A 72,089-nucleotide genomic window follows, 5' to 3' on the forward strand; every position below is an offset into this window, starting at 1 on the left:
CGACTGATCGCTGGTTCAAAACCCAAGGACACGCAACTCTGCCTTTTCTAAATTATCGCTTGGTTTAACGGTAAAATTCTCAATAGGAATTTTGCGGGTGTCTGAAATTTACCATTCCGCACTAAGCCAGCGCGGTAGACTAAAGCCCTCTCAGTAGTCGAGATGACCCGTGCCAAGCAATGGGATAGTATATAATACAGGGCTGCAGGTTAGTAAGAGGAGAATAAACTTTGGAATTAGTTCACTAAATTTACTATATAAGAATTACACACGTAGAAATTACAAACCAAATAATATCTTTTATGTAATTTCATGAAAAATGTATTATTTATTAGAAATTAAATACGTCCTCCAAACCAGTTTAGGAATACTTAAAAGCTTAATGAAGTATATTTTCACACAAATCTACAAAATTGTGTATATGCCAATATATTATCTAAAAAAATATTATTTATCAAAAGATTTGCCTATTACGCAGCTTACCAGAATTTACAAAAAATCAATGATTTTTTGCAAACTCGATGTAACTCGATAAACATAAATCAGTTTTTTTTTCTAATTATTGACCACAATAACCGACACCCGGGCAGAATAAATCAGACATGTCAATACCAGACGTAATAATTCGCTCCCTAAGCGCGCCATTGTGCTTTCCCTTCGCACAACATAATGTGAACAATAAATAAATGGTCGCAAACACTATCAAAACGCTGTCGAGAGGAATCGTATTACTTGACGGCAACAAATCAAGTATTTAAAGGGGGATGTAGATGTTTGCTTTCACACCGTAAATATGTAATTGTGTTCAAGTTTTGTTGGGGGTATTATGAGGCATAAGCATATGCATATATTTTATTTAGAGTCCGTGTGATTTTTTCGTGTTAGATGTTACGCAATTTTTTATGGACACTTTAATGCTTGAAATTATTAAAAAATATTGCCTGACCAGGGAAATAAAAACCTTTACGTGCGTCACTTTTGCCTTTCGTTTTAAGTTTAACGTTGCCAGTACAATTAGTTCCATATTTACCACAACATGGTGAGGTGGTGATATTCCTGGTTGAATTATAAATAAAATGAAAACGTGTATGTCCAATACTGCCAACTGTTAACATACCAAATGTTTAACAACTACGTGGAAACATCTAGTCCGTAAATTGTATAGGATCATTCAGATCGCATAGGGGGCGAGAGTGTCTGCGCCAGCTTTTATAGACGCCAGGATAGACTCTAGAAATGTGCTCAAAGTGATTTTGTAATATAGAACCTTTGGTCTCGCGGCAGCGTATAATATGGCCCGCGATTCGGAACACATGCCTCTATTGCATTCTAATAAATGGTCAGCGCTAATTACTTTTAAACACGTTACAGGATTTGGATTTACGTCCTGTTTCACTTCAAATCCCTTTGGAGGATACAGTGTTAAAATCGTGTTATGTTCTGACTAGGAAATTATAAACCTGGCCATGTTATAAAAAAATAATTAACCTTTTTTTGTTCTAACACTGTGATCTTTAAAACGAAAAAACATAGAAGCGCCTTAAAGCAATTTTTTTATTTTCCTGGTGAACGCACACGACGTATTTCCCAAACTGGAATTCGAACCTAGAAATTTAATAAAAAGCTGCGTTAGTGATGGAAATGGTACGGGCTGCCGAGCCTGAATGTCTGCAAGTTCAAAAACCAAGAGCACGCAACTCTTTATTTTCTAATGTTATGTGTGTACTCTTTGTGAATTATCACTTTGCTGTACTAACTAACTACTTACTAACTAACGGTGAAGGAAAATATCGTGAGGAAACCTGCACATCTGAGAAGTTCTCTATAAGAATTTTAAGGATATGGAGATTGCCAACCCGCGCTAAGCCAGCGTGGTGGACCTAAGCCTCTCTCAGTAGTATTATTATAATGTTGAACCTAAGACCAGCCCACTGGCCATAATACACGCTACAATATTAATCGTTGTAATAATTACTTTGTGTAATAAACATAAATTATAATAAATCGTAACTGACATTAAAACGACTATAATCACAAACAGGTTTATTAATATTTTATTATCATGACCGGCCGAGAGGTGTCGGGCAGTGATTAAACTAATTTATTTCATATGATTAAATGACGCAACGAGTCATCCTACGCTACATTTATGAACTAGTGTTGCGGTTATATCAATAAAATATTTCTTGTATGCAGCGACAGTAAATTCGACATTTTAGATTCAATTTTGATTTGTATCTGAATGGTGGTGGTAGAAAATATTTATATCTACCCGGATAGCGATCACCGTACACAAGGTGTTAAAACCTGCCATAACGGCCCATATAAGTGTGTCGCGTTCCGATATCAGCCTGTGTATATCCGATTCAAACAGGCCGGCATAATTATGTCGACTGTTGAGGATCAAGCATCTCTCACCAGTCGACCTTCTATTGGATCCCACTGTCAATGTCGTTATCAATTTGCCTGTATAAAAAAAATGGAACATGAAAAGAAACTGATAATTTAACATATGTCATCCATACTGCAACAAGTTTATTTTTATTTACTACATAACATAATATTCTATATAAACTCACGCCCTAATTTTATAGAGATAGGCAGACACTATTATTAAAAGAAACAACCATTGTTATCACCATTCATATACGAAACATTCACGTGTGAACTGCCAGCAGTAATTAACTAAAGTAATTTCAATAGAAATTGTGTAGGAACTAATTTCATACAATGTCTAAGTTGTTAATGGCCGGCAATTACACAAATAACGGTTGTAAAATAATTGTAGACAATTTGCGTTATGTGCAGACGACGGTGGTTGACAATTTGCTTCTTGGTCAATTCAAGTAGTTATTAGTATTGGTTGATATGGGCTGGTGGAATTTATGGGCGAATGGCTTTTGTGAATAAATTACGATTGAGTTCTATAGGGGTAGACTGTCTATGAGTTGTTACTTTGACATATTACTTTCGTTTGTTTTCTTCAGATTTCTGTTTCTGGCTTTTTTCAAATTTTAAAATATGGAATCCATTATTTATTGACCGCTAACGATATTCTTCCACATTATTTAATAATTTAACAGTTAAAAATGCAATATAATAAATATAAAACATATATTTTATCCTAGTATAGATCCTGATGGGAAATATAATGCACTCCAAATATAATGGCAACTTTTATGAGAGATGCTCAGATAAAAAAATATGATACTATAGCATTATATCCTGTAAAAGTTTGTTAAAAATAAAATGTCTTTAGTTATAAGCGACTTGATTGGAATAATAATCACGTATTCTCATGTAGTACCTTGACTTATCATAAGCGCGACTATGCTCGCCTACATGACGAATAAAGCATGTTAATTTATATTTTATTTTATCATCGAAGAGAAGTTAAAGGCAAAAATATGTAACATAAGAACGTTAATAAAATGTTAAATATTTGTATGTAAAACCTTGTGTACCTACTAACAATTTTGAGTCATGAGTTACTTACTCGCATAATAAAACAAATAAAAAAAATCTGCAAAGTATTTACCACTAGAAATTAAACCCAACGCATCATATCACAAGACTTAGTTTTAATCAAAATTCTATACCTTAGACCAAACCAGGTTGGCCTTCCGATACTTAAGCCAAGTAAGTCGACTAAATCGTCTGCCTTCAAAATAGCCCGTTTCATTGCAATTCAATTATTAATTGCACTCCAGCTATACCATTAAATCATTCACATTTAATTGGTTCGCTATTCAACTGCCTTTAGTCGATTAATTTCGGTTAATGAACTGTACGTAACGAATGATATTTTGACTGAGTGTTATTGAATTTGTCTGTATATCTATAATTAAACGAATTCCGACAAATGAGGTGGTTATTTAGTATCTTATAATGTTGCTTTCGTTTAGTAGTTAATTACTTAAAACTACCTCCAGGGTTTAATTCTTCGAGTAATTAAAATTAACGCGTGAGAATTTAAAATATATTTTTAAGGATTTGGAATAAAATATAATTTGGATGTTTTTTTTTTTTATTTATGTAGGTTTTGTCTTATATTTTGTTGATTCATGCGTAATAATTACAAAGGTTTTAAATAATAATACTAGCATCTAAATATGTTCCGTATTCACTCTCTTACATAATACTTGGTAACCCAAGCATATTAAAGCTATGGTTTGGACTAGCCAACAGGCAATTTAACCAATATTTGTACAGTGAAAAATGTTGAGTTTTGGCTCAAGGCCAAAACATTTAGGTCTCCAGTAGATTTAAGTACATTTAACAAATTTGAATATCAAAATTGACTATTTTTATTAAGGTTACTTTGTTTTAGAAATAGTTGTGTCAAAATGATAGATTTTTAGCTTTTGAACCTTTATAAGATTTTTCACTCTGGCATTGGAGATTCTACATGATATAATAATTGAGAATTTGACGAAGTTGAAATTATCTAAGCAAATACTAAATATTAGGTTACCATCATATTTTACAAAACGAATAGATAATCAAAAAGATATAGTAATTAGGAATAAGAGCATTTTTGCGGCCAGCGACATTTCTACTATGTAATCGTTCAAACAGCAATAGGAAAAACTTCCAAATTATAACAACGCTTGACTGACCTACCCATTGTATCTATAGAATACATTATCAACTATATCGCTTAAAATATAACTATGAAATACACAAATCATTTTTATTTATTATTGTTTTGAATGACGGGACGAGCTTGCCGTTCGCCTGATGGTAAGCAATACGACCATAAACAGAAGAGATACCATCCAACACCTTGAATTACAAAGTATTGTTTTGTATTCCACTGCGCTCGCCATCCTGAGATATGAGTGTAATGGATCAAGAGCCCCGGCCCCCTAGAGATTACTTATAATATTCTTACGTATAAAATTTACAAGATAAGGTAGTGTTAATGCATACTTTGAGTATGCATACTTGCTAGCTAAAGGAAAATAAAAAACAATACTTCTTTTCTTAAAATCTCAAAGCTGATTATTATTAATTTTTGACACTACTTTATTTTGTACATTATATCTGTTACAATATAAGTAATGTTTGCGCTTCTCTATAGGAATTTCGAAGGTGTGTGAAGTCTACCAACCCGCACTAGGCCAGCGTGGTGGACTAAGGCCTAATCCCTCTCAGTAGTTAGAGGAGGCCCGTGCTCAGCAGTGGACAAGTATATAATACAGGGCTGATATTATTATTACTATCATTGCGCTTGGGATCTTGGTATACAAGTCTTATAAAGCGATCGCGTAAATTCACTCAACAAAAATGAATTTATTTCTCCAAGCCGGCCGCTATATGATACCAAAAAGCGTGTGTGACAAAATAAGTTATTTAGAAACTCATTTTTCTGCTGCGATGGAGATATTCCACCGAAAGGAGGTGTAATAACGGTAAATGGCCCCCATCAAGGAAAGGCACATTAACATCCGTCGCTATGGGAATCGCGTCTTTGCTCTTACTAAGCGTTTTCGACTGCTTATCGCTTTTATTGCTATCGAGATCGCTAAAAATCATATTTCGAACATCATTCCGTTCGTTTGTTCCATCAAATTTTAAATGGCTGTTCGGATTTTTATTTCATAGACATATTGTTGACTTCAAAGAAAGTTGCTTGTTTTCAGATTTAAAGTTATTTTAACGTACAAAAAATAAACAGCTCGATTGACTTTCAAAACGTTGCTTGTTTTCGTCTCGTTATTTTTTTAATGTGAAAAAAATAAACAGTTCCAGGAAAAGACGTTAATAGAAGAGATTCCGTGAGGTAATATTGCTAAATTTCATACGAAATATAATATAGATATGAATAAAACCGATAGATATCTGTTGACTTGAGATTATGAAAATAAAATCAATAATTATTAATTACAATTTCATATCTTTATTTCTATCCCGGAGGCACTGCATCTGGCGGAGGACGGTCATGCCTAGCGATCAGCTGTTCAAAACTCGACCAAATGACAGGAGTCACCATCCTCAGCATTGAGGGAACGATTAGAAAGAGAGAGAGAGAGAGAGAGAGAGATTCTCATTGTTTTTTTTTTAAGAAAATCGTAGTAGCGGTCTTTCAGGTGACTTGATGCAGGGTAAATACTTGTACTTATTACGTTGGGAAGATTTTTAAGGTACAAAGCTTTGTCTACATTTTTGCACTTTTACTTAGCGTTTTGTTTTAAATAATCCCAAATCCTTATGCTTATTGCCTTCTGTTTTTTGTCCTGTTGTCTCGCAGGATTGCGTTGATGTCATCAAGGAATTTAGTTTTTTTTTTCATTTCAAGGTAATTGTACCCCGGGGTTTATCTAAATTAAAGAAGGAAAAATTTCAGGATGTTTTGTAATTTTAATTATTCCCTTTTTTTCCTTTTTCGTTATTATTTTCCTAATGATATTATTAGCTCGAGAGGGCATGACGGGCTATAACCATATTATTAGGGAGTGAAACAGTAAATGGATACGATTTTTTCTTAACAAAAACTTTGAATAGAAAATACTTTTTGTTTTAAATTTAGTTTGTCTCTAAATTCGGTATAAGTGAATTCTGTTACTTTCTATATATCACATTTAGAATTTATAAGTTAATCTAATGTTTTACGAGTTTGATGTCATTAAGCATATTTTTTTTACATTACGTAGTATTTTCAACTTTAATACCACGTCTTTACATACTGTAGTGGAATGGAACAGATCATTTATATATTATTTGAACGAAACACTTCTTAAACAGTTGACTGAATAAATAATAATACCAGCCCTGTATTATATACTATGCCACAACTGGGAACGAGCCGCCTCTACCACAGACAGTGTTTAGCTCTAAATCTACCATGATGATCTAGTGCAGGTTGGCAGACTTCACATACCTATGAATATCAAGACAGAAGTGTGAACTAGATGAAGCGTTCATGCACCATGGACAAATAATTTCCATCCTTTGCAATAAATGAATATTTTTTTATAAATCAGAGAGCAAAAAAAACTTTAAAAAATGGTAGGCTTTTATCGTTAAAAGAGATTGCGTGCAAAAAACTTTGACAACTGAATAAAAACCGCACATAACAGGTTGAAAGGTTTAGTCAACATTAATGGTCTAAATAAAATTAAATGGATATACCTATAAACTATAGAATATACTATAGAATCTATTATAAAATCTTTATACACTTTTAAAACTTCCCATAGGGGCCAACATAAGTCTGTCGCGTTCCGGGATCAGCCTGTGTATATTTGGTTCCATCAGGCCGGCATAATTGTGTCGACCGTCGAAGGGTAATCATTTCTCGTCAGTTTTTCCGTCCCATACAATGATAGAAGCAATCGATAGAATTACTAATTTCAGTTAAATTAGGTGTGATGCAACTCTGACAAGTTCTCTATAGGAATTCCGAAGGTGTGGAGTCTACCAATCCGCACTAGGCCAGCGTGGTGGACTAATGCTTAATCCCTCTCAGTAGTAGAGGAGGCCCGTGCTCAGCAGTGGGCAAGTATATAATACAGGGCTGATATTAGGTGTGATGCAATACTAGACATAAAATTTTACATTCAAGTTATAATATAATTATCAGATTCCTTGTTATAAAAACCCAGTATTACCTAAGTCAAGTAAAAGGCAGCCGAGGCGCCGATGTAAGACATATTTCATTAGACAGGGTACATTTCACGGATGATTCCCACGTAATTACTAGCAAGACAGATGGTGTAATACACACTCCGCTACAGGATTTAGTCTTTGTACTATTTTTCGGCAGCTCCGAGGTGCGAGGTAAAATTCTTGTAATATCGTTGGTTTTAATAAGTTTGTACGATGCGTAATATTCTGTGGATTATTCTGTTTGTTTTTCGGGGCGTAAAACAAGATAGTCTAAAAAAATTCTTGGTATTATTTCATTGAATATGTAATTAAATAACACTATAATTTACTTTGATTTACTTTCCTAGAACATTTGACGTCTCAAAATATTGTTTAGTTGATGAGTAAAATTATCTAAAATTTAACAATAGTACTTTTGGCATGCATACGCCAAGGGCCGTAGCTAGAATTAAATTTAAGGTAGGGCAACTGTGGTTGCAGCTAGGGCGGAAGTAAAAATTCCTGATCTGTTCAATCGATTTTTGACTTTCTTGACTTGTGAACCCCAATGAGTTCGGTAAATACTTACGTAATTGTTAGGGTAATATATAGATTGTAACAAAATTCCCTTAAATCTCGAAACGTGGTTATTCTACCCATCAATACGAACAACTCTTACTATGGGACCAACTTCCAAATCGTGAAATATTAAACCCGCCATATATTTTGATTGAGTAGTTAAGTAAAATTTAGATGATTATTAAGGTAGAGCATTAGTATCTTAAGGTAGGACATTGACCCACAATGCCCCCCCCTCCCCCTAGCTACGGCCCTGCATACGCCAAATCTGAAGTGGATGACGGTACGGGTAGCTAATCAGATAGTTTTTTGTATTCCTAGATTGGCAAAGAAAACTTTCATGGAAATCCTTAAGCATCAGAGAAAAACTAATAAATTATTTTCTTAATAAAAAATGTATATCAAATAGAATGCACAACAAGGCACACGTAAAAATGAATGAAAAAATAAAAATGAAAGAGATTAAAATAGAACGCATTGTTGTCACAAAAAAATTAAGAGGGAGCCGGCTTTGCTGTGGCCACTGCGAATCCACACTCGCCGCAACACCGATGTTTAACAGAAGCCATTCCAGTTTTGAATGTTTTAAATAATTCAGCTTCGTTAGCAGCATTTTGTTTTTACTTGCTTTTGAAATTAATCATTGTGAAGGAATTAATTTTATTTGCATTTCTGGCTTTGTTGGGCAAAGCAGTTTAGATATTAGACAATTGTTCCTTTTTTAATGTAAAAATATTTTTAATTAAGTTTTACAATTTCTGATGTATTTCGTTAAGTCTTAGGTTGTTGTGACGTTCCTTCCCCATTGTAGGTGTTTACGGAATGGCAACTGAATGTATTTTGATTGATCTGATCTGATTGTAAATTCATAGTATATAATAGTTAAAGTATCATTACTTTGGAGACAATGGCTTTAGTATTAGTAAGAAGAGCCCATCAAGTTTCGACTATTATACCATTCCACTTTTTATTAATAGTGTTAGAGTAACATTTTAGATGGTCGATACGATACCCTTGGGGTTTGGTTCGATTAATCCTAAAAATCCGATACGCCATGGGTGTGTGTTTTTTTTAGAATTTGACACGGAAATGGATTTAAGATAAGCCAAATGTGAGAAATCGATCCATTGTTGTCCCCATGGGAAGTTTGTTGGTTTTCTATGTAAGTATAGATTAGTTCTTTGGCTTTATGTGTTTTTTTTTATTTTCATGTCGTATGTAATTTGTTATAACATTTTGATTATGAATTGCGTATTTTACTTTTTCTTTATTTCTACATTCCTAGTTATTTTTAGTAAAGAATTATGAAAGACAGTTATATTCTACTGGAGACCGTGTTCCCGCGATGCACAGCACACCGATCAGTAGTTCACATAATTAGTAACACTGACTCACAGAAATATAACATGAAGAGACAGTTTCCTAATGCTATAATATGGTGAACTAGATTTCCGGGTCCCAAACACCCATATCTCACTCCAATCTCTGTTTATTTTCTTTAAGGCATCCCAAATTCTTTTAGTATTTTGCGTCTAACAATTTTAAAGATCACTCAATACCAGGTCATCTTGCTCATAATAATATCAGCCCTGTATTATATACTTTGCCCACTGCTGAGCACGGGCCTCCTCTACTACTGAGAGGGATTAGGCCTAAGTCCACTACGCTGGCCTAGTGCGGATTGGTAGACTTCACACACCTTCGAAATTCCTATAGAGAACTTTTCAGATGTGCAGGTTTCCTCACGATGTTTTCCTTCACCGTTAAAGCGAACGATAAATTCACAAAGAATACACACATGATTTTTTAGAAAAGTCAGAGGTGTGTGCCCTTGGGATTTCAACCTGCGGACATTCGTCTCGGCAGTACGTTCCACACCCAACTAGGCTATCGTTCACCGGTCTTGCTCATATCCATAAAAAATTACCCATTAAGCTTCCACTAGCACATTCTTCGTATACTCACCGGTATATAAGTAATAGCACGCTTTCCAGGAACTTGCCTCTGCCGTCCCAAAGGTAACGAAACTCCATTATAATTCTATGTCATTAGCCAAACTTGCAAAATCAGTCTCCAATAGTTCGACAAGTTTCGTATAATGTTGTAAAAGTAGTACGTAAGTAGTAACGTTGATAATTCAAATGGGTATAAAGTGAATTTTGCTTTTGCATTTTGAAGAGTAGTTGAAGTTTTGAGTGCATTGAAGATTAAATATTTCATACATTTTCCAATATCTTACAAAATATGGAGGACTCTTAATCTATGTTTTAGTTTTATAAGAGTCCAATGGATTAATAAAAATAGCAAGAATTTAAATTTTATCTTTTTACTTCAATAATTTTTTATTGAATTGCATATTATAGTATGAAATATAACTCAAATATATTCAAGTTAATTTAAGACTTAAGTCATTAAGGTTGAAATAAAATAAAGCAAGTGATCATCACAAATTTTATTGATAGCCAAACCTTTAAAACTATTTCTAGTATTTACATCTCTTAAGTGTTTACTATGTTACAATTCTCACAACATTTTATAAGCAAGCCGAAACGTACATGAAGGAATCGTGAACATGACGTCTATAAATAAATCTATGATAATGCATCTACAAATAAGTTGAGTGAAACATACGCATAATTACAATTCCATGTTTATTTATCACTAAAAACCATAAATCAGCTTATTGTTTACAAAAATGAATTAAACAGACCGTTGAAATTATAAATGAAATATGGCCTTATACAGCTGAACGGTGTACGGCAAATAATTACACTTAATACCTAAATACCAGTCGCAATATTTCGCTTTCGAATACGTATGTGTTTGAAACAACTTCAAATTTTCAACAAGTTGGAAACGATCCAAATGGTCAGTACAAAGTGCGGTGCTATTGGCATTTTACTGTTTCCAATGTCCCAACGCGATGATTCGAAATATTGCAACGATGGTTACAATGCGATTAAGTTAATCACTATCACTGTTATAATTTAGTTAAATATCTAAACCAGTCTTCATTTTTAAAGTCTAGATTAAATCAAGCGCTAGACTGCTACGTGATGTCTATTGGGTGCTGGATGAATTTCGTATTTCTAATCACGTCTAAGAAAATGTATATTTTTAATAGTGACTTGGAGTTAGCACGTTCAAATTTATTAAAATCTACATTGGGGTCGTTGAACAAATTTTCGTAGAGGTTATTGAAAATAAGAAAGTAAGTTATGTATACGCGTACGATAAAATATTCAGCAAAATGAAAAATGTTATAATGTACAGATATTATATCCATTTCTATATAATATTTCATACTAAAAAGTATTTGCAGTTTAAATAATTTATCATCATAGCTTCAGACATCACGCACCAGAGCCTCATATGTACAAACACAACACAAACCTCATCATTACATTCAGTTCAAACAGCAAGCCATATAACGAATGTCACTGATAGATATAAACTCGACAGCAAATTGAGACTCGCGCTAGATCGCCAATAACTCTCATCCTTTGACGATAACATTAATGAATCTTCCTGCTTCTGGACCAGCTCTCCGGGACAAGGCATTGATTCTGGTGTCAGACTCACGACAGCCACTTGGTTATTAATAATTGGTTGTACAGTTGGTTCATATTTGTATTGGCTTATATAATCATAATCTTCATTGCCATCTTGCTGTAGAACTTCGCTGTTGGTTTCTATTTCGTACAATTGTTCACTTTTTGCCTCTTCGATAGTTTCTGCGTTGAGCGCGTTGACAGTTTCTATTTTATTGACCGAGTTTGGTAAGCAGGTTACTTCGTCGAGTGCTAATTTGAGTGGATCGCTTTTCGTCTCGTTCCGCAGGACTTGAATCCAGGATATGCGGCAGTCACAGGTTAGTTTGTTACCTGGGAAAGAAAAATAAAATTAGGTTATGGATGTGAGCTATACGAAGGATTAAGTCATATTATGTTTATACAATGAACTACTTATAAGTATAGGACAAAATCGATGAAAAATAATGTAAAAGTTTTTTTATGCAAACATTTTTCATTATAATATTCAATTATACCTTTAAGATCTCAGGAGAGGAGTGTCGGCATAAAATATGAAAGCTAATAAACGCTGTGATTTTGAATTTTATTTCTTAAGTACATTGAGTGAAATTTATTTTAATTAACACTAAAAATTACCTTTACGTTCAATAAATTACATTTAATTAAAATTGATTTCAACATTATCTCACGCCTGTTCGAAATTATTTTTTTCGAAAACGTGCTCATCATTCGTAATTTTATAAACACGACGCTGCATTACAGTAAATATTTAATATAAAATATTTTTTTCAAAAAATAAACTACTATATTTTTGAATATAATTTAATTTTGAGTAGTCACGTGTCTATTCATAATTGCATAAAACAAGTCATAAAATGATCACGTTTGTTGGCTTTCATTATACGAAATATTTCATTGTATCAAAATCAAGTTATTGTACTATTGTTGATTCGATAAAGGGAGTTCGTACACTCATTAATTGTCCTTAATACGAGGGGTGCACGAATAGGGGATTACCGTACTAAAGGGTGTGCTCTATTGTTTGAAGTAAACACAGTCATTTTATCTTCACATGTCTGAACCTATGTATTTATTTTGTCCATAATACATTTGTTCAACGTTGTATGTAATGCTTTTGCGATTAGATTATAATTTGGAGTTTATGTTATAGTTCTCGTTGTTTAGGAACAATAAACTTCTATTACAATGAATAATGAAATGCAAAATACACTCTCATGACTTCATTGGGGCGCTGATATGGATTTAAACATAATCATTTGATATATTGAGATTAGTCTTATATTAATTTAATATCACTTTATATGAACAATAATAAATAGAATTTAAACAAAATTATATTAAAGCAATTTTAATGCAAAGATTTTTATTTCCATCTTTCGAAATGTTATCCTAACAGTAATTTCGAAGACTAACTTTCTTGATGCAATGGTTATGGTTTCATAAACGCTAGACTACACGATGATAAATTGTGCACTGAGTTCTGAAACTTTCCAACAACAAGAACAAAACTCACCGCTCAAATACAAAACCGATGTCTTCATCTTTAAATTCTCAAGAATGGGCTTGACAGTTTCGGAAGTAAAATATTCCAACTCATTGTTCCTCAAATCCAATAACTCAAGACCGCGGACACCTTCCAAAAGACCCTCGTTGATTGATTTCAATTTATTACCAGTCATTGACAATTTCTGAAGCAGCGCGAGACCGTCGAACGCCCTCTCATCAAGATATTTCAATTCATTATTGTCCAAAAGTAGCTCGTTTAAATTCCACAATTCAGTAAACGTTAAATCGCCAATCATGTTTAACTTGTTCGATCTCAGATCCAATCTCGTCAAATTAGCCAAGCCCCTAAAAGTGTCTTTAGTCAGCACAGAAATCAAATTGCCCTCCAATATCAGATCGTTGAGCACCGTTAGATGTTCAAAACAACCGTCGTGCGCCAGATTAATGCTGTTCGATGACAAATCGAGATATTTCAGAGAGGGCAAATCGACAAAAATGTCTCTCTGTATCTCCGTCACTTTATTCTCTTTTATAGTCAAGTTTACGAGCGATGGGAGATTTGTGAACGATGAAAAGTCCAGTTCTGATATTTTGTCGTTCATCAACGTTATCTCTTTCACTGTTGACATGTTCGTAAATGTTTTTTTGTCGATTTTTTCGAGCGTCGCGTAATGAATGAACAATTTTTGTAGCCTCTTTAGTCTACGGATCACTTGTAATGGAATGAACTTGAGTGCTCCATCTGATCTGACGTTGAACGTAAGTCTTTCTAAATATGGTTGAGAACTGAAACTAGTCCATATGGGATCAGTTTCATCGATTCCTCCGTTGAATACCCAGCAGTCTGCCCTTGTGGCTGATTTATATTCAGTTTTCTCGCAGTAGCAATGCACTTTTGATTCTCTATTAGTAATTTCGCATATGTTGTCCTTTACTTGCGCTCCGTGGTACCGCCTCTCGGTCTTGTCTCTGCGTTTTTCATTTAGACGGCTTTCAGTGTAGGATATTTGCACAGAAGTCAACGCCAAAGCCAGAAGTAAATATTGGACGACGGTCTCCATGTCCCCCTTGCCTTTTCACAAACCTGAAACAAACAAAAAAATAAATTAAAGAGGACTCGTTTCAGATGATTCGTTCGTGTATTCGCATTGAAAGAACATGATTTTTTCTATTACTGGCCTAAATACTGATCTCTTTATTAAAAATCAATTTATAATCATGGTTTTGGAGATATTTAGTATACGCGAATTGGTTTATATCTTTGCATACTAATATTAAAAACCAAAATGAAAGATAGTTCGAAATAATCAGTCTTCAAACACTTAAGGCTTGCATAAAATTTCTATTAGGTACAGTAAAGCTATCTGACATGATCACTTAAAAGCAGCATAAAACTAACCCCGTTTTAAAATTATTTATATAAAGGTATCATATGCATTTCAGGCGATCCATCATCAGGTGACTTGCGTCCAGCACTTAAACTAATTCGAGGGGTTCGGGTAATGAACTTACCGGCAGATCACGTGACTATGACTCATAATACACCCCCTTAAATATTTTTTATCGTAATTACTTTGATAATGTCCCTAAGTGATTCGGAGTGGATAAGGTAATGCATTTCCGAGTGCAGACCCAGTGTTTAAGTACTTTTAGATACAATTTATGTTGATGACGGTAACATTTATACGAAATGTAGAGGGTGTTAAGTGGGAAATATTCGGGAGGAATGTGTTATAGATTTTTTAAATAACGAAACTACAGGAGAGTTGTCGCTCCCTTTTTTATTGCATGAACCGGAAATGCCCTTAAGGGTAAGCTCCACTTCCTGTAAATAGCTCCAACATACCATATTTCATTTCATTTGACTGGCTACTAAGAGTGACTGCGTTCCTCGCTTTGATTGATGGTAGGTTATATGGTAAAACTAAACTAAATATAAAACTAAGCTATACACATATTTTTCAAATTTATTAACTAACCTGGACCTATGCATAAATGCTTTCCATCAAATAAATTTATCATAAATGCGAAACAAATTTACATAAGCATAAAATATTAAAATATTAATTCCTTTATAAAGGCCATTACACAGTACTGACGTCTGATCAGAGTTAATTAAAAACGTTCATCATCTCTTTTTTGCGAATGCGACTGTTGATTGGTACGAGCAGGACAAAAAGAAACTGCGACCTTTTGTTTCCTAAATGGTTATTGGGGATTGAAAATTTCAGGGATGTCCTCAAGACGGCCTTTCGCCCGTTTTAATTAGAGATATTGTTGCTTTTATCGAGTGAAATTTCGACACTGTTGCCGGTTAGAAAAATGTATGCCAAATATTTTGTACATTATTTTAAGATTGTCAATATTTTGCCTATTATTTTGTGGTTTATTTTTAAAAACTTCTCTTTATACCATGAAAATATAGTGACACAAATAAATAAACAAAATAAAGACAATAATAAAATTAATACACTGATAAAATAATAAAACATACATCTACTGACATTCGGTAATTGAAACTTCATTAATTGACCATTTAATCTGTTATATGAAAGCAAACACCACAAAATAATCAAATATTAAATGCAACAACATGTTTTATATATTGTGATTCATATGTAAAGGCTTCAAGCAGCCTGCTCGGACTACAAATAGTGAGGTTATTGGTTGAATATCCACTTCAGGTAAACTAAGTTTCCATGTAATTTAATTTGGAAAGAACACACCCTTGATTAGAATTAGACCTGGTAGAAAAATAAAATGTCACTCTGCCATTTCATCAAAGAGTTATAAATCAAAATGTGCACTAGTTCCACTGTATGCAATATAACCAAAAGCTAACACCTGGAGCCTTAGTGTATGGTTATTTATTTATGCATACGTGATCTTTTAATGGAGTTGCTCCTATAGTTTATACAGCAATATTGCTTTTGAATTCTTTATAACATGAATAAAGATCAATTTTCACATTTCATACTCCCCAAGGGAACAGTTTAGAATAAGGAAACATCGAATTTGCGTCCCATTTGAGTGTAAATATGGAGTTTGTAGTAGAATTTGGATATAGCCGAGCGACTGCAGACAACCTTAATGGTCGTTCCGTTTGTGTATTTGAAGTACTCATTACACAGATGATTGAAAACGCCGGACTTCTAGTTCTAATTTGAAAGTAACGCTGGCTATTTTTATTTAAATAGAAAAATAATTCTCATGGACTCAGATTAAAAATGTAAATGCATTAAAAAGAGAATTAATTTATGGAATATTTATAAAAGAGTTTATAAGTAAACATCACGGAAATAAAAACATTTCGCAATTGGTAATTTTGATAATTATTTTACAACTAGTTATGATAGAAAAAGCTGCCAATTACGGTCACTAAATAAGTATTGGTAAAAACCACATAACGTCTTCAATTAGATCATCCGGGAGGATACTTATCCAAGTACTAGTACAATTAAAAGAATATACATTGTAAGCTTGACGTAATAAGTCATTTTTAAATGTAACGAAGACTACCTCACGTATTTGAGTGCCTCTGGTTAATAAATTCTATTTCATGTTTAATAAGTTGTCTGTCTGTAACAATTTTGGCGCTATGTAACACTATGACACTGTCAATTGTATATTGTATCACTTTTATAAGTACACTTTTGTTTTCTCTTTCTTCCGTGTTTAAGCATGCGACTTGGAGTAACTAAATATTTATTAAGAACTGTATAAATACGTCATACCAGGTACCAGCGTTTTGCTCCTTGGAGCAAAGCATATTACTGAGCTGGGCCTGATTGCGGCTGCAATATCTCACAAATGGATATACTTGTCTATTCTCTGTATATATTTTAAGTTATACTGTGTGTTAACCGTAGCCAAAATAAACTTTTTTGTCTATCTATCTATCAAAAGGATTATTATTGTTAATAACTTAAATCTACCGCTTATGACGTCAACGTCTCATAGTAATGAATTCCATAACGACCTTAATAAATATGAATGCTCCACGAAATTTCCATTTACAAAAGCAAGTGCCACTTGATATGATTTTTTAATTTCATTACTCGACCGCGAACCATCTCCGCGAGGGCGCTGTACATCTGTTTTTGTTTCTTTGTCCTCGTTTATTTTATCAGTCCAAACGAAATCGTGTGTTTTCCTTTAAATATTTATTTCCTTTGTATGTATTTGCAGGATATTGTTTCTGTCAAAGGGCGTGGAATAATAATCTTTCGCTTTCATGTAATCGGTTAGGTTGGGGTTCAAAGCGTTATTTTTGTTAGAGATTTTTTTTTATTGAATCAATACGATGGACTGCAATGGCAAATATTATTGTATTGTGGGGAATGAATTCTGTCGCGTAAATGGGTTATTACATTGGGATTGAAACGACCAATACACGACCTTGTTTCACTGAAACTATATCGTATAATGCGTAAACAAAACAAAAGGTTGAGTTGTTATTTGTACTGGATTATGTGCAGGATATTACGTTCTATGCATAATTTATTTAGTTCTACGGATATTGGATATGAGCTCAGTTTTAAACAGATATAAGTCTACCAGGTTAAGTGCTCGAAAGAATTGGTTACTTTACTAACCAGTAACCAAAAAATAGTATGCGATTGTACAGAATTTTATTAAGTGCCATTGTTACTTACTATATAATAATTATATTACACTATGGAATGTTTCGAATAAGTGGATTATTATTTAAATGTTTAGAGCTAAGTTCAATTCCAGATGACGCTCCAGATTATGAAATTATTATCAACGTATTTAATATTATCAAACTATTCAAATCACTTGATATTTTAAACCCGTGAAATGGGAATTAAATTTTACAAAATAACCCTAGCAAGGTACCCCTAGCCATATTAAGAAAAATAAAATCCCCAAAGTAAACAAAAGAGACACAAAACATACGTGTCTATATAAATACGAGACCATTTCATCCCAATCCATTTTGTTAAAACAGTACTAAATAAACAAATAAGAGAGCTTGTTTTTAATCCTATAAAGATTGGGTCAAATATTGAACGATACCAGAACCATACAACAAAGACACGAATGTTATCTATTTCATACGTAGTTGTTACATATTTATTTATATTTACAGTATAAGCAGTAGAGACCGAGTACATTGGAAATTGTTAGAGGAGGCCTTTATCAAGAGGCATACTGAACTTAGAGATGTAACTTAACATATAACATAAAATGAAAAGAGAAAACACACACACAACATCACGCATTTATCCTCGAAGGGGTATGCAGAGGAGCAACCAGGGCACCCACTTTTCGCCAAGTGTGTTCCGTCCCATGATGTGATAGGGAGCGAGCCTATCGTCATATCAGACACAAATTCCATACTCCGGGCTGATACTGAGCAGAAAAACCCAAATATCACTTTGCCCGACCCGGAATTCGAACCCAGGACCTCAGAGCGCTGTCGCACCGCGCAATCAGTACAACTACGCCACCGAGGCAGTCAAAGAGAAAACAGTTCAGGATTTAAGGCTTATTATTATTATGCAATATGAGCAAATATTATAAAAGTAAAGATTCAAGTTTGGAAGGAGGGCGAAATCTTCGAAACTTCTGTTCCGATTCTAATAATTCTTTTACTAAAAGTAAGGTATTTATTTAATCCTTGAAAGTTATGGCAAAACATCTAAAAAACATTTAGGTTTGACGCAACCGAAGCCGCGAGAGAAGCTAGTGATCATATATTTAAGTTAATTGAATGGTGGGTGTAAGAAACCAATATTTGCTGATAAATAATATTGCTCCCTACAAACATTTATTTTACTTATATTTACTCCGAAAAATTACCTGTCTACAATTTTCCTTATTTGATGTAATAGAAGCAAAAGTTTTTATTAGTTCTTACATATTTAACTAGGCATTTAATTTCAAGGTATTATGTAACTTCTAAACAAAATAATGAAGGCAATAAAGGTAATGTAACAAATATTTTAATCGATCATGAACCTACTCTATGTTTCTTTTAAAATTCGTCATAGTGGCCCACGTAAGTGTGTCGCGTTCCGGGATCAGCCTGTGTATATCTGGTTCCAACAGGCCGGCATAATTGTGTCGACTGACGAGGGGTAATCATCTCTCGTCAGTCGATATTCTATTGGACCCACTCCACTTACCACCAGGTGCTGTAAGGTGACATTACTGTGTCCCGATAGAAAAAAAAAACACTAAATTTGTTTGAGGTAATCAGACATTTTTTATTTAATAATATTTCATATTTGTTTGCGTCACTAAATGAGTAGAAAGCATTATCATAATGCTTTAGAACCGCGAAAACAGGAAAACTTTTGGAACGTTTTAAAACAATGTGGAATGTGTGTTTAATAAATTCGTATTTTCGCAAAATTTTGAATTAAGCGTAAGTCCGCACTACGGTTTTCAACCGCGGGCGGTTTTTCTCTTTGCCGTAAAATAACTCAACACGTACACACATTACGGTTAAAAATCGCCCTCGTTTTCATTAGTTGTTACACTGCAAACAAGATAGACTTTACGACACTATTTTGTGTTGTTGCTGTATTATAAAGAAGCAGAAAGAAGTCTAAGTCTTCCGTACGCGCTCATATACATTTTACACAGATGTGTTATTTGAGAGAGTTGAAGTATGTAAAACAAATATAAATACAAAAAATATATTTATCATTTACGCCTAATATCTTAATCGTAATTCAAAGCAATAAAAATATCTGTATTCGTCCTATTTGGTATCATTTTATTCTTCAGATTACGCTCTCTAATAGCACATATACTGCATTATTATAATATAACTAGCTGACCCGACAGACGTTGTCCCGCCTTAACTATGAATTTGCAGCGCGCATTCTGTCAATCGCTGACAGTTATTTCAAACAATTGACAGTTATATAAAATTAATATTTTCGTTAAGTTTTCTTACATTTTCTAATTATCCGCGCAATTTTTTTTAATTTTTTCTTTCATAAGATCCTTCTCCTGACAATAAGTAACACAACAAAAAAAAAGTGAAATCGGTCCGGCCGTTCACGCGTGATGGCATGACCAAGGGAAATAGACATTGATATTTATATATATAGATGTACCTAAAAATTACATAATTTATTAACAAAACCACTTCTCACTAACAGCTCATTTTACCAATAGGACACAGAGCATTGGTATTTGCGTAAATATTTGCGAATGCGAATATCGAGAGCCGGGTAAAGAGTAATTACGTAATACCCGCGGTAATGGATGGTTGCGGGACGCGAAACTTAAATTAATTGAGAGTAAACGGACAGATTGACCCTAAATGTATTTACAATTACATTTGTTTGTATACGAATATAAATTCATGCAATCATTAAAATCGCGGTCTGTTTTTATAAAGGTAAGGTTAGAGGGTTCTATTCCGTCTACGGGGGTATATCCGTCTTTTTGCAATTACGGGCGTTCTATTCGAAGGACAGATTTGGTAGCCGTATAGGTAAATAAAGGATTTTTTTAACTCTTACCTATACGGCTATCGAAGCTGTCCTTCGAATAGAACGCCCGTAATTGCAAAAAGACGGATTCGCCTCTATAGACGGTATTGGGCTCCCTGACCTTAATGTAAATCTCTATAAATAATCATTATTATAAGCTATAGTATATACAAATACTTTTCCTAGGGAGCAGTGTTGGATAATTCCAATTTAATTTTTTTTGGAAAGTCAGTACATACAACGACTGATATAAAATTTTTGTTCAATACAGAAATCGATTTGCAATTTTTCATTTAATAACAAACTCTTCACCTGGTATAATATTCACGATTGTATCTCAAAAGGGTAGACAGAGACTGTATTTAACTACATAACATTTCAATTCAATTTATTTCACTCCACGATTGTTAAATATAGGTTTGACAAATTAAGGTAGTATAAGCGGCGATAGCCAAGTTGGGTGTGGAACGGACTGCCAAGACAAATGTCCGCAGGTTCAAATCCCAAGGGCACACACCTCTGATTTTCTAAAAAATCATGTGTGTATTCTTTGTGAATTTATCGTTCGCTTTAACGGTGAAGGCAAACATCGTGAGGAAACCTGCACATCTGAGAAGTTCTCTATAGGAATTTCGAAGGTGTGTGAAGTCTACCAATCCGCACTAGGCCAGCGTGGTGGACTAAGGCCTAATCCCTCTCAGTAGTAGAGGAGGCCCGTGCTCAGCAGTGGGCAAGTATATAATACAGGGCTGATATTATTATTATTTATTATTAAATTAAGGAAGTACATAAGCGTGGACCCTGCATGGCATGGCAATAAATAAGAGATGGAGAAACGTTCCCTTCAATAACAATTTTTATTCAAAGAAGTTTTTAATATGTATCTTTTTAAACGATTAATCTAAAAAATAAAAAAATCGATGTTATATAGTAAGTAAATAGTATAACAAATGTATTATTATGTCATGTATTTCCGCTTCATCTACTTCCAATCTCTTAATGCATCGCTTTAGGGTTCGAATGTGTCCTTTATTCCGAATGTCACAGATTCGTCTGCTGTTCGGTTTGGTCGAGCCTATCCACCTACATATATACCTCGGTCGGCTACGGTTTGTCGTGTTTCATCATTTGCGTTTCGAACTTTTGGGATAAATCGGGACCATTCGGATAATTAGGCCGCAGCGGTTTCATTTTGACAACGCGCTAATGTTTATTTCGAACTGGAAGTTCTTACACTCTGTATCTTAACAATTAATTAACTATTTAAAATAAATTGTAATTAATTACATTCACATGTTATAACATAAGATGTTGTTATGTTTTGTCACTTATAGTGTTATATTATGTTTTGCCTGTTTTAACTTCCTTCTAAAAATTATATTGCATCAAATTAATGTAACTTTCTTAAATTGTTATATGACTTAATATTAATAACAAATATTCATTTTTGCCGCTGTACCAATATTAAAATTTGCATGCTGTGGTCTACTATAATTGAAGACGCACATCACGCTGTTAATTGTAAAAATGCTACAATGTTGTTTATATTATCATGTAAATCATTATATCGTGTATCTTTTGTTGGAGGTACTTAAATAAAAAAAAACACTCTGTATCTTAGAGATTGAGGAGGTATTAATAGATGCAACTAAACTTTTCGCTGAAATGCGATAGGATCTGAGACGCTGTCAAATTAAACTTAGCATCTTAATTACGGTCTTATTTAATAAACAGATATAAACAAATCTCAAATGATTACGTCATAATATAAGACGGATTTGACAACTAATTTTTGTTTATTCAACAGCGGTGACACAGCTGAGAACTAGCTCTTAAGGTTATAGCTTAAGGTCCATTTTTCATACATTTTGTTTCACCTTTAATCTGGGTAAATTTAATACGACGAAATTTTAAAGGCCGAAATATCCATGCATATTAATTATTTTTACGTTTTTCTTTCAACTGCGAGAACTAATCACTAACTAGACGTGAATTTAAATTCTTTACTTGTCAATACTTGTTTAGTTACCCAGATTAAAGGTGAAACAAAATGTATCAAAAATGGACCTTAAGCTATAACCTTAAGTTACATCTTAATTTTAGTTTCTTAAATAGCTCAATTAAATGCTTAATTGAGATCGTTCTCAATTGTGACTTACAGTTATTTGTACGGTTCTATAACTAGTATGTGATGAGTGGATATATTTTACCTCAAATATATTTTATTAAACCTTTTCTACATACTTTCGAACAGACCAACATCGCGAACCTCGTTTTTTATAACAACATTATAGTTATTTTCGAGTCAGGGCGGGTCAGCGAAGTATGTTCATGTAAATCATTATAATTAAGTTCGTCTTAACCCTCGTGTTGTTTCGCTCCCTTGCGCCGAAGGGCAGCCGGTGCACAGCTACCCTTGTTCAGAACCAAAAATATTCAAGTCTACTAATGTCAATGTAAATATTTTTAATCATTTTCTATATAAGAGCTCTCTCAGGATAGGATGAAAAATATTTTAAATTATAGACGACAAAATCTTAGGTATTATAAAATAAAGTCCTGTGCCTGTCTGAACGAGGAAATTTTAAAATCACTGGATGGATTTTGATGAAATTTGGTATAGTGATCTTATGAAACCCTGGGAAAGGCATATGCTACTTTTATCCCGGGAAAATACTTATATAGCAGGGCTTTTATCTCGGAAAACCTCATGCCAGCGAAACTGTCAAATACTAGTTTATTTTTAATTCCCATTTTTTTATATAAATTAATGGCGATATGATAAGCGATACATTGCTCATAAACAATAGTAATATCACTCAAATGATATCAATGCCACGCATTGATTAGTTAATAGCTAAGCACTTATAATAAAGCTTTGATAATAATAAGGGCTCCATGATATTTTTTACGTACGAAGCCTTAGAAAATTAAATAAAACCACACTATTTCCGCTGTACATATATCTTACTATCAAGAATCCACTATTTTAGATATTGGATTATTTAACGCTGCAATATATTAGATGTTCAATTCACCGTTTCAATAATTTTCAATATTCCATTGTATTGCGTGTAAAGCTGCGGTCAGTGTGTCGGCGGAATGTGATGGAAATAAAAGCATTAATCATGTATGTTTCAATTAATTGACCTATTAAGTTGAGCATAAAAATATTACCATTATGTCATGCGATATGATTATAAATTCAAACATTTTGATGATAAATGTAGTTTGTTTAACCGATTATGTGCATAAATAAAGTCATTTCATTTCATTAACTAATTTGATATTGTATAACGAATAATATACTCTAATATTAAATGATGATAGTCTATTATTAATTGGCGAAGTGTGTAAGTTTGTGTGTTTTTTGTATCTTTGATGTTACCTACTCATCAAGAAAAAATTCTTACACCATTAGAGATATCCCCTGAGAAACTTTATTGTAGGATTATATCTATTCTTTAATCAATATCTTTTATATATGTAGCAACACAGATAAAAACCATGAGGATTAAAAAAGTCCACTCAAATTGAGAACCTCCTCCTTTTTTTGAAGTCGGTTAAAAAGATATTTACTATTAATATCAATAATTTCTCCCGACGTTTCGAATACTTTGTAGCCTTCGTGAAACGTCTGATATTCAAGTAAACTTAAGAAATCATTATAAAAAAATATAATATATTATAATATAATACAATATAATATTTTCAAACATTACAGCGAAACTTCTATTTTATAATATCGGAATTTAAGGCCATTTGATACGAAATAAATTAGGATAGAAAGTACTTAAAATGTCAAGCGCTAACAAAATTCTGTAGTTAACTATTTGTTGCGGTTGCATCGTTAGGCAGGTCGCTAACTGCAAAGTTAATGCGACTCTTGTGACGAGGTTGAACGGGTATTACCTCTAACTTTACTTGAGATGTGATCATGAGCTTAGATTATATTTCATATACAAATGTAGAATTAGGTAGTCAGGGGGACCTATTTGTGTTATATCCTGAGACATGATAAGTACGATCTACTGAGAACCATAGATGATGTGGAAAATATCCGAAAAATAAGTGTAGAAAGGAGAAGGTAGTCGTGACTATGAAATATATGGAAGTGGACTGGAATAAAAACGGTCGAAGAACTGTTCCATCTATCCATGAACAAGGAAAGGTTCAAGGATCTGACTGCCAACCATCAGTAATGAAGAGGCACCTGAAGAAAAAGAAGGAGGCCCTGTTCAGTCTATATATGGAAGTGGACTGGAATAATAATAGCCATGAATAAGGTTCAAGAAACTAACTAAGAAGAGGCACCTGATGAAGAAGAAAGGGGCCCTATTCCGTCTACGAGAGCGAACCCGTTTTTGTGTTATTATGGGCGATCTAATCTAGGGACAGTTTTGATAGGCGTATAAATAAAATAGTAAAAAATTCGCTTCTTATTTATACGACTCTCAATGCTGTCCTTCGATTAGAACTCCCGTAATTGCATAAAGACAGATTCGCCCCCGTAGATGGAATAGGGCCCCTGACCTTATGTCATCTCTTGATTGTTATGTTTAATTTTGCAAGAATATTATATGAGATTTCTATAGCCTCACTTCGATTTTACGTGAGTATTTATTGTTGTGTATTTAATACAACCGGGAACTTATCTGGCTGGTTTGTTCGATCTTATTTCCACGTATGTCAGTCCTACATTTTTTTTAACAAGAATATCGTCGCTGTAGGTGGAGAACTAAATAAATCAAAATTTCTAGTTTCGAGATAAACGCGATTAACTGTTTTGTTTTCATTATTTTTAAGCATTACTAAAAAACTATAAATAATTTTTATTTCGGTATTTTTATATATCTTGGGTCTTATTATCTATTATATTATGCATTAACAAAAAAAACTCTGACCCGAAGAAAAAAAATATAAAAAATAACAACTTCTTATTTAATTCTTCCACGACAATGTTTTGTAAGTTTGCTGAAATAAACTAAATAACTCGTATAGTTATTTAGTTTTGCCACACTAGAAACCATGTGGTAAAGTAATTATAAGGTTTAATAATTACAATAATACCATTAGGATTTTCAATGTCTAAATTAAACAAATCAAGTTGTTTAGTTCTTCTACACACTTGATTAATTTTGTTAAACAATAGACTCGAATTAAACAACTTATTTTATTTAATTTCTTTACTATTGAACAGATTATAAGTCGCAGTTTATTGATTTTATTATTTAATTATTTACTTTTTCTACAACAAAATATATATTATTTGAATATATTTATTTCTCCACTTTTAACATAAAAAAGCTATAATTTCGAAACGAGATAAGATAATGAAATGCTTGTTAGGCTAAAATATGCGCCATGTTTTGGGCAACACAAAAGTGATGTAAGTCCAAAATGGCCAAAATCCGAGTTATTTAGTTCTCCACCTACTACGACGATATATTAGTAATTGTACCAGTATAGATATTTTAATTGTTAAAATTAAAATATGAAAATTAAGTACAAAACTTCTTATACTGAGTTTTTAGGTTTTCGTAAAATTTACGCGGAAAACGACTTTAATAGCACATACTACACACATTTGAGTAAAACTCCTTTTCCGGAATCTACACAGTAGTCCCTAATTCCTAATCATCCACCTAATTAACGAAAACATAATTCCCATCAAAGTTACCACTGCCGCCTGGCGGGAGTTTCCTGAACTACAATTGAGTTATTTCAACTGTGTGCTCACTTGTTTGTATGATTTGGCTGCGGCGAACAAACCACCTAACAGTGTTACGTTGTTGCTAGTTCCAAACTCAATTTGGTCATAAAAACGTGCGGATAATGTTACTACAAACATATAATTATCTAGTTAGTCGAACTAATTGTGAAAGTTTGCGAAGATGTTTGTATCTTTGTTATACGATAACCCTTCATTTATTGGGAATTGGATAAAATCGAATAATATGATGAAACTGGAGTCATGAATTTGTGCTCGATATGGCGATATATGACATCATAAGATAAGCGAAAAGTGGGTTCCCTGTTCATACCTCTGCTTACCCTATATACTATTTTAGTGGCTTGATTATGTCTCTAACATTGAAAATTTGATCAATCATTATTATTATTTTTCTTTTAACTAACCTACTAATAACATCATATCTTTACTTACTTGATAATAATACTCCTAAACCCAGCAACTGCATCTTTGAATTATAAAATATTAAATAATATTACATTGTGGTGGTCATCTCAAAATAATTGTTAAATCAAAAACTGAACAATATCAACACTGGCTATGACATGACAATAGCCTACCCGCTGCCGCTACCCGCGCCCGCTACCCGCGCCCGCTGCCCGCGCCCGCTACCCGCCCCAGCTATCCGCTCCAATCATGACCGCAGCCGTACGTCTGTCTATCTAAAGCGTTTATTTTAGACGAAATCAATATCGTTGATGACCACTCCCGTTGGCGCTGCTTACCGACCGTTTGGGCTTTACAAAATATTGTATGCCTCATGCCATAATACTTTGATAAAATTGCTATGGACTGGAAACTAAACTATGCTCAAATTCGGTGTATAACAATGAAATTGATCTTGTAAGTATACAGGTAAATAATCTGTTGTAAACCTTGATTATTATTGTTATTACAGAAATATAGTAATCGAAAATAATATTATGGAAGTGGTTTTTAATCAACTTCAAAAAGTAGGAAGTTCTCAATTCAACATTTATTAACCTACTTGGCTTTTTTTTGAAGGAATAAGTAGTCGTTTTAGATTGGTACTATTTTTGCTTCAAAATCAGTTCAGTAGTTTAGTTTTGAACTAAAATAACTGGAATAAGTATATTGTCTAAGTAATCTTAATTGGCGAATTTTACTTTGCAGCAAATTTCTCAGTTGCGTTTTTACGTTGGGTTTGGTAAAAACCAAAAAAATAATTTTACATAACCTATATAAAAATTACCATTTTGGAATCAGGGCCTAATTTATTAGTTCATTCTCAGAATCGGATTAAAGATTGAGATTGGGATCGTTCATTGAAAACGGCTCTAAGTCATTAAAAAAATAATCATTCGTTCTTACGTCAGTACAATGGATACGTCGACATAATTGTCAACTTCAACAAGCCAAAAGGATTATATCACAACACAGATTTAATATCTATTTCTATATTAGTAACGGTTATTTTAGAATCTTAAGTGACAGACACGGGCGGATAATAGAGGCAAAATATTGCAGCCTCAGATAAGGCCATGTTCACATAGATATAGACATTGACGCGTTCACCGCGCGTTACTTAATCGCGTAAAACGCGTGTTATGCAACTATTGCATTTTTTTTATACGTCCACGCCAAAGAAACCCCACTACACTTGATGGTAAGTAGAGTGGTGTCCAATTGATTGTCGGCTGACGATAAATGATAACCCCTCGGCAGTCGATACAATTATGCCGGTCTATTGGAACTGGATATACACAGGCCGATCCTGGAACGCGACACATTTCCATGGGCCCCTATGGCGGGTTGTAACAGCTTGTGTACGGTGATCGCTATCCGGGATATAAAATATATCTAACCACCAACGATTCTGTAGCATGTATGGAATATTTAAAGTAAGCGAGTTACGAAAACTCGAGCATTGTAAAAGCAACCTAGTCAAAAAAAATTTTTTTGACTAGGTCGATGCAAGCATTAAGTTATACAGGTATTAAATAAATAAATACCTTGTTAGACAGGTTTATGGTTTATTTCACTTTATAGCTAGGTATGTGAACACGTATGTAAAACGCCAAACAGTACTAACTACAGCATAATGGTGCCACAAACGTATATGGTGCGTTAAACGCCCGCTGTTTGCTGGCCTAAGTCGCTTGTGAATGCAGTTTAGTACTCCATGGCATTTAAACCACATTAAATATTTAGGGTATTGTGTTCTGGGTACAATTATCATATACATATTATACTGATGTTGGTTTATATAGTGCAGTTATGTTCGGCAATTATGGAAGAATTTGTTGTATTGTATAGGTAATTTCGTCCACGAAGACGCGCCCTACCACTGAGAGAGGTTGTTGCGGGGTGTAGCGGGGTAAAGGGACTAATTCAAGGCTCAGTCTCGACGCTATCGTAGTGTGCGTGTGCACTCATGCTCCTTGCATACTGTAAGCGATTAGGGAAAAGAGTGGGGTGCGTCTTTGTGAATGAAATGATCTATAAAATACTGCATAGCCACTGGCGAGGACATAATGCTTTTGGTATATAGGCTTGGTGACACGCGTGTTGGAATTGGTCGATATATTCACTAAACATACATATATAATATAAATGATTTTAGGGTCTTCTATTGATGATGTTCAAGGCACAACTTATCAGTAGTCGCATTTCTTTTTACCTGACTTGCTTCTATTAGCCAGGGTTGGCTTATACAAACACACCGGACTTTTGAAAAAGTGCTTTAGGCGCAACCATTGTAAATTAAGTGACCATGTTGAGGGCAACCCACTAACTGGTTACGAACCTCGGCTAAGGGCAGTCACAGAGAGAGTATGAGACATTATTGATTAGAGAGTACTCACATGCTTCGAACCTCGGCTAAGGGCGGTCACAGAGAGAGTATGAGACATTATTGATTAGACAGTACTCACATGCTTCGAACCTCGGCTAAGGGCGGTCACAGAGAGAGTATGAGACATTATTGATTAGAGAGTACTCACATGCTTCGAACCTCGGCTAAGGGCGGTCACAGAGAGAGTATGAGACATTATTGATTAGAGAGTACTCACATGCTTCGAACCTCGGCTAAGGGCGGTCACAGAGAGAGTATGAGACATTATTGATTAGAGAGTACTCACATGCTTCGAACCTCGGCTAAGGGCGGTCACAGAGAGAGTATGAGACATTATTGATTAGAGAGTACTCACATGCTTCGAACCTCGAGACATCAATGAATAGGGAATACACGCATGCTTCGCCGTAATCCGGTCAAAAGACATATTTCTAGCGCCTGTCGAAAACATAGTACTTGTTGGTTGATATTATATTTAGACTACAATATCCTTAATCAATTGAATTCATTCCGTTCTAACTTAAAAAAACCGAAATGCATTTTAAGTTCAAAACATCAGAGCGTGGTATGGGTAGCCAATAGTCGATGAAAGTTTGATGAGCCGAAATAGCAGGTCAAAATAAAATCCTAGTGTTATATGGAGAGACGTGTTTGATGTTATATTCAAATTATTCTTATTTTGTGCTGACCTGGTTTTAATTTAAATTTAAAATTCATTTTTCATAAAAATATCCGTGCTGGTGTAAATTAAATTATTTTGTTTAAAATAAATACAATAAATGTTAAAAATCCGGCTTAATTAAAATCCATTAAAATTTTATCCATTTGGACAGTAGCCTATATTGAATAACAAAGAAGAAAATACAATTACCGCGTAATTTAAATAAAGATTATTAATAAAAATATTTATACGTATAGGTAATTATTGCAGGTGCGTAATAATATAAAAAAATCTTGTAATTAGCGGTTTGACAGCTCGAAATAATTTCTTGTAGATAACTTTAGAATGTCGAGATAAGTAAAGATTAATTGGATTTCAAGTCTAGTATAATAGGTATTCCATCATTCTTAATTTTTTTATGAGGCAGTCGCTAAACACATATTATACTAGCTGACCTGACAGACGCTGTCCCGTGAATTTGCAGCGCGCATTCAGTCAATCATTGACAGTTATGTCAAACAATTAACAGCTATATTAAATTAATATTTTCGTAAAGTTTTCTTCAATTTTCCAATTTTCCGCGCAACTTTTTTATTTTTTTGCTTTCATAAGAACCTTCTCCTGACAGTAACAAACACAACAAAAAAATATAGTGGAATCGGTCTAGCCGTTCACCCGTGATGGCGTGACCAAGGAAAATTCATTTTTATATATATATAGATTATCGAAGCTATGCCTAGCGGCTTCGCCCCTGCTATATATTTTTTCCAGGATAAATAGTACCCTATATCCTTACCAGGTTCTCAAACAATTTCTATATCAAATTTTGTATCCGTTTGATAGTTTTGAGTTTATCGTGTTCAGACGGGCAGACGCTGCGGAGGCTTTGATTTATAATATGCCATTTTTTCTCATAAAGTACATGTTACACCTCCAATGATAGTCCACTACAATATTCGCTCAAAAGGATACATATTATACCTTCAATGAACTACACTTTGTCTTTTTAACATACGTTAGCTACAACCTCTATAAATTCTTTTTTAACTCGAACAAGTACATAATATCTACCTTCACTGAAATACCGGCATCCAACAATAGAACGTGAGTGAAGTGGCGAATTTTCAGCCGCAATTATAACGTCAAAGTTTTTAATTAATGTTTATTTTTATCAAACTGTAGTGCGTCTGCCGAACCTGCTTTTATTTATGCCAAACATTACATCAAAAAACCCCTGACGTGTCTATCAAACCTCGTTCTATACTAGGAAAACAGCAAAATGGTTGATGGTGTAAGCAGAACGAATCGTAAATCTCGCAACTCAGCTGGAGTCTAACAATTTTCCAAGAACAAAATTCAACTGTATATTTTACCTGAATGTTAATCCAGAATACATTTTAACTACGTGACAATTTATAGAAACGTATTTTACATATCTAAAACCATTCAAATATATTTATACTTTTGAATTTATAATAAATCATTGTTATGCAAAAACCATTTACTCATATTTTACAGTTCAACATAAGCCATAACGAAACTATATGACAATTTTTAGCAAAATATTTCAAACTTCTAAGATCCCAATATCTTCAGACTTTCGCATTTAGGCATAACTAACTAACTAACTATAAAGGGCACTAAAGTTTAAGGCTTTACAAGGCCAAATAATAATATTATACAGGCCTTGTATATTAAATATCGATATAAAACCATTGACTCGTATTTCACAGTCGAACATAGACCATGACAACACTAAAAAGATCTCATTTCTTAAAATATATATTACTAATAGCTTATACATTACTAGTTATTTCCCAGAAATATACCATTTTAATCTAGCCCACTGGTGCTAAAAATACAACTGCCTAACATAGCCTTAAAAAAACAAATGTCAGCTTTACACGATAAAACGGAAACTTGAAAAAGGAATTCAATTAAGAGGATATCCGGTTACAAAGGTTTCGCCATATAAAATAATCCTTACGATCTTCGCTCTGTAGATGGAAATATACTTCGCGTTAATCCCCAAGAAGCGCTAGCTTTCTGCTCCTTTAGACGTAAGACTCAAGATTGATAATGCCTTGATAATGGATTTTTCTGGATATTGAATGAATTAATTTATTCAAGAAATGGACGGATGAGAGCGATTTTACACGCATTTTTTAGATATTTTATCCTGATTTCTTAATTTATCTATCGATAGTTTAAGTTTTGACCGCTGACCTATTAAGAACTAAGAAGCACTATTAATCATTGTCGACTGTCGACCACCTCTGAGGTGTAGGCGTGAATATATAACAATGTATTCTAAGTAATTATTTTCAATAATTTAAACAGAATATAACCAGCAAAATTGCCTGAAAGTGAATTAAATTCTTCTCAAACACCAAGCTTCATATCACTCCTTGAAAAATCATAATTGCTCATAATGAGATAAAATGACTCTATTTTAAAATTAATTCAACTTCAGTTGCATCACGAAGGAATTACGAGCAATTACAAAGTGAAAAGTGTCATAATTCTGCATCGTTTCGCCGATTATTTCCATCGTCAAATTACTCGTTCTATCTGCGTTCTTTATTCTATGATATTAAATACGTACTATTTTTTCAATAGGGTATTTTGTTGACGACTATGAAAGATATTATTCAATTTTGAAGAATGAATTTAATTTTCGAGACGTCTTGATAAATGTCGCAGGAACACTTGAATGCAGGCCGCTTTCGACAGGTCCGTCTGGAAATCTTAGGGGGAAGCCTATGTTCAGCAGTGGACTTTATGTGGCTGATGATGGTGATGATCTTGCCACTTTAAGTCTTAAATAAACCTTATTCGCACGTTTTGTCTATCCATTTGCTTATAGGTTAGCAAACAAATCTCAATCTTCGAAAATTTGACCGGTATGTGAGGGTTAAACGAGAAAATTTGAAGACAGCCCTCGTTCATAATAAGAAATTTAAAGAAAAAACATTTTTTTTACATGTTATATCCATATATACAAGGTCTGTTACAAAAGCATAATAATAATAATATCAGCCCTGTATTATATACTTGCCCACTGCTGAGTACGGGCCTCCTCTACTACTGAGAGCGATTAGACCTTAGTCCACCACGCTGGCCTAGTGCGGATTGGTAGATTTCACACACCTTCGAAATTTCCTATAGATAACTTCTCAGATGTGCAGGTTTCCTCACGATGTTTTCCTTCACCGATAAAGCGAACGATAAATTCACAAAAAATACACACATGATTCTAGAAAAGTCAGAGGTGTGTGCCCTTGTGTTATGAACCTGCGGACATTCGTCTCGGCAGTCCGTTCCACACCCAACTAGGCTATCGCCGCAAAAGCATATTTTATTTAAAATACACTTTTATGCTGTGTAAAATAAGTATGTTTTTCTTTAAGTCCTGAGTCGTATTGAACCGGGTCTATTTTTCACAAACAATATTATCAAAGACAAATCTTTGAAACCCAATGTTTCTTAAAAATCCATTGTTGACAAAGTACACCAAAGATATTGAAAATCTATTCGTTTCTCCGTTTCGTAAGTTTTAAATTATTTTGTATACGTGCCAAATCGTACACATTCAACTACCTGTGTTTTTTGTGAGCCTACCTGGATCTAAATTCTTTTGAGTATTCAATTTGAACAATAAGCGGTTGTCCTTTCGTTTCTTGGAATTTGATGGCGATCCAAAATTTCTATTCCTTTGAAATAGTAAGTCTCTTAAGCGTTTTCTGATAAATAAGTATTTGTCTTTAAATATGGATTATTTAAAATCTCAAATATACCTGCTTCTAGTTTAATTATTTGCGGATGTCCAAGGTTTTGAAGCGATAAATATTACCACACATACAGTATAACAACATACGTTGCCCAAATTCATTGACTGATGAGTACATGATTTTCTAAAGCAAATGTTTCAACCACTGATAATGATTATTCAGCGTAAATCCCTAATCGGTATTGTCACAAAATCCGCTGAGCAAGTGATAACTTGCACCGATCTCCATTCAAACATCAATGGCGCATCGTAAATTTGAGCAAGGCGGGATCCCATTATACCACGTTAGCCGCCATTGCCGAGTGTCGGTGACAGCACCGGCAGCCTGCAGCCTTTGTACAGTCGCAATATAAAATTTATATACTTTTAAATCCCTATTCTTTTTCATTGTGGATTTCATTGCATTTAGAGGTAAGATTCAGTTTTAGTATACTAGCGAGGAAGTTGATGTTCTTTGACGGTCGCCAGAATTTTGTCTTAGGGGTACTCCTAATGAGTGTACACGAATCGAGTGAACTACTCCTCCTCCGTGAATCCTTGCACGCTGTTGCTTGTTGACAGACAAATTAATAGTTATGATGCCAAATCATTTTAATAATAACAGAGAACTGTTTGTTGTACTTAACCAAAAAGGCCTCTTAAAATCCATTTCAGTTATTACTCTGACTCCCTAAAGAAAAATATTTTTATCACTCAAAATGAACAATAAAATATGAAACTTTAAACGTAAAATATCTCGAACTCTCAAAGTTACGACTCAGTTAAATACTGCTTTCCAAGTTTGGGGTTAAGACAATTATCTATTTAATTATGATACTTAAAGGATTTTGTTTGACGAGCTGAAATGTGCTGAAATTTATTTAAATCTCTTATAAACTTTATTATTTTTATGTTTATTTTCATTGCTGAAGTTTTACGGGACTGAAGTAAGCTTTCTAAAGAGGCATTACTTGTCTCTTCGTCAGCTTTTTCATTTCAATATCGGAAAAGCTCGTTAGGGTGGAATATTTGGCCAAATTTTTGGCTTATAACGTATCCAATAACGCTTGCGGTAGACTTTTTTGAGCAGCGAGGCGTTTTTAGATGCGAAAGTCGGCTTATTTATGTCGTATCTCGCCTGTGCCATTATAAAATGCAAAGTCACAAAAACATACATTTATTTAATATTATATATTTAAGTATTTTGCTTTGTTTCATAGGGTGCAGGTTGTAGTATAAAACACAGTTAAATTTATAATTCCCAAAAAAAGTTCCAGCAATTCATTTTATTAAGATTTAAATGCTGAGTTTTCTGAAATAAGGTCTAATCAACGGCTAAGGCTTGCCCATATTAGGATGTGCTACACCACTATCTACCCCCTGAGAAAAGCCGTGATGCTACGTTTGATTCTACGGAAAATTATTTACGACTAGCTTCCGCTCGCAGCTTCGCCCGCGTGGATTTCGGACTTCAAAAATGGAGCCGGTCGCGAACGTTCGAGAATGTTCGTTTTACGAAGCTACTCGCTAGGTGATTCGCTAGCCTCTAGGTGCCAAGCAAGCCGCCTGCCTGTGCGTTCGCGACCTTATATATATACAAAAATAATCCTTATAGCATGATTCAGTATTCACGCATGATGGCTTATTATTAGCGTATTTCATGTATAACTTTGGTGTTTCTATACCGATTTCTATGATTATTTTTTATGGAATATTTAATAATGTTAACTTTTTTTAATTAGGGATGACTGAGAGTGTTATAAACGTAAGAGTAGACAAATATAATGAGAAAGCTTCGAACTGCTAAGCTATCGGGAGTTACACGTGTTATTGTGAGTCAACCATAAAAGATAGACATATGCTGTCGTGGGATATTTTTTACATAATTTTAAGGAGAACATTTCCGTCATACATGATTTCTGTGTAGCTTTAACCATTAAGGTTGCACACGCGACGGAAGCTTAAAAAATGGAGTAACTTCTCCCGTTTTCCCAACATTTCCCTTCACTGCTCTGCTCCTATTAATTGTAGCGTGATGAAAAGTATACTATAACCAGCGCAGGAGTATGATAAATAATTGTACCAAGTTTCGTTAAAATCCGTCGAGTAGTTTTTGTTTCTATAACGGTTATACAGACAGACAAAAATTTTACTAATTGCATTTTTGGCATCAGTATCGATCCCTAATCACCCCCTGATAGTTATTTTGGAAATATATTTCATGTACAGAATTGACCTCTCTACAGATTTATTATAAGTATAGATAGATAGAAGATAGATAGATGAATACAATTACTTATTTTTATATGTAGTTTCATAACTATTAGGATTTCTATTAAACTATGCTGCCACTAAATCTAATCCACGGTGCATTCGTGATTAATTGTCGGTTTCAATGTACTTAGCAAATAAATGAACTAAACGGATTTAGATTAATGACTAATATATAGCGGAATCATTTTAAAGTTTCATATTAAATTAGTTGATCCGTTTATTTAGTAATAGAAATGAGAAGCTTGTGGTAAAAGCATGAGGCTAAGTTCAGCTTAGCTCTCATAGTTATTTGTTTCATACTTGTGTTTTGATAGTATTTTTTTTAACGATAGGCGGTTTAGCTGTGTTCCTGGCATTGCTGACGTCCATGAGTGAAGGTAACCACTTACCATTAAGTAGGCTGTTAGCTTGTTTGCCTTTGCAGACGATAAAAAATACCACAAATTATGCTCACCAAGGTATTTAGCTATGCGAGCTAAGTTAACTTAGCTGTGCCCCTGGTGTTGCCGACGTCCATGAGCGATGGTGACCACTTACCATCAAGTAGTCCATTAGCTTGTCTGCCTTTACACATAATAAAAAGACCGCAAACTATCTACACCAAGGTTACGTGTAACTTTCTCAGCTATGTGAGTTAAGTTAGCTTAGTTCTTGGTATGCAACCGCCATTAAAGATGTATTGAAAATACATTTCGGTTATAAAGGCTAGTAATGGTCTACAGGGAATGGAGTTTTCAATTGCGTGAATAAAGCATTCCGGCCGTCTCGGGGGTACCATCATATTTTTCATTACAATATATTTTCATATAACCGTACGGCGCAAATTATTTAATTTTTATGAGGTGAGTGTTTGCAGATCCATATTATAGGCATTACGGTTTTGATTCTAAAGTCCATTTGGAACGGATTTTTTTTCTCTAACGTTTCGAAATAATATATTTTAATAATCAAAATGGGTTTCAAATTAGTGTCTGACACAGGGTGAGGGGAGGTCGAGGTTCCGCTATTTGATACGTAATTCGTCCCCTCCAATTTGAAACGGATTTGGAATTTACACATGGATTGTGACCATCATATAAAATAATAATAATATCAGCCCTGTATTATATACTGTCCCACTGTTGGTCACGGGCCTCCTCTACTACTGAGAGGGATTAGGCCTTAGTCCACCACGCTGGCCTAGTGCGGATTGGTAGACTTCACACACCCTCGAGAATTCCTATACAGAATTTCTCGGGTATGAAGGTTTCCTCACGATGTTTTCCTTCACCGTTAAAGAAAGCGATGATTCACAAAGAATACACACATGATTTTTTAGAAAAGTCAGAGGTGTGTGCCCTTGGGATTTGAACCTGCGGACATTCGTCTCGGCAGTCCGTTCCACAACCAACTAGGCTATCGCCGCTTTTACCATCATATATATAACCAAAAACCCGAGATGACTTGTTTTCTTTTCATTCCCAGGTCAGCTATTTATCCATTTAAATAAGTAGGCGAATTCTAATTACTTTCGAAGGGCGCCACTTTTATGTTTAGACTACACTTTTCAAGTGTCAGTGTAATATAATATTTAACCTTATGTCTAAAGCACGTAGACAAAGCAAAGAAACTGGTGGATGTAAAAAAAGGAAGAACTAAATTTATTATCGGAACAATAATACGGAAACAAAAAGATAAAATCTTATATAATTTACATGACAGCAATTTTGCACCAACAATAGTTCATTTAGTTATATATTATAAATGGTAGTCAGTTTACAAAATATGTTATCGGTTGAGAACAAAGAAAGATTCAAAGAAGAAGAAGGAACGAATTAACACCGTTAATATTCGCAAACTTGTAAATATTGAGAAAAGTTTTATTTATCTTATTTATAAGTTGCATAAAATATTGTAACAGGAACCTATCAAAACTAATGTAATTTATGTACGTATTGCAGAAAAAGATGAAAATGAATATGATTTAAAGTTTAACTCAAGTTCCCGAGTGATCACTGAGCTCAGGAAACGTTCTTAAAAACGTTCTTCCATAACGTTTATTTGAATGTCTTTTTACTTCGGAAGTTCGAAACTATCACGATTCCAGGTAGTGGATCATCGGACTTGTTCTTTTTATGCGAACAAGATCGCTTCTTGTTTTATACTAGTTGTTTGGTTTTTGGTATATGCGGTGAAGTTTAACTGCATTTCTAGTATTAATTGTAAAGAAGGAAATAGAATTTTATGTAGTTCAAAATATACAATTATATTATGTTATAAGCACTTCTTAAAAAGTGTACCATGCTATTAATGGTAATAAAGTTATCATTTATATTTTATTTCTAAATATTTAAGTACTTAATTATGTAAAATATTTTAATGACGTGTGCTAATAAATCCCATTAAAATACATTAAATTAAGGGCTATGGGTTTGGTAGTAGCAACTACGAGATACCTTGGATCACACCACATGAGATGAAACACATATTTCTATAATATAATACCTGTCTCCTCGCGGAATTCGAACCTATGGTCTTTTGTATCACAGTTATCTCATTTTTAGTATGCCTCAGAGCTACTCTCGATAAACCATTCGACAGTTCTAGGTCTCAGATAGAAAGTTCAAAGCATTCATAATAACTTCAGTCCCTGCTGAATATAAACATATTGCAGAAGTTCTGAATTCAAATCACACGTTATCCACGTATTGGATTCTAGTATTACAAACAACTTGAGGAAAGTTTGTTGTCGTACGACTGCCGAGTTGAGGTCTTGGGGTCGGTTCCTTGGTCTGGTAAAATGATATCAGGTTTTCAATTCAAGCCAGGAGTCTGAAATAGTAGTGCCGGGTAAAAGGTAATAGTTTCAATCCCTGTAACATGTAATGTAACGTAGCTGGTGAAATGTGGGTGACTTGCATCTCTGTCTACCCTTGAACAGGGAAAGTATGCTGCTATTTATGTAAGGAAGTATGCGATCTTGTACGATTTCCCTAATTGTCAACATAGTCTTCGTAGACTTTCTACGACTTAGTATAAGATTTTATAAACAAATTTTGACTGACGCAGGAGCGTAACTTAAAACCAATCTAAAATATTCTACTTCACGCTTTTCACAAAACTGTAGCATCGTAAACTTTTTCTTTGAAAGAACAAAATGTATTCTTTAAAGATAACAGTATTTAAATTGTAATTAATATTTTTTTTTGTTACTTGAAACTAGAACCTATCTCACACGGTCAAAATGCTAGACGTCAAATAAAAGATGACCAAGCATACAAACCCTAACTGTACGTTGTCTATAGCCCTCAGAGTTTACTGCTACTAAAAATATCTAATTTGTCAAAACGCTCTTATTCCCACGAAACCTGTCATGGCCGAACAGGTGCAAATTAAAAACGGTAAAGTATATCTTTACTGGACCTCCATTAAAACGCAATAAAACGTCCATAGTTAATTCCCGGGGGAAATGCAAAACAAGCTGCTTAAACGGTCGAGAGGAAAGTTCAAATGCTTTTTTATCTCTGCTAGATACTTGAGCTATATAATGGTCAATGTTATTTGAATAAATTTCCAACTGCTTTATTTATGGTAGGGTTGTCTTCAACAATTCCAAATGGTAAAGCCACAGTAATATCTATAAGCGAATGACATTTTATTTGTTTGTTTATCAATTATATCTAATATTAATACTGCAGTGCTAAGGTTTCGGGTTCGAACCCTGGGTAAGGCAAAATGATATTGGGTTTTCTAATCAGTATCAGTCCGGATTCTGGAATTTGTGCGTGATATGACAATAAGCTCGCTCCTTATCTCTCACATCATGGGACGAAATACAGACGGCGGAATGAGGTTGTACTAATTGCGTCTTTGCCTACCAATTCGGGAATAAAAGGCTTGAGTATGTGTGCATGTAATACTGGTATTACTTTTTCCAGAGCCTGCCATGATACCTTAGAATATCTTGCAATTGAGTTTTCCTTTAGGTATTATTATTAAGGTTATTGTTTATTTATTTATTAAGTTTCCAGCGGACCTAGCACTACGATTACAATAATTTAAATATTATAACTTATAGCTATAATGTAAGCCCAAGCCAGAAAAACTCAAAATATATTTAATTTATTCTAAAAGTGACTTAAGTGACTCTCTTTTTAATACTCTCTTACTCTTCAGACCTAAACTTTAATGTAACAACTACTGAATATTCTTAGAAATACGCTACCAGGTTGTTTTTGAGTTTCTGTTTTATATTTATAAGATGTCTTAAAACAGAAAAGTCTACAGAGTGTAATTTATTAGGTCTGTGGACGCAGTAGTTCCTAGTTTCTATTAAGTAGCAACCCGTGCTAAGCCAAGTTAAAACAACGGGGCTTAAAACTTCAGACATTAACTAGCCTCCTGCCCTAGTATTTGCTCGTGCTGGTGTTGCCAGAACCACATTTGTAAATACCTCTAAAAATAATCGGAAACGGGATTAAAAATTCTGGATTGCTTCAATGCAGCATTTCGTACAAGGACCTACTAAAACCTATATTTATGCATTTTTTATGTTCATTCTTCGGTAGAAGTTTTTCAGTTATAGCGGGATACTAAAGGTAAATACCAGAATCAAAAATTTGTGTTGTAACTTCATGTCTCTGTACTCTACTTATCAATCTGAGAGAAGGGCATTTAACATTGTTTTTATCCTTCTAATGAACACAAAAAAGATGACTTCTGTTTTTTTTGCAATAAGTCTTCTTGATTTTTATACAAGGGAGTTGCTCTGCGATTTTTTTTTATTAGTATTTGTTATAACTATGTTTGTGTATTGTGTGTAATAAATGTTTATTATGTTATTAAGTTATGTTATTTTCTTAGAGAAAAAAAAAGAGAGCACACAAAAATGACATAATAATATAAATAATATCAGCCCTGTATTATATACTTGCCCACTGCTGAGTACGGGCCTCCTCTACTACTGAGAGGGATTAGGCCTTAGTCCACCACGCTGGCCTAGTGCGGATTGGTAGACTTCACACACCTTCGAAATTCCTATAGAGAACTTCTCAGATGTGCAAGGTTTCCTCACGATGTTTTCCTTCACCGTTAAAGCGAACGATAAATTCACAAAGAATACACACATGATTTTTTAGAAAAGTCAAGAGGTGTGTGCCCTTGGGATTTGAACCTACGGACATTCGTCTCGGCAGTCCGTTTCACACCCAAATAGGCTATCGCCGCATTAAAAAAAAAAAAAAAAAGTTATTAAGTACTAATAAATGTTACGTTCCTCAATATTCAAATTCATTATTGAATTATTTTACATTGTGATTTACGGGTAAACTAAATATTCTATATTATAAGTAAATATTAATCGGTACCTACATAAAATATAACAAGATAACGATCTCAGTCAAAATAATATGCACCATAAAAAAGTGGTGTTAAATTTAATTAACGATTAAAATTATGTGTTCATAACGAAACTATGAGTTTTAAAGTTTATAAAAATGACATACCTGTTCTGAAATTAGACTAGCAACACTAACTAGAATTCCCATAAGAGCATTGTCAATTAAGTCCCAAAACTTAATAAGAAGTGTAAAATTGCAATGATAAATATTTGCTTGAAAGTATTCCCTGGACACTGGGTATGTATGCTTTAATAGTCTCCAAAAGTTTTATTCTGGCGTGAACAGCCTTAGTTATTATAAATATTCGGTCTACTTACTTTAGTTACAAAAAAAATATGTACATCAACGCTTGATTTAATCTGTTTTAGGGGATAAAATCAAATTGATAAACGATGTCTTCATAAATTATGTTCGAAGACACCTAAATTTTACATTGAAATCCACAAACTTAAAATTACCATGATGAAAAACTTAATTACCATCATAATTATCATGACAAAAATCAACACTTACATACTAAGAAATATATAACAAGACATTAAGGAAACTTTATTCGAAAACTAAAAACTCCTAAACTAAAAACAGCAGTACAAGTAATAACAGAAAACATAAAAAACAATTACAAAACCCCATTCGACGATTGGGATCATAACAATTTTAAAACTAATGGTTAATTCAGGGACGAAACAAAGCCTCTTAAACGCCGCGGAGCACCATAGCGATGTCAAATGAAAAATTCAGGCCGTGGAGTGCCGCGTGCGTTAGTATTCCACCGTGTTATAGCCTCAGCAGTTATGGATGATATGAACGTTACAGAACTTATAATACACGTACACGCTCATTTGATATGGAATGGTAATTACTGAGTATGGTAGTGAGAAGTTTAGAAATATATTGTAATGAATAATACTGTGATACACTTGAGCAGTATTATGCAATATCATAATAGCAGCGATAGCCTAGTTGGGTGTGTAACGAATGTCCGTAGGTCCAAAATCCCAAGAGCACACACCTCTGAATTTTCCAAAATGATTGTGTGATTTATCGCTTATTTTAACGGTGAAGAAAAATATCGTGAGGAAACCTGCATACATGAGAAATTCTCTATATGAATTTTGAGGATGTGTGAAGTCTACCAATCTGCACTAGGCCAGCGTGGTGGCCAGTGGTACAGGATGCCCGTACCCAGCAGTGGGACAATATATAATACAAAGCTAATATTATTATACACGTGAATGTATAAAAAAACAACCACGATAGAATCCCTGAAGACAGAGGTGCAACTGAGTTTGTCTAGCTTATTTCCGTCTCTCGATGTAACAAGGGAAAAGCTTTTTGTCAATACAGTAACAAATTCCAGTATTAACTCACACGTCTTTTGACATAGAAAGGCACAATTTAAATTGTTCTATCTCTAAAATGTAGCGATTTAATTTTTTTTAATAATACTTAATAATCAAAAACCTTTTTTAAAACATAGTAATATAATAAATTCATAACAATAGATATCTAAAGAGATTAAATCGCCAATAATATAAAAGCCAATTGAGATAAAAGAATTTGAACATTCAAAATTGCAGACTTAACAGATAAAAGAGGCAAAACATAATTTAACAAATGAACGTGCAAATATCAAAGAATCCATGCAAAAGAAACTTGAAGCGAAAAACTTAATCAGAAAAATATAGGGACATTTATTAATAGAATGAATTATTGCAAAACTTATAACAACTTCGACCGGCGAGCTGTTCATACTTAACTGGAAACTTATTGAATCATTACGGTTAAGAAATATCGATGAATACCGATGGAATTTTTATAGCGTTTAATGTAGTTGAAATCTACTGTTGGATTGTAGCTGTAATGTATAGCTTCAATAGATTCTAGAAATATTACAGCATTTGAGTTTCAGAAACACTTTTCGTACATTTAATAAGAACTCTCTTATTTGCCACAATTCATACCAGGCCAGAATTTCCTTTTAAGGTTTCGATAAAAGGAGGCACGTTATTTCAAACTAATTTACTTTAAAATATTTTATCAAAATTACTGCAGTGTGAAAATGCCAAGAATATAAAATGCCTTTCCAAGTCTAATAATTAATACCATCTAGAGTATAAAGTCTATATTAGGTCACCCACTTACCCCTGATTAGCCACTAGACATGTTAAGTGGCTAACTCGTTGACGAATACAAATTACGTGCATGCAAAATTACCTCTGTAGTGGAAAATCAATGAAGTTCCAATGGCCGTAACGATAAATTCATCACAGCCCGAAGATAGTAATAAATTGGAGGAGCGCAGATGTTACGGCAAATAGCTATAAAGGTAATTCGTGCCAGTGTAATATGGATTCAATCCTCATTGTTCAACGTTGTTCTATTTCAGATAGATGTGAGTTTCATGTGTGTGTTAGATTTTGTTCGTTCTCGTGATAGATCTTGTTTAAAGCTGCGATATCCTAGTGAGTGGAATGGAATGCCAAGTCGTTGGCCTTTTCAGAGTATGAGCGAATTTTCTTTGTTTAATTATTATTCAATGTTATGGTGGAGGATAGCACCAGGTAGGAACCTTATTCGTAATATAGGTATCTAAATATGCTCTATGAGAATTTGGATGATGTGTAAAGACCAAACTAATCAACCCTATAAGATTAGCGTAGAAAAGGACAGTCCTCTCTGATTCATAGAAAACCCCGTAACTGGTTCTGATACAATTTTATATACAGTGCTAATATTATTAACTACTATTGAATTACTTACTTGATTATCAAATAAGCAATATGCGTCCATCCAATTTTATCTTATATTAAAAGTGAACGAGCCATTCTCGCCTTTAATCAAGTATTTCAAAATATACTTACGTTCGTAAAAGGGCTGTACAAGGCTTATACGTTAGATAATTTTCGCAAACATTATGACGAAGCGCGCTGCCGTCGCGGGCGTGCACTTAACTAAGTAATAATATTGTATAGAGTTTTCATACATTAGAGATAATACTGCAGCGGGCAGGGTTGCTGCCTAATCCATTAATCCTCGCCAGTGTCGGGGAAGCGGATCGTAAGGGTGCTCCGGTATAGCGCTTTAAGTCGCGGTTTCGGCTAAAGTGGGGAGACAATGTGGAGCTGTAGCGTGAATTCGCTGATCTAGCATCTTGGGTTTTGTATTTTAATGCTCGAAATGTTTTTGTTTTTCTTCTTTGTTAGCTAGATCTTCAAAGGCTTTATCTTGATCTTCAATTATATTTCAATTTCCAATCTCCCTCTCGATCTTGATTTTGAATTCAGTGAAAGTATTAGCATTAATAAATTACTGAATAATTTTGTAGGTCATTTCATTCATCATTAGTTCATGTTCAAATCTTTTTGATTCTTTTAGTTCGTTATCCAATTCCGGCCTTACGAAAGCTCAATTCTAGATTTTAATTACGAACAAAGTAAAACAGTTTCAAACAATCCATAAAACAAGTTACTAATTACAATCCTCACAATGAATATTCAGAATCGGAACGGTGTGTGAAAAATGCTCCCTATTAGTCAACGTCTCTCTAAATAGCTAAATTCAAATTCCTGTGTCAACTAGCTCAAGATTGCGAAATGGCTAATGTACCCATTCTTGCTCGGCGCAAGTCATGAGCTTGAAGCGATCAGAAAAGTTAATATCATAGTTTATGCTCTAAGGGAAGAGAAGTAGAGTATAATATCTGTTTAAAAACAATATGATAGATAACTTTGAAAACATTCATAATTTTAAATTCTACAGATTCAAAAAGTATATAAGTTTGGTTTACAATTACCACTAAAATGGGTGAAAATTTGTAACAAATTAAACGTTATACCGTATTTTTATAGCTAAAACGACAAAAAAGTGAGTAAACTAATGGTAAGTAATCGATCAATTACATAACAATATAATATTCTATCATTCTACTTATTATATAAAAGAATTGTAGATTGCATAATAATCATTTTTAAAGTTGAAACTGATAAACATTCATGGAAATAATTTTTATTGTATAAAGTAATTATTATTTTTTGTCACCGTTTACTAAATGTTAGATCTCTGGCATCTGTAACACGGACCACGCTTGGGGGTGACCTCCCTCCTGAAGCCTGCAGAACTAATAAACGAGTGACACTAATTGGTGCTGAGCCGCCCCATCTCTGTGGCTCACAATGGAAACTCACAAAAACCCGCCAAATATCAACGCCATATTCCAACCGCTTATAACGCGAATATAGTCGTATCAAATTAAAAGGCATCTTTTCTAAGAAAATTCCTTGGTATTTTTAAATTTCATTAAAGAATTTGAAGAATTAGCTCGAATACATTTCAACTAGAATGTCACTGACCGAGAAAAATAATGTTAGAATTATATGCTAATCGCCTTATTCATAAACGTTATTTATAAGGACGAAGCAAAGCTATGAAAACAAGTCTGTTCCTCAGTGCCGACGGAATGGCAGCCTTCGCAGTGCGTAGACATAGGGCCGTTGTGATTGGCTAATATTGAGATACAACTTTAATCTAATTGGCTGTCAGATAAACAAAGCTGCGAAACAGACTTGTTATTACAGCAATGCTGCATCCTTAGATAAATAACATTTATGAATACGGGCGCTAGTTTATAATGTTACTATATAAGAAAATAAATGAAATATAAGAACATTTAAATTATCAGAAGAAAACCCGAACGTAGGTAGTTAAAATATGTTTAAATGCAGTCTGTTCACAGAGAAGCTTTCATTAAGTAGCTTGTTTTGCAGACGCTACCTGTACTGAACTGAACGTATATTCTGAAAAGCTAAAGAGAATCGTACGTAAAAGATGTGTTCAAACAAGAAGCTTGTGTGCACAGTTGCGATTGTATAAATAAACTATATTTCTATGTAAATAAGTAATAATATGTTTCATATTAATAACGTGCTTTATGTTTGTGTTGCTCAGTTTTGAAGATGACTAGGAGCGATAACTGTTAGATGGTCCTGTTGTTCATTTGGATTTATACATCGATACATAGTATCACACCTCTATCCCATAGGGGTGGGCAGAGGATATAGATTGCCGCTTTGCACGATTCTGGCATATTTCTCTCACTTCCTCCACGTTCATCAACTTTTTCATGCTTTCCAGCCGGTTCAGGAATTGTTTCAACCTGGCCTTTACTAAGAATGTCAGTAATCTGACATTCGAAGGTTCGGTACGGTCGACCACTACCGGCTTTTCCATCCACATTCGCCAATACATAAAATTTGTCCACCTGAAGCTGTATGACTAAATAGTTTTATGAATGATAACCTAGCCTTTAATATGATTGATATTTATTTTACAGAAATTAAACATTTGAAACTAAGTTCAGCGATAAACAACTTTAAATCACTCGTAACAAACCTAAAATTCCCAGAACTACTTAAATGTATAACTTTTGTTTTCCGAAAGAATTGTTATATGAAAATCTTTTCGACGAATATTAATTCAAATACATTTTTTTAAAATGTCATACATAAAGACTTTCTGATAATTAAAATTTTAGTTCAAAGCATTAAACTCTTCAAACTTATACAATATATGTATTCATGTGTTGATAGTGATACTAAATCTGGAATGTCTCAAGCGACAAATGAAAAAGGCCAACGAACGGAGTCCCAATTGTCGAATCATAGTAAAGTGGTTCGTGTGGGATTGCACCGTCTCTGATGACGGTAAAAAGGAAGCGTTTGGAATATCAAGTACGCTGTGACCATCTTGTACAATAAATATTCTCAACAACTTTAAATGATTTAAAAAATATAGCTCAAGAACTTATGCTGACGGTTTTGCCATTTTGAAATTATTGTAGCATAAACTATTGAAATTAAAATATATTACAATCTGTTAGTTTTGTTGTCAAGTAAGCGTGGTTTTCTTTTTATTTGCAGTAGATTAGGAATGCAATTACTGCGCATTTTGAGATTTAACATCTGATCTCTTGCGAAGAGGAATGCGATGTCATGCCGTCCTTTGTAATCCTAAATTTGGGTGATATTGCTAGTTCTTATCAACAGTCAAATATTTATTACAAGAGGAACAGATTCCTGATCGTGATGTTTAGAGAAATAATTTTTAGAATTACTTCATTGGTTACAAAGATAAATCCTACAAACAAATCAGATACTTATTACGTAAAATTTAAAGTTGTGAGTGTAATAAAATACACTGAAAGCAGCATATAATTAATCCATATCATTTGATAGATAAAAGTAAAAAATGAAAATATTTGAAGAAGCTGTTACTAGCTTTGATCGGAATACCGACAGAGCCGCTGAGGTATCCTAACGAAGCCATAAACATAAATTAAAAGCAAATATGCATTGGGATAAAACGGCATTCCAAACAACGTTGGTCTGAGAAATTATTTCACCCAATAAAATTAAGTATTTGGAAATAAAGTTACTACATAAAACAGACGAAAATACTTTAAAAAGACCTACAATTGAACAGCAAACAAATTTTGAGCCAACATTCTGTAGCGGAGCTACTTTTATTATATTAGTCATCTCTAAATTATATCGAAATTTATCTTAACTTATAAATTAACTTATATCTAGACTTATACATATAATTTGGAAAAACATAATAAAGTACCTCCGCTACAATTCCACCCAATTTTCAAATACGACACAAGTCAGAATTTGAAACTGGAACTTGAACAATTTAATAAAGCCTAATGCAATATCTATCAGGACACCGGTTAGTAACCCAATGAAGACGGACAAAGGATATAATTTGCTTAAAGTCCCCGACTGGAATGGCAACATTGACACCCTAATCGCTTGTAATCGAGTCTGCATTTGAATTGGAACAATTTATACAATAGCGATACAGTTACTTTGCATATTTACTGGTGGGTCAGTTAGATCGTGGGATCGCTGACGTAACACGGGTTCGAATTCTTGGTGAGGCGGGTGGTCTTAACACCTAGTCAATAAAAGTGTATTGATGCCGTGTGTAGAACGTGGAAAGCTACGTTTAGATCTAAATTAAATATTAGGCGCTGTCATAAAATAACGACAACATGCCAATATTTCGTTTTCATATAATTACTATGCTTAATGTAATAAATCATGTTTATTTTTTATTTTTTGTGTAATGCTGCAGTATACACGCACACTCACAGTAATGGTATTCAATAAGAAATAAATTAGTAATATTCTTACAAGGATTATCTCTGGAACTACTAAATTGATTTCGAAAATTATTTCAGTAGCAAGAAGCTAAATTAGCCCTTATTTATATAAACATAAGTGATATTATTATATATGTAAACAATTTATATGATATATACACACGATTTACACATAAGATTCCTGACTAAAATATGAACTTATCAGGACTGACAATTTAATAAAACAAACAAATCATTTCAGCACGAAATTATTTTCCAAGAGCGTTAAACTTTGCGCCAATTAGGTCCTCATTATTCAGGCCACAAAAAAAGGAAACTTCAAACCAAAACAAACAAATCTTCTTCAACCTAAACGTACCGTATAAAGATTAATTACACTGAATAGCGATCCATTTGGTTGTTTTTGCATGTGTCTTCGCGGACGTTTGAGAAGGAAAACGGTTTTTCGAGTACCCGATTTCGACTACGGGCCTATCCGGCATTAGTTAAATTTGGATTGCGACATAAAACCGATGGGAGGCGATAGCATCGTTTGGATGTTCCAGAATGTTCCAAAATGTTTTGGAATGACATTCAATGGATCACGTTACTGGCTCAGTCCCATTATTGAGTAAACTCTTATGGCGTAATTTTGCTTTAAGCCCGGTATTTTGATATTCCCCTTTCAAAGGGTTCAAGATGCAGTCTACCATAGCGAATTTTATACAATTTAGGGAATCAAGTAATAATTATTTTCTAGTGAAAAGAACATTAGTATCGTTACGAAAAACCCTGCGATTTTGTGGCACAAAGCCTCATCTAATTTAGTAAAATCAACATTTAATTTATCAACAGCAAGATTTGATACCCGGGACCGAATTTTTAATTAAATATCAACACTGTCAAAATACATACGTCTAAGTCATGACAAATTGCTCATTTTAGTACAACGCCGTCCAATTAGGGAGCACACATACAGACAACGAACAAAGACAATAGTCAAGAATAGCCTCCGTGAAACAATGGCCAGTGACAACGAGCCCCGAAATAGGCCCCGAATTATTATAAACTCCTGGTATTAGCTAAGACTGTCTAACAGCAAGGTTGAATAATAAAAGGTACATATCGGTCAACACCGACTGGGTTTTCAATTGTCAGATATATGTTATCTATGGAATAAAATTAAAAACAAATAAAGTTACAGATGAAATAAAAATTGAATAAAGGTTAATCGTTTCAGTTTAATTCGGTCGGGTTACAATTTAAGCAAGGGTTTTTTTATACTTTGATTGAAAAATTAGGACAAATGTTTGGGAATTGGCGTTTGTATTGATTCTTGGCATAAATATAGTATGTTAAATATATTTATATATTAATTAATTTTAGTCGATAATTGTGACTAATATTTTGTACGAATATCTCTATATTTAGTATGAGGTCTAATTTGTCAATTGCGCATTCATATTATATGACACGATAAACTACTTATCGTGTAACCCTTGGTATAATAATAATATCAGCCCTGTATTATATACTTGCCCACTGCTGAGCACGGGCCTCCTCTACTACTGAGAGGGATTAGGCCTTAGTCCACCACGCTGGCCTAGTGCGGATTGGTAGACTTCACACACCTTCGAAATTCCTATAGAGAACTTCTTAGATGTGCAGGTTTCCTCACGATGTTTTCCTTCACCGTTAAAGCGAACGATAAATTCACAAAGAATACACACATGATTTTAGAAAAGTCAGAGGTGTGTGCCCTTGGGATTTGAACCTGTGGCCATTCGTCTTCGCAGTCCGTTCCACACCCAACTAGGCTATCGCCGCTTATAGCCTTAGTAATAGTATTTATACAATAAAGAGGAAATTCAAATTTGTTAACCAAACAGGTGAAGTATCATCAAGGCTTGGTAACAGACTCCAGGGCAAAGAATTAAATCTATTTCCTGTAAATATTTGTTAGTACTCGACAAGTTTTAATTATTATTAAAAAGTTTGTTTTGCATATTGAATAAATTTTATTTCTTTAGGCGCCACGCAAACGCAACTTGTTGATAGGAAACTATATTACTATAAAACTAACAGTTGCTTCTGTCTGAGCATCAGTTTTGACAACTCCTAAAATTATGACATATTATTTGTATGAAAAAAAAAAAACACACGTGTTTTTTGTATGCGTTGTTAAATTATTTTGGTATGCGTGAAACAAACAATGATGATATGTCCCCTTTTACTCGATTCCATAGTTTATTTCTCGACATAGTAGCTTTATAATAACTACTAGATAGCTATTTCATATATTTAAATATATCTTCAGTCTATGACCACTGCCAATTATTACTCATAGTACCAGACAAAGCGCATAGAATGAGAAGTTCGAAGCGAAGGTCACGGACCTCTGCAAGTTTACTAAACGCTGTAACAGAACTGTACTGCTGACGTAATGCATAAAGAGATGCATAAAAAAAAATCTATCATAAAACGTTTGTTTTAAAAAAGATGGAAAACTCGAGCGTCAAACCTTCCTTTTAAGATTCAAATTCAAATTCAAAGTTTATTGCACTCCACAATCATTTTATACATAAGATGTTACATTTTAATACACGTGACATAATCGTGGACCCTGTCGAGCACGGCAAAGTTTCAAGAGAGAGAGAAACTATACAATTAACTACTTATAGTAGGTATTTGTTACATGCATGTACATATTATCATATTTTTTTATTTTTTTTTTATACAACTACTAGACTTTTTTATTGATTATGTTTTAGAAATTTGTCCAGAAATCATCAATTTCCTTAATTTTTCTTATGGTTTCCTTCCCGCACAGATTGAACCTAATTTATAACTTACTAACTTTTGTTCGCGGCTTCGCCCCCGTGAAGGAGTAGTCCGAGATAAAAGTCCCCCTATATATTTTCCCGGGATAGAAAGTAGTCTATAACCTTCCCAGGGTCTTAAACTATCTCCATACCAAATTTCATAAAAATCCGATATCCGATTTTGGGAAAATCGATAACATACAAACAGACAGAAAAAGGGACTTTATTTTACTATAATATGTACAGATGGTTTGTTAACTCAAGAGCGTTTAGTGCGATTGTTGCTTTTGGGAAAGCAGAATTTAAATCCTTGTTGTTTTAAAGAATATTTATCGTTAGTCTTTTCTTTATATTGGCACGGGAAACTGTCCCCAGTGCACCTGATTGTAAGTGGAGTGTGGTCCAATAGAATGTCGACTGACGAGAGATGATTACCCCTCAGCAGTCGACACAATTATGCCGGCCTGTTGAAATATACACAGGCTTATCCCGAAACGCGACACACTTACATGGGCCACTACAGCGAGTTTTAACACCTTGTGTTCGGTAGTCGGTATCTGGGCAGATATAATATATATTCTACCACCAGCAAAGCAGCACCTTACTTTTAAATATACATAAAATACAAAGGCATAAAAATATCTTTTTTAACCCAGGGATAACGAAGCTTCGCAAGAATTTTTCATAATCGAACCTTAATCAAATAACAAAATACTTGCGTAATGAAGCTTGACGTCTTCAAACAATAACAAACAACAAATGTATATGACGGCGCGTCTCATGAAAGTCAACGTCAAGAGTGACACCGTCAGTCACTCTAGCGAAGCGTCGTGTTGACGGTAGCGGGGCCGACCATCTTTACTTGGCCTTTGGTGGTACAGAACGGCCAGCACACCACATTTGCGACGAATCGCTACAAAACGTGTTAATCAGTGTATCAGTGTTATAATGAGTTCAGATGAAGGCCCTCCTGCGCTTTCATATTTAATAGGACAGATAAAAAGTCTTTTGATTAAAAATACACTGACACGCACATCATCACGCATTTATCCCCGAACGGGTATGCAGAGGCGCAACCAGGGCGCCCACTTTTCGCCAAATATGTTCCGTCCCATGATGTGATAGGAGGCGAGCCTATCACCATATCACGCACAAATTCCAGCCGCCAACCTGATACTTAGCAGCAAAACCCAAACATACATTTTCCCGACCCGAATTTCGAACCCTGGACCTCAACGCTGTCGTACCGCGCATGCAGTACAACCACGCCACCGAGACAGTTGTTTTTTGTTAAAAATATACAACAATTAATCAACACAGACAACACAAATTCTTTAGTACGATTATCGGTTATTGTTTTGAGAATACATGAAAGAAGACATTGTCTAGCAACTCCGGGAGCGATAAGGTATACACACTGTTTTATCTTAAGTCTGTTTATTGATCGGTAACGCTTTTTGGAAAGATCTTGAAAAAAAAGTGATGGAGGCATTACCCGGCAGTTGATGGTAAAGAATACACTATAAATATATAACAATAGAAGATATAAATAGATTATGTTATTTTAAATAGAAGTCTAACCTTTTATGGGTACTTATACTGTTTCAGTTTAAGTAATTAGTCATTTATGTGAATATTATTTAAGTACAAAGCCAAATAAATTTATTCTAAATTATAATGTGTAATGTAAATTTCAGGAAAATTAAATAAATTATCGTCATCTCATATTTTTACAACAAACAACTACACAATATTTTTATCAGTTTCTGTAAAGCCCTAAATCGTATCCTAATAAAATATTTGTTTAGATATTAATACAGAACATATTATATTATTTACAAATATGCAATAAATAAATAATACAAAAGAACTGATATTAAATTGGTGATACGATCATGATCAACATGTTCCCTCTCAGTATAGGTAGGTATAGTATCAAAATGTATCGAAGTTTCACTTCAGTTTTGTGATTCTACCACCAGCTATTGATGTAACATCTATTTATTAACAAATATAAAACGGCGACTTAAAAAAATTGATATTGCAATTTTGTATAAAATAAATAAATCAACATTTCAATCAGCTAAATTAAAAATACCTATTTAATAAAAAAAAATACAACTAAAACCAATCAAAGAACATTGCAATTTTATATAAAATAAATAAATCAACAATCCTACGCGAAATTAATAATAAATCATAATTATTTAATATAAAAAAAAAAAACAACTAAAACCAATCAAAAAACATTATTTAACTTACCAAAAATAACGATCACAAACGCACAATCACGCCACTAGCACAATCAGTTCAACTTATCGAATTCGAAAGCCGAAAATTGCCGTAAGCTCGACACACTGCCTAGACCCGCGCGCCTTGTCAACTGAGCGCTTCTGCCGGGGTGTGGATGCCGTTAACGGGTGGGGCGTGGATGCCGCGACGGGGTTAGTTAAATAAACAAAGACAGTTTATGATCTTCGATGGGATTGTTGAGGTACTGTTAAGAAGATTAATAGACTTTCTTAGTAGTTCGTCGAAAAAATTATGTTACTAAATGTCTAATGCGAAAAATTATGGGTGTTAAAATATACCGTTAAACGACATAAGAACTGAAAATAATAGAATTCACGTTTCATTAATATTGGCCAAGGTAATATGAAAATAATTCCGAAGTTGATTAATAATAATGAATATAATTACTGAAAGCAATAAGCCATTCCGAGGGGCAATATCTCATAAATCTTTCATGGAAATATAAAGAGAAAATTACCAAATTGTTTGCTACAAGGTCAATGTTATCTTATTTAGATAGAAGTAAATAATATCTACAGAGGATTACTCGGAAAAAGCTTATTACATTCAATAATTCAGCAATTTGATGAGCGAAAGGGTAAACCATTTTAGAAGCAAATTACAAGTTAAGATAACATCTAGAGTTGTTAAAAGATTTAATGCTCCTTTTATTACTATGTGAAATAAAAGTTCGTGAGCTAAGATACTAAAATCTATATTAAATGTGAATGCGTACCTACAACTTTGTTTATTTGAGAATCAAAACAGACTTTGACCCATTTTTTTACATAATTAAAATGCTGTAGAATTTAAATACATGAGGCATTCTATCTATACTTACATGAAGTTAACTGAACTCTTCATATTTATATTCTCTTCACTCCGATGTGGTGATTTACTGGTGGTAGGTCTCTCACATGTGCGTCCGCCTGGGTAGGTACAACCGCAATGTCTATTTCTGCCGCCAAGCAGCAGTGTTTAGTCACTGTTGTGTTCCGGTTTCAAGTACATTATAGCCAGTGGACTACTGGACATAATGAGACTTAACATCTCACGTCTCAGGATAGCGAGCGCAGTGGAATACCGAACAATACTTTGTAATTCAAGGTGTTGGATTGTGTTTCTTCTGTTTATGGACGGTCGTATCGCTTACCATCAGGCGAACGGCAAGCCTGTCGCGTCGTTCAAAGCAATAAAAAAAACTTATAAAATGTACTGCAGAATTTTAATTTCTTGACCATCCTACCTATGCTTACATGACATCATCTGAACTCTTCATATTTTTAGTCTCTTCAGACCAATGTCGTGATTTAAGAATAAGTCGAATACCACATTGCTGGCATTCGACTTATTTTATTCGACTAGTCTCCTAAAGTATTAAATCTCGGGCAAATCTTGTCAGAAAAAATGGTGTCAAATGAACTACGAAACCAAATTCAAAATAAACAAAATTTGACAATATCCACTCCACACGTTGTGTTTGCAAAAGTGGGGATCGAAATAATCAAGATGCCTAATAAAGGTCCTAAGCTAACATAAGAATTGATTGGGGTCGATATCTAGCCCGGGGGCCAGGCTGGCCAGCGATCCATCAAAACAAGCGTGTTGACCAGTTGCGGGAGCCTGTTTACCTTTCCTTATTGAATAAAAAACATTGGGATATCTAGATTCATCCTTGCGCAAACTGGAATATCTGTTGAATCATTATTAATATTGATTCTGAAGCATATGAAATTAAAATCTGGTTTGAAATATATAACGAAATATATCTATATTGGGAATGTTTTCTAATTCGGTGCGGAAAACATAAATTTCGGCGAAGTAGATTTAAATAAAATTCGTTGAAATCTCCACATTATAGGCTTACGCTTTTATCATCAATGGTAACCAGAAGCGCAACGAATACACCATGGAAATTATTTCCATCCTATTATGTGACAGGATCAAACCTTTCGCCATTTAGGTCAAAATGAACAATTCGCATATTCTTTACCTATTAAAAGAGTTACATATATTTTTTTTGTTTATTGGAGCTATAGGATTTATCGGAGCAAGGATAATCAATCTAAAAGGCTTAATTTTTTTTCACGCTTATTTAAATCTTCAAACATATTATAAGGATTCTAGTATCGCTTTTTTATATCTTTTATTTAAAAAAAAACATATGTCTTTTATGCTGTACATAGCATATATTTTCACTAGTATATGCTGCAAGTTAACTACTCTTTATGCTGAATTACTAAATTTTATACTCTCTTTTTCAACACGTGGTATATTCATGACCCCATCTAACTAGTGCTCACCATCTCTCAAATCACTTAACACACGGCTTTAATGCAGCAATATTTGTTAAGTTCTTTTTCTACCAGCTTAAACCTTAAGCCCTGGCTCCTATCTCCTGAAGTTGTCCATAAGTTAGTTGCTTTTAGTTTAATTCATGCTAGAGCGGTTTGAACATTTGGCTGACTTCCAAATGAAGCTGCTCGTATACAACGCTTCTTAGGCTGAGGCAATAACATTTTTAGTAACTGTACAGCATTTTCTTGGTAGTTTACATCTGATCTGTCTTGCATGGTTATTTATTTTATTTTGATTACTTTGGCATCACTATTTTAGACAAGAAATAGACGGGTTACGACCATCGTTCATAGACAATATTCGCCAACTTGAATACTCGTATACTGTCGTGTTTAGCGCAAAACCGGTATATCAAGGATACCTTATTATAGGTAATCGAAGGTTTGTAAATATGGTTTTGTATGTAAAACTAAGATATAAAACTCTTTTAAGGTTTTTTTAACAAGTTCTAAACAAGATACCGTTATTTAGGTAAGTTTATTGGATGTGTATTTCTTTAAGCTATCTGACAACATAAAAATCAAGATTTTGATTTTTTTAGAGATACCGCCTTTGAGCTTAGCACGGCAGAATAGTAGAATTATGACTCCGGTCAGCGAGTTACAAAGAAGTGGATGGCACTACAGCTCGTCACTCTGAAACATGTTCAATCGCTGCTTTCAGTGTCACCGTCCGCAAGAATGCAACAGTGTGTTAATATAAAGCGACATTGTTTTACATATAGGTATATAAATATAAAATGGAATGTATATGTCGCATATTAGTATGGACGGAGACAACTTTGTAATTGTACCTTAATACAAAATATATAAAATTTTAATAAATAAAATATAACGTATAAAATATTGCACGTATTCCGGTGAATTTAGATGTCTTTCTTAAATGCATTTCAGCAAGAATTTTATGGGAAAATACTCCTCTATCTCCTAGAGTGTGGATGTATATTCTAGATTATGAAAACGTAAACAAAAAAAAATCGACAGAACAATGAAGTAATTGGTTACTAATTATTTTCCACGAAATTTCTATTTTATCAAGACTGCTATATTTGGAAAGACATGGTCGGTATCGCAATATTCTCTGCAATGAAAAAATACAATTGACGTCAAAGGTTTTCTTGAATCTATTCTTAATTTAATAGTCTACCCTCTAGTAATGGCTTTAAAAGTCAGATTTAGCATTTCTTGGTAAATTTCTTAAAGGTAGTGAGTTTATTGTTTTGCTCCAGGTTAATGCACCATGCAGACGCTATCAATTTTTTACAAATTGTCTACAAAGAGCTGCCTAAATTTCGTTTTCTTACAAGTCTTGTGCGGCAGAATGGTCATTTAAAAATATTTTATGATACCCAAACACATTGCCTTTTTAGAGTTAGCAACAAAGTCTGCCTGCAAATTTTGTAGTTTTTAATTCAAATGGGGATTATAATTGTATATGTATAGAGTGGGCTACTATGGGTTTTAACATCTATGTAATTATAGATTATAATATTTTTTTCTTAGTTGCATTTTTGAAACATCACATGGGACAACTAACTTTGATAGTTATTCGATTCAGATTACTTATGTACACAAATATCTTAGCTTAAATTCAAAATTATAGACTCTCGTTCAACTAGAGTTATCGGCAACGTCGTGGTGCCAATAAGAATTTAAATAATGATTAAAAAAGGGATGGCAGAGACGATAATATTGAATTTACGACAGAACAACCACAGATCGACAAAGCGGGATGAATTAATACTTTCAAACCTAAGTCTCGGAATCTACACCTGGTTTACGATTAGTTGGACCCAGGACGGCACTATTATAGTTTTCGCATCAATTCTGTCGCAGTGCGGTTTTTCTTATTCGGAAAAAAGTTTTTCGTGAGGATAAGTGGGAACTGGGGAGGTTGTTTGCCGTTTTATGTATCCCCGGACGTGCGGATATGAAGTGGGGAAATTTTAAATATATCCGCTTTGGACCGGTCTGTTTGAATTTTTGAAGCTGTGCAGCCTTCTGTCGGTCATGCTACATTTTGTGCGGAGTAGAAAAGTGTTTTATTATTAAAATTGTATTTATTTATCATTTCAAAATTAGATATAGAATTTTTATTTTCAAAGAATTTAATTTCCTTCAATAATTTAAAGGTTGATAAAACTATAACATAAACTTCATAATCAACAAAAAATCACTTTCTCGAAAACATTACACACCTGGTTCTTACAGCACATTTGAGACATAGCATCTTAAGACTTAAGATGGCAAGATAGCACGTATGGGACGTAACAGACAATGTCAGGGTAGCGAACAGAGTTTAAGCCATGCACTACTTTGTAATTCAAAGTTTTGGGTCGCGCTGACAATGTTTATGGGAAACGTGGCGCTCATATTATAGCATGAGCTCTATGAAGAGCGGCGTGCTTGGTTCATTCGGTGGTAAAAACAATCTAAACATTTAAATGGGTTCATTAATGTAAGTTTGCTGATCGGATATATTATATATGCGCCCAGATAGCGACCGCCGTACACAAGGTGTATAAACCCGCTATAGTGGCTAACGTGTGTCGCATTCCGGGAGCAGCCTGTGTGTAACTGGCTCCAAGAGGCCGGCATAATTGTGTCGTCTGTCGAGAGTTAATCATCTCTTATCAGTCGACAATCTATTGGAACCCATTCCACTTACCATAGGTGCTGTGGAGTCACTTTGCTGCGAAGTTAAAAAAATACAAGGTGCCGTCCAGTGATCGAAATTCGACCGTCGAATTTAAAATATAAATTTAAATTTTCTGCACTTTCTATATTATGAACAATTTTTCTTTATTATTATGCCAAATCTCACACTCCGTGCGCGCAATGTGCTTAAAATCGGAAGAAAGTATTTTCTTCACGTATTAATATAGATTCCTTAACATCCAATTATGAAGACCAATTTCCAAAATAATCCAAAAATAAACGATAACGTAAGTCCTATTACGTTAACGTAGAATACACAATGATTTGAACATCAGCAAAAAATATTGAAATTAAACTCTCCCTAAGCTCATAAACTTAATGTACCATAATTCCGATAATTCATAGATAAGACAAATCAAATGAAAACCAGCTGCTCATTGTTCAAACCCCATTGATTTTGCCCAAAAGCAGGCCCGTATCGTAAATGGAGGGGAAAGGGGTATTATGGGAGTAATATTTCGGCAAGAGGTAGATTGTCTATAATTTTTTACGTTAACCAGCCTTGGGAAGGTATTTTATTTAGAAAATATATCGGTTGTAATATTATTATCATTTATAATAATAATAATATCAGCCCTGTAATATATTAGCCAATATATACTTGCCCACTGCTGAGCACGGGCCTCCTCTAATACTGAGAGGGATCAGACCTTAGTCCACCACGCTGGCCTAGTGCGGATTGGTAGACTTTACACACCATCGAAATTCCTATAGAGAACTTCTCAGATGTGCAGGTTTCCTCACGATGTTTTCCTTCACCGTTAAAGCGAAAGATAAATTCACAAAAAATACACACATGATTTTAGAAAAGTCAAAGGTGTGCCCTTGGTATTTGAACCTGCGGACATTCGTCTTGGCAGTCCGTTCCACACCCAACTAGGCTATCGCCGCTATTATTTTCATTTATAGCTCTTATAATACGATAATAATGCGAGTTATTAAACAGCGTTGAAAAATAAATAAAATCAATTTTGTGGATATAATTTAAACGAGGAGCGAACCGCGTTTCGGATATATTTCAAACCCACAACCCAAAAATATTGTTTTTAATCCTGAAATTCTAGGAATTGTGCTAATTAACACGTAGCTACTTTTTAGAAAATAGTAATCTAATTAAATATTATTTTAAAAACAGCCTGAGTTTCGCAACTAGCCCGTTGGATTTTTAGGGAAAGTTACCAGGAAATTTCATACTTATGCAGTTCAGTTTCATTCCAGTTTTAAACTTGCTCATATTTTTTCTTTTGGATGAGACTTTGCTATTCATTTACTGACATTTCGACTCTGTATTATTAGATACATTCTCATTTATATTTTTTTAAGTTATTAAATCTCGTAGGTGAAAAGCGGTATGTCACCGGTTCGTCTGTTTTAATCCATTAAGCAACTTTTGTATTCACTGTCCCTCTTTTCTTTCAACGATAGTGAAGTGATTACGAACTATCAGAAGTGCAGTGTATTTATGTACTTTGACTAAATATAAAATAGATACTGCTGTAACACGAGCATGTAATTTTCAATGAAGCGATCAACTGGTCTCAATATTTACTTGTATTAACACCAAAGCTTGTTAATTCCTATAAAGTTTACGTCGCCATTTGCAGGTAAATTTGTATATTTTTTGCCCTCTCGGGGTGTTTTACCCTTGAAGTGGCTACCTGCCTATCGATGACTCACCGCACCTGCGTTTGGGTGTTTTATTACCAATCCATTATGCGTCGCCCCTGGGCGGATAACACAGTAATTGTCGTAAAATATTGTTTAGGATTTAATCTGTAGTTAGAGGCTCGTAAATAAAAGTGTGGTCTTTCGTACATACGCACGTAATCACGCGTTCATGTAGGTAGTAAATATTGAGTGACATGAGCTGTCATTGTTATTAATTTCATACATCTTTTCATTCTGTTTGCGACCTTTTTTTTAAGTTGCTATAAAATTAAACTTATTAAAGATAGGTCCAAAATACCTACAGCATGAAAAAAAAGGAAGAAAAAATAAAGGTCGCCAACAGAAAATAGTTTTAGACGATTCCCACAAATTAACACTTTTGGAATAGGTCATTATTTTATTAAGAGTGCGTATTGTATTTTTGCCGGTTAAGAACACTCTAGACTTTCTCTTTAGATTTCGGACGAAATTTACTTAGCTAAATCGATTTTTACATTAGAAAATAGTGTTACAGGTAATCTTACAAATTATAAAATAAAGTTCCGTCTGTCTGTCTAAACGCAAAAAATTCAAAAATTTCTGAACGTATTTCGATAAGATTTTATATAGAGATAGTTTGACACCCTGGGAAGGAGTTAGGCTACTTTTTATCTCGTGAAAATATATAACGGGACTTTTATCTCGAAAAAGCTCTTACACGCAGGCGCAGCCATGAGACAAATTTAGTTTAACAATAAAATTATTAAAAAAATATGTAAAACTAAGTAAATCTAGTGACAATAAATAGAGCCACTGTTTCATGAACCTGACCACACACAAAAACTTGCTTTGTACCTTGGTTATTAACAGAAGACTTTCGGGCCACAACATTCACACGGTGCAGGCCACAAGCCAAATATTTGTGGATCACACCAACATTGGTGACAAATATCTTTAGCAATCCACCTACATATTTACTAATAGACTTATCGTACTGAAGCTGAGTTAAACTCGATACTATTTAAGTACTATAATTGAAATTAATTATTTAATAGCAATCTTGTCCTTTGCTGAGTACATTAGAGTAGTATTATAGAGTATATAATATAATTTGTATACGTAAAGTAGGTTTATGTAGTATTATTCTATGCGTGCGAAAGAAAATGTAAATTATCATGTATATATAATGATGATTTCACCAAAAATAAATAAAAACTTTATAATTTTTATTATAGCAAAATATTTGCTCTATTTTTTTTTGTATTCCATTTAAATCCCTTAAGTGTAATTCCACATACATAATACCCATATAATTTTTTTTAAGTTTTTGTTTTCCGAATATTTTCTTAATGTCTGGGACATTTTAAACGATTTTTATTATAACAAAATATTTGCTCTATTTTTTTTTGTATTCCATTTAAATCCTTTCAATGTACTTCCACACGTATAATACCCATATCATTTTTTTAAGTTTTTTTTTTTCTAAACAGTTTCGTAATGTCGCACAACTAATAGGAGCCAGTAAGAACCTGACCTATTATATCGTCGGACAGAGCTTTAACTGTAATCGGTCCACAAAAACCGTGTCGAACGGAGACGAGACGCGGAAGATTGTCACATTTTTTGTCCCTCCTTGGCCACCCAAGAAATGACCGCAACAAAAGTTAATACCTTTGACTACACCTTCATCACGATTTATAAAAATAATCATATAATACACGGCAGTAAAAATATATATACAATAATAATAATAATAAGCCCGCAGGGGCGGCTTTGTGGCGAGCCGACGGTGAGTGGCGACACCGCGTTCCCTGATTCCGTGGGGGCTAAATGAGACCCCCTGACCCTTGGCTTGCCTTAACTGGCCGGCTAGGGGTGGAAGTCGCAAGAGCTAAGAACCTCAGCTCCAGGGTGGAAGTGCTCAATCTGCGTAATAGCGAGGAAACCCGCTCCGGGACGCGATAGCGACCCGCGATGGTGAAATCGGTGCACACCTCTCGACACCCTTAAGCCACCCACACCGGTGTTGCGACCTTGGCTTACGCCACTTATGGGATGCCCATCTAGTGGGGGGCAAGTCACCGCCTGCCTTGAATACATAAGATTGAGACATTTTACTTGGCAGGCGTCCTGTTGTCTCAATCAATAGCCCAGCAACCAGTCCACCTAGATCCCATCCATAGACCCAGTATAATTCCCATCTTTTCTGCAATAGTCCCTGCACCTTGCAAGCGCTGTCTTTGGCTGTATTTCCTCCATAAGTATAGACAGAGAGAGTACTCGCAAGGTGTATAAACCCCAACTAGAGTAATGTATCTTAAAGGGGCCTCTACGTGTTGGATCCATGTCTCCACGCAAGCCTTCCAAAAGGACCGGCCTTTATGCCGTGATTTCCCGCAGGAAAGATACAACATAATAATAATAATAATATCAGCCCTGTATTATATACTCGCCCACTGCTGAGCACGGGTCTCCTCTACTACTGAGAGGGATTAGGCCTTAGTCCACCACGCTGGCCTAGTGCGGATTGGTAGACTTCACACACCTTCGAAATTCCTGTAGAGAACTTCTCAGATGTGCAGGTTTCCTCACGATCTTTTCCTTCACCGTTAAAGCGAACGATAAATTCACAAAGAATATACAATAATACTGCCGTGTATTGTATACCCTATGCTCAGCGCGGACCTTTACTATTGAGAGGGTTTAGGACTTAGTCCACTACGCTGGCCTAGTGCTGGTGAGATACTTCACATACCCTCAAAACTCCTGTAGAGAATTGAGGTATGTAGGTTTCCAAACGATGTGTTACTTCATCCTTTTATTTTAATAATAATGTAATAATAACAGCCTTATATACTGTGAATTATCTCTTGTTTTAACGGTGAAAGAAAACATCGTGGGGAAACCTGTATATCTGAGAAATTCGCTTTATGAATTTTGCGGGCTTGTGAAGTCCACCAATCCTCGCTAGGCCTGCGTGGTATACTAAGGCCTAATTCCTCTCAGTAGTAGAGGAGGCCGTGCCCAGCAGTGGGACAGTATATAACACACAGTTTATATTATTAAGGTGGAAAATTACAATTATAATGTAATTTCTTTATCGTAAAATTCATGAGGGCCCATATATAATAACGGTATAAAAAATCCACAAAGTATTGCATAAACAAGTATTTAATCCAACACCCAAATAAAACACTTCAAATATCTTTTGGGTTACCAAATCTGCTTTACAACTTTCGAAACTTCCAAATTCCTTCCGCGTTTGTTAACGAAAGCACAAGCTTTTAATGGTTAATAGTAAAGGAACATTTGACCTGAGTGAGTCATAGGCTGAAGCGTTTTGTATTCTAAATTGACAGGTAAAGATGTGGAAATAAAATTGGTTATCGGATATTATCGCAATTTTTTATCTCTTCTCTCCCGGTATTTCGAAGACTTAGCAGCCTTCATTGTCATGGGCCATTAGCTTATTTTATTTAAAAAAGAAATTTTATAATTGTCAAATGTAGGTAGATTGTGACTTTGAATTTTCGGACGACCAACACCTCAGTCCGCCCCATGATCATGAGAGCTACAAAGTCTTCGAATGGTGTAAAGAAAATTAAAATATAAAAAACCGCTATTAAATCTAAAAACTAGTTTCATTTCGGTGTCTAACTTAAGACTAAGAAGCGTTAACATAAGAAATCATTAAGCTGAAGACGTGAATTTGTTTATTCCTTTTTATAGTAATACTAAGTTTGGACGTTTGTTAGCGTATCACACAATTTAACTACTAAATAGGGCGTTATCTATATTACTTAAATTAACAAAGGAACTCAGCTTTCTATCCCAAAAAAAATACAGTGAAATCTCCGTACTCGGAAAAGGCTTCATTCAGATTGATCCGGTACCTAATAGATTACTAATAAATAAAGTTAAAAACCCAGATTTAATAAAGGGAACAGTCTCACAAATTCGCTTATTATAATAAAATTCTATGGCAAAGTCCCAAATTCTTAAAATTAAAAACCAATACAACAATAATTGAATAATAATTTGTATACTCAAAGCGCTGCAAGCCTCACCGCATCCCACTACCTGCAACTCTTCATAATAAGATGTCGCTTGTAAACAAATGTAACACTACTATAACTTTTGCACTGAGGTGCATTGTCTCTTGAATTTTCAAGTATTTTTTACTGGGAAGTCCTATTGTTTTGGCCCCGAGGTGAGTGTATTGTTTCAAGTGGATCCAAGTGGGTCCTTGGAGTTTGTATTGTCTCGAATTATTGCTTTTAACTTGTTTATGACTTGTTAAATAGCTTCATGTTTTTAGAATCGGTCGCTTTAAATTGTTTTGTACTTTAAGTATACTATTGTTAGGGTATCAATTGGAATGAGCTTATTGAAAGTATGCAGAGTCTTTAATTAGATATATTATTGTCGATGATATTAAATTAATTTCGAATGCTTCAAACGGAATTAAAACGCATAATAGAAATTACAACTAACTTGAACCAATTCAAAATATTTCTAAGTCGTATTATATCGGTAATTTTGAGAAAACCCGGACTCCATAGATTTAAAAAAATATCATCATCCAATTGCCCCATAGATTTAAAAAAATATCATCATCCAATATTTAAGTCAAACATTACTATAAAGTCCTTATTGTAATGCGTATTTTTATTAAACTTTGCCCCTAATATGAAGTTTAATATCGCCGAACCCGACAATGAGATGCCATGGGAGATTTTTTCATAATAATCTCTTTATGAATAGAATCATCGCACCATGACCCTTTGTATTTGTATGCTATTAAAAAAACGCCCTCTAGCGACGATAATAAAGTTTAATATCGAATGGGCGAAACATAAAAACAATCTTTACCCTCATTATCATAATTTCATAAGTAAGAGCTAAAACATTTTATAATATTGAAGATATATTTTAATATTTTATAGTTCTCTTTTCAAATGTATAAAGACGTTTAATATTTTTATTTTATTACATCCATTGTGACTGTAGTTTCATAACGTGTTTTGGTCGACTTTATTACACGAAATGAGGTACCAAGTTCGAATGACGAGTTTCAAAATTACGACATATTTTTATTTTATTTTGAACAAGCTCATTGCATAGTGTGTTTATTGCATGTGTAATTTATTACAATGCCACGGTGATAATATTTTGTGAAGAGAAAAGTTTTTAAAGTTACCAGCGCAAGTTGTCCATTGTCTGTGAGGGTGAGCTATAGTTAAGATGTTTTACGCGATTTCAGTTATTTAAAATTAAGTAAAATTCCCGCCCTATTTATCATTGTTTTAATTATTATTTATGCACACATTTTTAAACTATCTTACGTATTATAATAAATGTTTGAGTGTTAGGATGTTAAATACTCTGTTCGATATTGTAGTTCGAAGTATAAGTATCGAAAACATTCCGATCATAAATGGGCTAATAGATTTAAAATGTTATAAAGTTTATTACCTTTAAAAAAATGTTAAATAGACCATTAAAATTTCTTTTATTTGGCCATTTTGATTGATGCCCAGTTTTTTTTCTAGATTCTACATCAACCACTTAAAATTAACTATTTATTTAGCCACGTATTGCACAGGACTAAAGAAAATGGTAGTAAAGGAAATAAACATTTATGTATAAAAATAAGTAAAATATTTATGTATGCTTATCGGTTTTGAAGGAAATTTAGCAGTCTGATAGATCAAGTCCTTAATAAACATATAGCTTTTGCTCGAAGCTCTGCGCGTACGAAAACCCTAAAAAGTTTCACTTTAAATTTTTGCCGTATAATTAGCTTAACATATCCTACTATGGTGTGCAAGCAGACATTTTTAATTAACATTGACAGCGCAAAATCCCTTGCACTCTGATTGTGGGCCAAGTTGAACACACATCACGGTGTTTTATCACCGCCACGACCCATCTGATTTCGATTTATTGCATCGGTCGCATGTATGGGATTATTTACGTCACACCACTTCTTGTCCTGTATTTATGGGTTTTGTTCAGTCACTGCTTTGGGGAATCGAGAGAGGTATTGTAAAGTATGTGATTGTATATGGTACGTATACCCGCGCCACCCGAGATTTCACTGTACAATAAGTGGAAATTCTTACGTAGTATATTACTTACTCTATGGTGGACATTAAACAGTGCGCAGTCAACCAGCATTCGCTTCACTAGCCTCCGTCCGAGTATGTAACAGTAGCGACGACTACCCTCGAATCAAGAAAAATAAATCTCCACAGTAAAATGTCTAATCTGGTCTAGGAATTTTGCATACGTTCGACCGCAGCATACAGTAAACAGTGTGCAATCAACCAGCGATCGTTTCACTAGCCCCCGTCGGCGTACGTAACAGGTATTGACTATCTTGCAGTGATTGGATTACATATATAAAGGTGTAGGTTTAGCTCGCATCTCCTGCGTAAGTTATCTTAACTTAAAAGTGAGCTGATAGGATTTTTGTGTCTGCTAGGATAGCGGCCATCGTACACAATGTGAAACCCGCCATAATGGTCTATATAATTGTGTTACCTTTCAGAATTAGCCTGTGTACATATATATTTTAAATACCTGTATTATTGTGTCAATAGGCCAGACAGAACCATCTCTCTTCAGTCTACTCTATCTGGACTCCAATCCGCTTACTTGCAATAGGGACACTTTGCCCTGCTAGTATTAAGTCCTATTACGTTATTTTTCAGTATAAAAATTCTGTATGGCAATATAGGACATATTCTATCTGCGTGTACGTAGTTTTATCTTTATCTCAAAAATCCCACTCTTCACAAACATAGCATACTATCTGCCAGTCAAAGTCGCGACCTTTTTTTTTTGTCATTTGTTATTTAGGTGCTCTATGTTTGTTTATGTTTCGACTAATAAATCGTTTTTCTATCTTTTTTTTTTTGGCATGAGATATTAAGTCTTATTATGTCCAGTAGTTACACTGGCTACAATGTCCTTCACACGGGAACACAACAGTGACTACACATTGTTGCTTGGCGGCAGAAATAGATACTGCAGTGGTACCTATCCAGGCAGACTCTCACATATGAGACCTACTACCAATAACAGTGGTCTTAAATATTAGTAAGAGGATTACTATTGGTAATACTAGGTCTATTCTAGATATCTACTTTAGTAATGGATGGCGTACGTTCCGATTCTTGTTTGGCGCGTTCTGCAGCATACAAATATTTGGCTTCATAAAGTTGTGGGAAATATTGATTGAAAATTTTGGCGGTTGGTTGAAGTACTGTGTACTTTTGATGTTTAAAATCCGGTAAATTTACCGACGATATTTATTTAGGAATATTTTGTTTGATTTTGGATATCCGAAGATTTGTTTTGGAGGATGTGTCGGATTTTATGAATGTTATTGCTACTTTTTAAGTTTTAAATATATCCGGAGTTCCAGAATATTCCAGGGTATATATTTTGGATACAATTAAGTAATTAAAATAAGACTGGCATTCATAACAAAATAAGTCCTAATTTAATTTTTTATTTCGTTTCCAAACAATCTTATTCAAATGCCTTCAAAACTAGATACTCCCAGTTTCAAACAGGCGAGGATAATCGTCTTTTGTCAGTCAACACTATCTGGACTCCACTTCATTAACCATCATCACAGGGTTCACTGCTTAGGAAGAGTGCTCACCTCCTGGTAGGCAACAGCTTGGTACATCTGGCATTGTAAAGTCCATGGGCGACAGATGCTGCTTACGACAAAACAAATGCCATTACATATTATTTAAACTTAAATAATAATAATATAATAATAATAATATCAGCCCTGTATTATATACTTGCCCACTGCTGAGCACGGGCCTCCTCTACTACTGAGAGAGATTAGGCCTTAGTCCACCACGGTGGCTTAGTGCGGATTGATAGACTTCACACACTTTCGAAATTCCTAAAGAGAACTTCTCAGATGTGCAGGTTTCGTCACGATGTTTTCCTTTACCGTTAAAGCGAACGATAAATTCACAAAGAATACACACATGATTTAGAAAAGTCAGAGGTGTGTGCCCTTTTGATTTGAACCTGCAAACATTCGTCTCGGCAGTCCGTTCCACACCCAACTAGGCTATCCCCGCCACATATTTAAACTTAAAAACATATATTCCAAATAAACACATTCCACATCTCCCCTATTACAATCGGATTTGTTATCAGATTCCGACGAGATTAATACGTACTGCGCATCGTGTTCCGCGCAGATGGTAGGATGACTTCGATTGTGCATGAGTGTGATTTGAACTTTGGGTTTTGGATTTCATAACACAGATTATATTTCATAATTCGCTCTTGGACTTGCTAGAGAATTTACCAGAGGCAGATCGAGCATAACGTCTGTTATTAAGTTACAAGTTAAGTACTTTTAGCTGTGGTGTTGGTGTTTTTGGTTAATAAAGAACAATGAAGACAAAAAATTGTTTTTATTATATATATATATATATATATAATACTTCCCATCAACATTAATTTTTAACCGACTTCAAAAAAGAAGGAGGTTATCAGTTCGACGTGATTTTTTTTCTTAGCCAAGATTTCAAACGAGTAATGCACATGTCTCTAAGACTAGGTTCTTTCACAGTTCTTTTAATGGCACTTGCGTATAACACATGGCACTAAGTCATAAAACCAGTCCGAAGATAACAACTTATCAGATAACGTTGTACTTTACGATCACAAGTTTCTCTATTATAATATTCTAGATAAATATAATCGTCATTTATATTGTTATGTTCGGTAAATTTTCAAGGGTGAACCCCAAAAGCAATAACATAATAGAACTTATATTAACACATTACAATAATAGGCTAGATAGAAGGAACAGTGTAATAAGCCAACCAATACAGAAGAGACGCTTACTGAGTAAATATAGTGGAAACTAATAGACGTTGGTAAATTTGTAAACAAGCCGTATTTAAATGTATAAGAATGCTTTTTGGATGCTGATTATAGTTTTTACTAAGAAAAGAACATAGAGGCAACTTAGAAACATCGCTCTTATTGATAAAATATACAATCAGAAACACGGGCGTTCCAATTTTAAATTTAAAAATAAAATATTATAATAGTTAACTTCAGAAATATAATAAAATTAGAAGTAATAATTCAGTAGCTTTTTTAGTTTTTTAAATAAATTATAAAATTGTTACATTTAAAATTTCGTCTAAATTTAATCCAATATCCAATTTACCCGCATATTTTTTTTGAATCTTCGGTTCTTTTCTATTGTTTACACTTCGAGCAACGTTCAACCGATCATAGTATAAAGGTATCTAATACGCGAATAATAGACATGCAGGAAACTTAACGCTCATTCAAACCGTATAAATCATTTTGATCGATGCGTCGGACGTACTCACGTGCGAAACTGCGTTGCGATGTAACGCGACCTTAAGTAGTACAAGGCATAAGATGAAGTGGGCGATATTTTTTTTATTTGATTTTTCTTTAGCTGAGGATCTCATTCGCTAGATGCTATGGAAAGTACGTAGAAAATACTGCATGCATTTTGTATTAAATACACATCTTCGCGCACACGGCTTTACGTGTGATCTATATCATTAGAAATGCTTTAAATCCTAACGCTAACTGCAAAAACAAAATATTGGTTACACGTTAATATTATTTGGTAATAGAAATATTCAGAATCAACTATGGTATACAAGAAAAGTAACAAACGTGTATAGAATACGAATATTTTTTTTACCAAAGTGTCTTATTTTCAACCAACACAATAATATAAAGTACACGATTAAATAAAAAATAAAACAGAAAACGTTGACACGTTAAATTGCAGTAAATAAAATTTATATAGACAAAACATTCAAGGTATACGCAATAACCCTGCTTCTACGTATTACACGTTATGAAAATAATAAACTATTTCTGAGAACTAGAATTCTTTACTCAATTCCACAGTAGGTTAGTTCTGCCACATGGCACTTATCACGTGCTAGGTTATTATTGTGTCTGCGTCTCTCAGATTTATCAGGTTCTTTTACATCCAGAAAGCTTGAGGAGATAAACCCTTCATTATAAATTATTTATTAGGTTATTTTGTAATCCAACAGTTCTTCACATATATTGTTATATTCAAAAATTATTTACAACTAAACAAACAGCCAATTACAAGATTACACCTTTTTTTAAATATATATTTTTATTTGCCGAGTTACACACATTATCAAAACTAATCCAATACAAAAACCTTATGATACAGTTTTAAGCAAAGTTTTGTTACTCTAAGTACTATTTAGTGTTACTATTTTAGGCAATCGTGATGCCTACCATCGGACGAGTAACTCGCTCGTCTCGTCAATCATAGTTCCTCAAATCGCTTACAACTTACACTCGATGTTATATCCAAAAATCATTCACTCGGAAGAGCAGATTCCTTTGTGTTGCCAATATCCCCGTTCCATTTTAAACTTATAATAACAACTAAAACTCGGGGTATTAATTGTGTTATTTTTGTTAGAGCTGCCTTTCGTGATCGTTGGCACGTTAATAACATGTTACATCAATATTTTAACAATGCTCGTTTTGTATTTTGAGCTGGGAATGCAATGAGCATTGTAATTATTGTATGGCGAAAATGATGATTATCTGAGAAGTTGTTGTGAATATGGGGAGTTACTCAAATTACAAGATTTTGTAGTGATATAATTTGTGAATTCTCATCTTTAATAAATAAATTATCTAATTAAATTTTAAGTGTGTCGCGTTCCGGGATCAGCCTGTGTACCTATATGCGATTCCTACAGGCATAATAATGTCAACTGCCGAAGGGTAATCATCTCTCGTCAGTCGACATTTTATTGGACAAGTGAAGGCGCGTTACTTTACCGTTCACGTATAAAAATACTTAGGTAGCTCAAACTCGCAAACTCTCAAAAGTTAGTAAAAGCATCATACCCATATACGTAGTTATATTTAACAAACATTTCAGTATTAATTTGAATAGTGTCCACACAGATGAAATCACAGCCTACCTGATGGTAGGTGGTCACCATCAAAAGGATGGTACGTACGCCTTACAAAGACAATGCGTTTACTAATTCCTAAATCCTATTTAATACTATGATTTTGTTTCCAATTACAGATCCACTACGTGTCACTAGTCAACTTTTAACTGACATTCAAAATTAAGCGAAAAACAGTTATAAAAATACTTGTGAAAATTGTTTAAAAGACACATAACGTGTGCAAGTAAAAGTTTTATTTGCGTACCAAATGACAATGAAAATGTACAAGCCGTATAAATTCACTTTATTATTGCAATCGCATGTATAAAGTTACGTAATAATGATATAGGTGTGCCAAAGAATCAATGAATCACAGAAGGGAGTATCGCTTGAATAAATACCTTAAGCACATGTTCATTAAATTTTGATAACATTGCCTGTAATATATGGAACATCCATTTCCCTTTATAATATCATACATTTAGAAAGAAAGGAAAACAATATCAGTTTAATAAGTCCAAAATTACATACTTAAGAATTTACCAAAAACACTAACTAATATAGGGCATTATTATATTTGAACATTAATAAGGCTAAATATTTATTTATTTTATTTATTTATTTATTTAAGGACCTCCAACAAAGGATACACGGCGTATAATAAATATAATGTCGTAATATTGGTACAATTAACAATGACGTGCCTCTTCAATTATATAATATAATGAACATGATTAATTATATAATGAAGAATAATAA

The 72,089-nt window shown here is 34.0% G+C and overlaps 1 protein-coding gene across 1 annotated transcript; it reads right to left on the reverse strand.

The window, feature by feature from the left end:
* Positions 1 to 10,606: 10,606 nt before the first annotated feature.
* Positions 10,607 to 53,713, reverse strand: LOC115449187 (connectin-like). Its single transcript, XM_030176920.2, has 3 exons — positions 53,582 to 53,713; positions 13,237 to 14,313; positions 10,607 to 12,053 (listed from the first exon to the last, which is right to left on the reverse strand). Exons 2-3 carry the CDS (start codon positions 14,288 to 14,290, stop codon positions 11,581 to 11,583), a joined length of 1,527 nt encoding a protein of 508 aa, XP_030032780.2. The 5' UTR covers positions 14,291 to 14,313; positions 53,582 to 53,713; the 3' UTR covers positions 10,607 to 11,580.
* Between the last annotated feature and the right edge of the window lie 18,376 nt (positions 53,714 to 72,089).

Source organism: Manduca sexta, chromosome 11 (genome assembly GCF_014839805.1).
Source record: "Manduca sexta isolate Smith_Timp_Sample1 chromosome 11, JHU_Msex_v1.0, whole genome shotgun sequence".
NCBI lineage: Eukaryota > Metazoa > Arthropoda > Insecta > Lepidoptera > Sphingidae > Manduca > Manduca sexta.

Bases quoted from the DNA above. Each gene is read 5' to 3' on its own strand.
- LOC115449187 (XM_030176920.2), bottom strand. From the start codon at position 14,290: ATGGAGACCGTCGTCCAATATTTACTTCTGGCTTTGGCGTTGACTTCT. The intron at 12,054-13,236 runs GTGAGTTTTGTT...TTTCTTTCCCAG, and splicing joins ATCGGTTTTGTATTTGAGCG to GTAACAAACTAACCTGTGAC.